A 72089-nucleotide genomic window follows, 5' to 3' on the forward strand; every position below is an offset into this window, starting at 1 on the left:
TGAAAATCCACAAAACACAGATGGAACTGATTTAACAAACTCTGTATATCCCTAGTTACTACAAGGTGATATTGCGCAAATGTTCTATCTGCATCTTCTCTTATCTTTTAGGTCAGCTTGCATACTTTGAATAATGGCCAAAACTGACTGCTTTTCAAACAGCTGTTGATAGTGACCTGTCCTGAGGAAGCTGGTAATATTTGTCAGTCATCTCCACCAAGTGAAAGAAAGTTAAAGGGATCTCTGACTTCATTACATGTAGTGAATCAATTGCCAGGGGAGCCTGCCTAGCAGCCCTTGCTACTTCATCCCAAATGAGGTCACACTTTGTGGGTATTTTGCTTCAGCATGATTTCTAGATAATAATGAGATGGAGTTCTCTGTCAGCAGAAAATGTAACTTAAATGAATTGTGTACAGTGCATTTTTCCCTTGTCCAGACAATAGGCGAGGTGAGGTTTGATATGCAAATGTTTTTCCACAGCCCCTTGGAGCACCCAGAAAATGTCATTTTGATCCATTGGCATTGTGAACAACTGCATGAACTGGACTTCTGCAAATCATTTGACAACCTCTGGATTTGGCTGTGCTTTCATTAGGCCTCTTCACACAAAGCAGCCAGTGAACACATGGAGAAGAGGAACAAAGTCACAGTGATAGTTATATGCATGTAGGGCTCTATGAGCACTTTCAGCTGAACATGTGGAGGTTGGGCCATTAACAGTGACAGTGGCCATTAACTTCCTCGTATTCTCTAATGCATGGAGAGCCCTATTGTCAGCCATTTTCTAGTTCAGCCTTTTGAACTATTTCCTTCTCAGGTCATTGGATAAAATGGGGGGCTGGATAATTCCACAGGCTTATTTGTTAAATTATGTTTCCAAGATGTTACTTCTTCAAGTGCATGATTAAAACTGTCTCCCAGAGATATTTTTTTGAAAGAAATCTTTGCATATCTGATTTCTGAATTTCTCCTACAATTCACCTACATTTGATGGTTCCTCAGTTGCTCAGAGATGTATGAAGACATCTGCCTCAAGTGGAAAGGCACTTTGAAAAAAATGCCACGTCTTCCATAGCTTCGAGGCACAAAGTCAACAGATGCCAAATTGGGTATTACTGCCTAATGGTTGGAGGGCATGAAATAGGAATGTAGGGACATAGGGAACTGCATTATATACAGTCAGACCCAGTGGAGGCTGGTGACTCTGATTTTGTTGGGGCTGTGAATCCATTCTGGGTTTCAGTCAAAACCAGCCAGAACTCCTAAGCAGCTATCCAAGGTGCTGAACCTTATCCCCCAAATAGGGGCCTGCATGTTACAATCAGAGATGCAAGTAACTGTTAGATTTTATATATTTTTAAAAAACGAGGGTAAAGCCATGATTGTTTCTGTGTTCCAGCAGCCCTCAGTACAACCCAAACTCTGTTTTGAACCTAGCAGAATATATTCTAATGATGTCTGCTTACTACCTCCTGCCTTCTATCCTAAGGCTGTTACAGAATGCCGACTCTTGGGCTTCCACATCACTCTCAGCTTTTTCTCTCCACCTCCATTTGTTTTACTTAACATCCAGCCTGGACATGAGTTCTGTAGCACTTGGAAGCTTGCTCATGATTTTGTGCCATCTTAGTTGGTCCTAACGGAGGTATTTCCCTTATTTATTTATTTATTACATTTATGTCTCGCCTTTTTTCCTCTTGCAAGGAACCCAAGGTGGCTTACATGATCCTCCTCCTTATCCTCAGGACAACCCTGTGAAGTAGGTTAGGCTGAGAGTCAGTGACTGGCCAAAGTCGTCCAGTGAGCTTTATGGATGAATGGGGAGTAGAACTCGGATCTCCTGAGTCCTAGACCAGCACTCTAAGTACTACACCACACTGGCTCTGTAATGCTGCTGTGAGGGCCAAAACTAACATTACTCAAAATCTGTATCTAGGGGCCAAGTCTTTTTTCATGTTTACTCTAGAGTAGGTTCAGGGGGCCTAATCCCGATTAGGACCATAGTGAGTTTCTGTGTGGGGTGGTGGTGGTTAAAGGGGCTTTTAAGAGCCAGGATGGGACCCCTACCCCTCCTTTAGAGTAAACATGGAAGAAGAAGAAGAAGAAGAAGAAGAAGAAGAAGAAGAAGAAGAAGAAGAAGAAAGACATAGCTGCTAGATACAGATTCAAAGTAATGTCTGTTTTGGTCCTCAGACCCATGAAAAAAATCATAGATTAAAAACATACATTAAAAAGCATCCAGCAAAGGCTTAGTTCATGAAGATGACACATAACTAAAAAATCTGTTTCACTCTGCTTTGACGTCTGATACCTCAACTGAGAACTGTAATTTAAGGCCACAATCCTATATCCACTTATCTGGGAGTAAACGTCACTGAACCCAATACTGCTTACTTCTGAGTAGACAAATACAGCATTGTGCCGTTAATGAGCCCTTCTCAAAGAACAAACTAGTGGTGTTTACTATAATTTCAAGAGGTTTTAAAGGTACATACAATTTTAACCTGAGATGAGATTGAGTTTTGGCAACTTCTGTAGCTATTGATGTGGCACCGCTCATACGAGAAAAAGGAAGAAGGAACGAGGAAAAGCCATTGCTATGGTGACTGCCAGCTCTCATAGGGATATAAAATCCTCTTGGGTATGATTTCATCTCTATGCTGGAGCTGAGTAAGATGTTCTCACCTCATAGTTTGGTCTCTTTTGTATGGTGAGTAATCCCCAAGGACATTAATGTAAATCTAGACTGTGTTCGCCATAAGGCTGGTTAAGCATAAAGACGTTAGCAGCATGGAGAATTTTCTTCTCAAAACAATGGTAGTGTGATGGCAGTTATTGTACGAGGATCTGAGACTTCTTTCTACAGAAAGGGGAAGAGTCTAAGGCAGACTGAATAAAATGACAGAATTTGAATAGAAATCGTAAGTTGTGTTTTGCCTTCTAAACATTTTGGTTACACTCCCAGGGCAGCATCCAATTAGGGCCTACCGCACACAGCCAGCCCCGCCAGTTTCAATTTGTGTGCAGAAGACCCTGCTCTGCGAGCAGCCCCCACCACTTGCGCACGCAATATTGCACTTCCAGGGCAAGCCCTGAAATGAGCAGAAATGCTTGTTTCCGGAAGGGGCAGGGCTCCAGCGACCCCCACTTCCAGAAACGAGCACTTCCACTTGTTTCCGGGTTTGCCCCGGAGAGCATGATATTGCATTGTGCAAGCAATAGGGGCTGCTTAGGGGTGAGGGCTGGCGGGGCCTTCTGTGCACAGAACAGAACTGGTGGGGCTGGCTGCATGAGGAAGGCCCCAGCTGGATACTGCCCCCTATGCTCAAGTTTTGCTTCACTTCCACACAGAGCCTAAAAACATTTTCTTTTAAGTAAAAGCTGAGAGGTTTGCAATTCATAACACAAAGCTCTAAGCTGTGTATAGATTTATCAGGAAGCACTGCACATTCATCCCGCTTTCATCCCCATAAACAGATTTTTCAGTTTTTTGTATTGTTTCAAACCCATGCAAATCCAAAAGTGACAACAGGTTAAAAGAAACACGTGCATACCATCAAAAGCAGGGCATCTCCAATTCAGGCTTTCAGCCCTTTTCAGACCTGTTTCAGCCTCAGAAATAATCTAAAGTGAACATTTATGAAGAATTCCAGAATTTGGCAGTCCTGAATATGGCATTAAAAATACCCCACCCAGTAAACACTGAATACATTTTTATAGTGTAAGAGTTGGCAACACATCTGTATATCCACTTTCTCTGCTATTACTTTTCCATCCAATCTGTTATATAGCAGGGGTAGGCAAGCTTTTTGGGCCGTGGGCACATTTGGCAATTTGAGAAACTGTCCTAGGCAGCACCACAAGATGGCTGATATGGGAGGCATAGCAAAGGACAAGTAACCTGTCCAAATGACTGAGTACAAGGCAGAGGTGGGGTCCGAACCTCAATACACTAAACAACTCCTTTGAACCCACAGTTTTCAGCACCAAGAGAAACCTCTTTCACAGCAACCCCAGCTGCTCCTATGGAAATGTGTTGTTTTTTAAGTGGGAGGGGTTGGGCACCTTGGTAGGCACCACGAAAGGCGTCCCGGGGTGTATTGGTGGCCATGGGCACCACGTTGCCAACTCCTGCTTTATAGCACTGGGCTGACATGCTATAACATTAACAGGGTTTTAGGATATTAATGGTCTAGATATTCAGAATAAATCCACGACTATATACTAGTAATGCAGTGCAGTTCATGGGGCTGTCAGAGGAGTGCCCTTAAACTAAATACCTGCAGGATGCGATAGGTGTTCACGGGAGGATTCATATTCTAGACCTGGTACAGAACTAGCACAAACTACTTCTGTTTTTGCTGGGTTGTTAGTATGAGAACAAAACACTATGGGGGAACTAACAAATGTTTAGGGTACAAAGGAAGGAGATGCTGTATTTCAAAAGGACCTCTTCAGTGGTGCAGATAGGTAATTTAAACTGGACTTAAACGCTCTTGTGGGGGCCTGTCCTGAACTTAGGGAGCAATCCTGTGGTCGCAGGACAAATATCCCAGGGACCATAGGATTGTTTGGAGTCCCCCTTCTGAGGTCAGGGACAGTGCCCCGACTTTGGAGGGGAAGTTGGAGACCCCCCACCCCCTTGCAACCAGCATGGAAAGAACCACACCAGCTGCCCTCCGAGGTCGGAAAAGCAATCTCGGAGGAGGAGGAAAGGGGGCATTCCAGTGGGCGGGGAGAGGAGGAGACCAGAGAGGCCAGGATATGAGTTATCCTGAGCCTCTTCCAACCTCCTTCCCTCCCCCTTCAAAACACCCTTGCTAGATGGGTTAAAAAGCTCATGCAGAGACACCTGCAGGGTGGAACGACAGGGAGGTGAAGATCGCCTCTGCTGCTCCTCCTGCCCTGCATTAGATGATTGGATGCATCCGGGTTCAGGGACTTCTGATCACTGAGGATACAATCAATAGGATTGTGCCCTTGGTGGTTTTATACCATACCCTTCTTTGCATGGTGATGTGAATTACGTTGCTTACATCAAAATATGGTAAAACTTAGTGGCCTTATGGGGGCATCGGTCTTTAGGTGGTAATGTGCATCCCTTCGCTTACTTCATAATGTGTTAAGCCAGTGCTGGTGCACTTGGGGGGCTTCTTGCTCATTCTGCTGAGTTGGGCCCTCAACTTTGACCCTAAAGTTTGACTCCTGATGGCACCAGTGGAGGCTGGTAGCTCTGATATTAGTGGGGTGGTGAATCCACTCCGGCTTTTAGTCAGAATCAGTCAGAAGCACCTTGGATAGCTCCTTTAGAGTTCTGACTGGTTCTGACTAAAACCTGGAGCGGATTCACCACACAAATGATGTCAGAGCCACCAGCCTCCACTGGATGGCACAACTGGAACCCTTGCTATGATCATAGGAAGCTGTCTTATGCTCAGCCAGATCACTGGCCAATCCACCTCACTGTGTGCTCTCAGGCAGAGATCTTTCCCAGCCTTTGTACTCGAGATGTTTTTATCAGGAGACATTGGGGATGGAGACCGGGACCTTGTGCATGCAGGCCATGTGCTCTCCCACATGAATATTTTGAGGTCAACTTTACTCAACTGAAAACCTTGAAAATTGCCCCATTAGCATCATAGCTTGTAATCAGCCAGTGTAACGAAACTACCAGAATAAAGACATTTTAGTCCAGAGTATTGTCACATGAATGCTGTTCATGCAGGAGAAAGAAGAGAAAAGAGCCACTTTTAAACTGAATGTATGTTTCATTAAGGCTGTACATTTCAATTACAAACACAGGTAATGCAAACACCAATTTAAGTAGAATATACTCTGGCTCTTTATTTAGGACATTTTTCCCCCCTCCCTGTGCTTCAAGGAGCTCACGGTCATCTGATATATGGTACCTTGACAACAACCCTTTGAAACAGGTTAGACTGACAGATTGAGACTGGCCTAAGGTGATTTAGATAAGCACAAAACCACTCTTTTGAACCCAAATGAAGGTGGTGCTGGAGGGCAGCCCTTCACTCCGCAGTAGTTAAAAAATAATTAATTAAAAACATCTTAGGGCGCAACCCTATACATGTTTAGACAGCGAAACCCCCTGACAAACTCCCAGCATTCCCCACCCAGCATGGCTGGCTGGGGAATGGTGGGAGTTGTAGGACTTTTTTTCTGTCTAAACATGCATAGGGTTGTGCCCTAAGTCACAGTTTAGTAGAATTTGGGGTTTCTTGCTCCAAGCCCAACTATGCCACACTGGCTCTGAAGACATCTAACCATTGCTGTGCTTCACAGACCTATCTGTGACTGTTGCAGAAAGAAAACAAATGAACCTTGCTTTAACGTCTGAAAAAGAAAGTGTATCTTCAGAGGCAGATTCTATGTCCATTCTGGAGATACAGAAGTGTACTACTCAAATGCTTTCTTAGCACTGTGATATGTAATATCCCAGACCAGAGGTGGGTAACCTGGTGCCCTCCAGATGTTTTGGACTACCACTTCCACAGTCCCTTACCATTTGTCATGATGACTGGGGCCGATGGAATTTGTACTCCAAAACATCTAGAGGGGACCAGGTTCTATACCCCTGCACTAGAGGTAGGATATTTATCGAAGGATGCTTTTAGGTGCTTGACTTCAATGGGACTTGAGCATGTGTTTCAAACTATGCACACACAAGCACTGTCTTGAGTAGGAACATGTTTCTGAATTATTGACTGGACAGTCCTTCAAATAAGGGATGCATTCAAACAAAGGACTCTCCTCTGTAAAGTAGGACACATGGACACCCTACCACTAAAGCTGCCTCATCGTGTGGAAAGTCTTCCAACAAGTACAAGCAGCCATCCCCCAGGAAGTGGCGGTGCTAGTATAGTGACTTTCCACACAACCAGGCCTATGGCTTATGACCAAAGAAATAAAATGTACTTACTTACGCAATAGGCCTAATATTTCTAGTGAGCTGCTTATGTACGTTACAACAAATGCATGGAGTTCTAGAACTTTGGGGGGGGGGATGGGGGGAAGGAGCCACACTTTGCCTAATGTATTATTCATTTATTTTAGTTTAATCCTAGCCCTCCTCTAGGGATCCCAGGGTAAGAATACGTAATTCTTCCCCCTCCGTTTAATCTTACAACCATCCTGTGAGGTAGGTTAGGCCAAGAGATAGTGATGGACTTGCGGTTACTCAGTGAGCTTCATGGCTAAATGGGGATTCAAGCCATCTCCCCACTCAACTATTCAACATTCATAGGAGCATAGGAAGCTGTTTTCTACCAGGTCAGACTATTGGTCCATCTAGCTCAGCTGGAGATGCCAGGACTTGAAACAGAGACTTTCTGCATGCAAAGAATCTGCTCTACTGGCTCTCATTGGCTCTCGGCCTGAAGGAGCTATATGTTAGACTAACAGGACAGATGTGAGATGAGAGGGCAAGATTCTGTAAAAGAATAGGATGGACTTTGGGGTGTTACTAATAGCAGACAGCTGGTACTTTTAACAACAATTAGCTAAATAACTAGCAGAGGGCTTGTATATTGGAAGAACACTGGTGGTGGAGGAGGCAGACCCTACTGTGGTGATGGAACCTAGAGAGGGTCAGGCCACCAAGTATCAGTAGTAAATGGTGGGTTTCACTCTCACAGCAACAGTGTTTACTGTTTCTCCATGGCAGGGATGTTGAACTTCTTTTAGCTAAGGGCCCAATTCAATTTCAGAGAAGCTCTCGGGGGCCACATTCCAGCAATGGGCAGGGCCAAAGGTACAAAAGGCAGGACCAAAATACCCCAAACTGCCAGCATATTTTAGCTTAATGCTCTTACTTGTCAGTAACTAGGACTTAGGAGATGCATTTCCCCATTTAGAATGGGGAACAAAATGCTGCAAAAACTGGGAAACCACCAAATGTTTGGTGGTCAGGTAAAGGGGGTAGGGCCAAGTGAAGGTGGCATGACCATCTGGGAAACCCCAGAGGGCTGGCTTGGGATCCTACGTCGTGGGCCACATCTGGCCCCTAGGCCAAAGGTTCAACAGCCCTCTGTGGGAATGAATGCCAGCCATTTATTTATGTAGGAGAAAGCAAAGAGGTGCCCTTGGGAACATTAGTGAGAAGGTTAAACATGTTCCTGGCCTGTGGTTGCTCCAGGTGTTAAGAATCATGCCTGCTTCTAGCTGCATAGCCACTTCATGGAGTCTGTTTCTTAATCAAGCAAGAGTTTGACAGGATGCTGGGAACTGGCTTTTATATAGCACAGCAGCAGCAAGATGAATCTGGGGTGGAGGGAGCGGCTCTAGGGAACACTGTGGAAAAAGTGTGTGTTTTTTAGAAGGGATTCAAGGAAAGAGTAGCAGAAGATGGATTGACAGATACAGATGGGGAATGTGCTTCAAAGACAGGAAACACCTGAGAGAAGGCACAAAGGCAAGGGCGGCAGAATGGAAGCAGGCCGGCCCTACTGTTAGTCAGAGTGAGGCAGTTGCCTCAGACATCTACTTTTGAGTGTCATGAAAGGGCAGCAGAAGTTTATTTCATTTGGGTTTTTTTTCCTGCCAGAGAAAGGGAGCGGCACTTGTGTTTGAGCAGAGTAGGGTGGGGTGGGATGCCATTTGCTGCTCTTCCTCAGGCTGAAAAGAATCTTGGGCCAGCCTGGGGAACAAACATGACCCTGGCAGACAAGGTTACGCAGAATAAAGGGACCAAGAAAGGGGATAAGGAGAGAAGGAAGATGAGATACAGTTAGGAGAAATGTGGGAAGAGATATGGGTTAAAGCAGAGCCTTAAAAGGTAAGCAGTAAGAGTGTGAACTGAAGCTGATGTGCAAAGTGGCAGACAACACAGACACTTAAAAGACATGTGTGAGATGATTGTTACAACACAACCAGAGAGAAAAATATTAGCAGACTCATTCAATGGACTGAAGAGACAGATGGCAGAAGAGGAGACCTGTAAGCAGGAGGCTGCAGAAAGCAGGTTCATTTTGACTAAGATCATGCGCAAATGATGGCAAAACTATTTTGGTAGCTCTTGCAAATAAGAAAATATTGTGAGAGCAGCAGCAGCCTCACTTGTGATGCCATGTTGCTTATGCATCCATGCTGATCATAAACTGGTCTGCAAGTGATGGTATTCACAGAGACATAATTGAGGACTTTGGCATTTGGGTGTATGAGTTAGCATCACTACCCATGATTCATCTTTGCCTCCTGTTTGCCACAAAATCTGAATTTACCACAGGCTGGGCCAGAGTCCTTCATTACATGAAATGGTTGTACTGCTATGAGGAGACTCAAGGCTTGGGTGAGACTTCATGTCATGTCTCCTGTGTCATTTAAATCTGAGATGGAATTTTCTCATAGTGGTACCACCATTCCCCCTTGCCTCCTCTTGCATCCCTTGATCGAGGAGGAACCAGGCCCTGAGGCAATGGCAATTCAGACACCAGAAGTAACCCTGCATGCTGCATTAGTGCAAGTCACATAGAAAGAAGCAGAGCAGGTGTTTCTGGTATTTGTCACTGGCATGGAAACTGACCACATGACTGGAAGGATCCATAGGGCAAATGGCAGGAGTCAATGAGGGTGGCCAGGTGTCCTCTTTTACAGGGCACAGTCCTCTATTTTGGAGAGCTGGCAGAGGACAGCCCTCTCTTTGAAGGTGTCTTCCATTTGATGAGCTGGCCAGTCCAAGTCTGGTTTAAAGTCAAAGAATTACAAGGAGACAGAGCAGCAGGGGCCTTGAAGTTCCCATCAGCAGTTAGCATCTAGACAGCAGACTGAGCAGGCACACAGGACACCTGGTCAAGGTCTTCCCCACTGTGATGAGATGTATTGTATTCCTATGTAAGAGAGCAATCCTGGGCCCCCTAGAAAGTGCCTGGGGGGCCATAGGATACTTTGGATTCCTGGATCCAAGGTCAGAGGCGGTGCTCCACCCATGGACCCAAGAGTCCAAGCTCCCCTCCCCCTGGCAGCTGGCATGGAGAGAACTGCTCCAGAGCAAAGGAGACCTCAGAGAGGAGGGGAAGGGGGAGGCTCTGTTGGTGGGGAGGGGACTGGGGAGGCCGACTTATGAAGAATCCTCTGGCTTCCTCAGCCCCCTTCCCTCCCGGTCTGCAGAGCCCCAGCTAGACAGGTAAAAAAAGCCTGCCTAGTAAAAATGCAGAACAGGAGGAGCATGGAGGTGATGATTGCCTCCACACACCTCCCACTCTGCATAACATGCCTGTCAGCCTCCGAGTTTGGGGGCTGACAGGCATCCCAATAGAATTATGCCCTAAATTCTAGTTATTATTTCTAAATTTGCACCTATACATTTGCACATGCAACTTTAATGCGTACTGCTGTCCTCTTTTTTTGGTAATGTGGAAATGGCCATCCTATGTGCATCAGGGGCTTGGGCTGAGTGACAGTTCTCCTTGTGGTGAAAACTGTCCTCTGACAGCTCTTCAAAGAGAGGACCATCCTCTGTAAAGTAGGACGCCTGGCCACCCTCGGCAATGTATGCACAAACACTGTTGCGTGGGGAATTACTCCCTGAACTAGCAATTGCAACTAACAGCTATTCAATAGAGGGGTAGCTGGATTTAGTTCCCCCCTGCCTGGTCAGTTGATTTTCTGACAGGGTAATATGCATACAGCTCAGCAGCTGTGTGTACACAATGGGATCAAGGCCTGCATATTTTAATCAAGCCGAGAAGATTTTTTTCCAATAAAGATGAGCAAAGGAATGTGCTTTTTTAAAACAAAGGATAAGGATGGAAAATTGCTACCTGAAGTTATCTCTGTGTGCTTCCTGGAATTCCAGTGTTTTACTAACTTAGAATTGCCTACAGCAGAATTGCTTTAAAACTGAAATGGTTTCTTTCCTCCCCAGCTTTAGCTACTGTGCACACATCTGTGATGTATATTATGCACTTATTTTATATAGGAGCACATGGGATTATAAATAGTTTACAGTCCTAGGAAATCCCAGTTCTGACCATGTAAAGGATTACTGTGCTTGTAAAATTCCACCTTAAAACTAATTGAACGTGTCTGCTTGAGCACGGAGGCGCTTTGCTAAAACAGTGACACACGGCATTTGGAGTAAGATGTTCCACATCTGGAATCCAAATGTTAGTCAGGATATAAAAAAGCCCACACAACAACCCAGTGGGGCGTTTTACAGCCAGGAACACAAGCAACATGGAGCTCGTTCTTCTCTGCGTCTTCCTACCACTGCTTACAGTGGCGTGGGGCCAATATGAGGACTACTACAACCCCTACGGTGAATATGGGGGTGATGATGGCTGGGCCAATGTGTATCGGCAGGGCTTCAACTTCCAGTGCCCTCATGGGCAAGTGATTGTGGCGGTGAGGAGTACTTTCAGCAAAAAAGAAGGCTCGGACAGACGGTGGAACTATGCCTGCATGCCCACCCCGCAGACCCTGGGAGAACCCACAGAGTGTTGGTGGGAAGAGATCAACAGAGCTGGACTAGAATGGTAGGACACCAAGTTCAAAATATCTTTAGGAGTTGGCACTGGAAACCCTGATCTTATGCATCGTCAGGCTGATGCAATAGCTATGCATGCAGTGAGCACAGAAATGCATGTTTATGGCATAAACCACTATCAATAATCTGATGAACTGCAGTGACGATACCATTAGGGTTATATGGATTTTGTGAAATCCGTTCCATCTGCATTTCGCAGATTGACAGGCGCATTTCATTCTGTTGTCTCATTGACATAATCAGATTTTTTCCAATTTCCCAAATTTGCGCAAATCTACATTTGCACAAGTTCGCATTGTGAAATGCACAAATCTCCCCTCCAGCATGCAAATCCCCCCAAATGTGCATTTTCATGCTTTAGCCTGTGAAGGAAATGCACATTTTTGGCTTTTTTTAAAAAAAAAAAAAATATGTATTTTTCTATGACTTAATTCTGGAAAGTTAAAAAAAAAAAGTCTGCAATTCCACAGAATCCATGCAACTCAGGAAAAGCCAGTCCTCTGTGGAATATGTGGGTCAGATTTATAGAAATCCAAACTCATTTGATTCCATTGCGGATTTCTCCGACATCCCTAGATACCACTACTAATTTCTAGGGATGTACGAAAGTCACTTACCGTTTCGCAGATCTGCTTCGCGGTGGGGGGGGAGGTGCTCCGTCCCTCCCCCCGGAATCCTCGATGGGGGGGAGGCGCGCCGTTCCTCCCTCCCGGAATCCTCGACCAGCCGGCTGTGCTCCGCGGCGGTTCTGCAGAGCAGCCGGCCAGGCCCAGGCCAGAGCCGTCCGCAGCCGGATTTCCGGCCGCAGAGGGCTCTGGGTAAAACAAACAAACAAACAAACCGCGTACGCAAATGGCGGCGGCTACAGCCGCCACCATTTGCGTTCCTTATTTTTGGCTGTCTTAGTCTACGTAAATATTTACGTAGACTATTACGGCGAAAATAAAGGGGAACGCAAATAACGCCCGCTACGCTATTTGCGTTCCAATTTATTTTGGCCGTAATAGTCTACGTAAATATTTACGTAGACTAAGATGGCCAAAAATAAGGAACGCAAATGGCAGCGGCCGTAGCGGCCGCCATTTGCGTATGCGTTTTTTTTTTAGCCTGCTGTGATAGGCTACGTAAATACTTACATAGCCTATCACAGCCTCCGCAGGGACGCAAAAGGCATCCCTGCGTTAGCCGTGATAGGCTATGTATGTATTTACGTAGCCTATCACAGCATGAAAGAGGAAGCGAATGGCGGCCGCAGGGCAGCCGCCATTCGCAAGTCGGTGCCAAGTCGGGAGCAGGTAAGTGCTCTGTTTCGCGCTATTTTTGTGGGGTGGGGGCTTCATGCCACCCGACTTTCGTGGGTTGGGAGAGGTGGGGGCTTCGTTCCGCGATGGATTTTGTGGGGCCAAATCCTCACCGAGATCCGTCGCGGAATTCTCTGACATCCCTACTAATTTCCATTATTGATGGGGCAAAGATAACTGTGGGTTGTATCCAATTTTACTCTAACTAAAGTCCCATTCATTTCAATGGGGCTAAGCAGAACTAACATTGGATACAACTTAACATTTCAATGGCTTGAGAAATCTGCCCAGTGCAGGATGAGTTTCACAATGAAGAACACTTTCTCCTAAACAGATAGGAATTCAGGTTGTAATCAGATGTCCACTTAACCTGGGAGCAGACATGTAGAGCATTGCACTATTAACCATTCTAATCCACCACCCCAAAAGCCAGGAGCAACTATTCTTTTATGTATTCTGAATTCTCAGCTTTTCTTCATATTATGTATACAGATCTGTCATAAATACTCCCAGTAGTCCATATATTTTTAGGCAGAGTACATATGTAAACAAAGCTGCTACCCACTTAGAGTTAATGCCTTGCCTTCTTTCTTTGCTTAGGATTCAAAGTATGTATATTTATTTAAATAAAAATATAGAAGGATGAATTCTCTTGTCTTTGACTTGCTGAGCAACCCCCTCCTTCTCTCCTAGTCACAAAGGTAAAGGGGTGGTCATGTGTCCTACTTCACAAAGGACAATTCTCTAGCTGAAAGGCTGTCTGGTCCAAGTCTGGTTTAAAGATGAAGAATCCTATGAAGGGAGAGCAGCAGGGGCCTTGAATTTGCCCATCCACAGTAGACTGAGCTGGCACACAGGTCCCCTAGTCACATTCTTCCCCACTATGATGAGATGTATTTTTTACTTGTTGTTCAGTCGTTCAGTCGTGTCCGACTCTTCGTGACCCCATGGACCATAGCATGCCAGGCCTTCCTGTCCTGCGCTCTCTCCCGGAGTGTGCTCAAGTTCATATTCATGGCATCGGTGATGCTATCTAGCCATCTTAAGGAGCGCCTCCAGCAACACCAGACAGGCTGCTTAACAAGATCAGCCTCGGATGGCCTTCCCTCTGTCCCATCAGCCAGGACTAGGGATGTCAGAGAATTTCGCCACAAATCTTGAGGAGGCCGAATGCCAGCACATTTGGCCCCACAAAATCAGTGGCGAAACGGTCTGCCCCCAGCCCCCCCCCCGGGACGGGACTTACCTTCGGCGAATCTTCCAGGCAGCGGCGCCTCTGGCGGTGGTTCGGCGGCGGTTTGGCGGCGGCGGCGGCCAGTCTTCCGACCGGCCGCTGCCGCCGCCGCCATTTCCAGTAAAAAAACAAAAAAACCAAAAAACCCCCCAAAAAGTGATAGGCTACGTAAAGATTAACGTAGCCTATCACGGCTAGATTTTAAAAAAATACCGTGATAGGCTACGTAAATGTTTACGTAGCCTATCATGGCTGAATAAAACAAAAAACAAAAAAAGCGCGTTCGCAAATGGCGGCGCCCTTGGGCCCCGCCATTTGTGTTCCTTATTTTAATAGCGTCTACGCTATTATAATTATAATAGCGTCTACGCTATTTGCGTTCCCCTTATTTTCGCCGTAGTCTACGTAAATGTTTACGTAGACTAGACGTGCCAAAATAAGGAATGCAAATGGCAGCGCCCATGGGTGCCGCCATTTGCGTACGCGCGTTTTTTTTTAAATCAGCCATGATAGGCTACGTAAACATTTATGTAGCCTATCATGGCTGACTGCAGGGACGCAAACGGCGGCGGCTAGAGCCGCCGCCATTTGCGGACCCAGCCGGCCAGGATTCGGGGGGGGAGGGATGGAGCTCCTCCCCCCCCGGCCAGAATTTCGGGAGGGAGGGACAGAGCGCCTCCCCCCGGCCAGAATTTCAGGAGGGAGGGACGGAGCGCCTCCCCCCCACCTCGAATCAAATTTCGTTAAAAGGTAAGTGACTTTCGTACATCCCTAGCCAAGACAGCTAGACTGGTGGGGAAGAGGGAGAGGGCCTTTTCTGTGGTGGCCCCCACTCTGTGGAACTCCCTCCCTAGGGAACTCTGCCATGCCCCATCTTTAATGAGCTTCCACCATGCATTAAAAACGTGGTTGTTCAGGCAGGCATTTGGTGTGGGTTAGGTTATTTTAGAAAATGTTTTTATTGTAGAATTTTATTGTTTTAAACTGTTTCATTATATGCTGTACATCGCCCAGAGTGGCTGGGTGACCAGCCAGATGGGTGATTAATAAATTTAATAAGAAATAAATAAATTTAATAATAAATAAATCTCATCCTCTGCCCTCCCCTTCTCCTTTTGCCTTCAATCTTTCCCAGCATCAGGGTCTTTTCCAGGGAGTTTTCTCTTGGCATTAGGTGGCCAAAATATTTGTGCTTCAACTTCAGTATCTGTCCTTCCAATGAGCAGTCAGGGTTGATTTCCTTTAGGATGGACTGATTTGACCTCCTTGCAGTCCAGGGGACTCGTAAAAGTGTTCTCCAGCACCACAGTTCGAAGGCATCAATTCTTCGGCGCTCAGCCTTCCTTATAGTCCAGCTCTCACAGCCATACGTTACTACTGGGAAAACCATAGCTTTGATTATACAAACCTTTGTCAGCAAGGTGATGTCTCTGCTTCTTACTATGCTGTCTAGGTTTGCCATAGCTTTCCTCCCAAGGAGCAAGCGTCTTTTAATTGCATTGCTACAGTCACCGTCTGCGGTGATCTTGGAGCTCAAGAAAATAAAATCTGTCACTGCTTCCATTTCTTCCCCTTCTATATGCCAGGATCTTCGTTTTTTTAATGTTGAGTTTCAAACCAGCTTGTGCACTTTCCTCTTTCACCCTCAACGAGAGGCTCTTCAGATCCTCTTTGGTTTGGGCCATTAGGGTGGTATCGTCTGTGTATCTAAGGTTGTTGACTGCAGCCAATAAGTGGACCACATTTTGTCAGAACTCTCTGCCATGACCTGTCCGTCTTGGGTGGCCCTGCACGGCATAGCTTATGGCTTTACTGAGTTACGCAAGCCTCTTCACCACAATAAGGCAGTGATCCATGAAGGGGATTTTTTACTTACATTATAGTAATTATTTCTGAATTTGCCTATATACATATGAATTTCATTATGTAAATTTTATGCAAATCTCAATAACAGCCCAATCATTTTGATATCAGCAAATTATACATTCAATTGCCATTCTAGGAGCATGACAGAGCTGAGGGTCCCCATGTGATATTTTAAGAGCGTCCTGAAATCCCACTTAAGCATGGGGTTAAAAGGGTACATGTGAGGGGTGAAGGGAATCAGATTTGCCAAGGAACAGTCTTAAGTGGGCAGTTGGTGACAACTTGGCTATGCTGGCTGGCACTTAGGGGAGAACTGCAGTCCAGCACAGTTGGAGGGTACTAGGTTGGGGTGGGCTGTCGTACTCCATCACTTGCCATGCTCTCACCTGCCTCTCTGCTCATTCATATTGGCAGTCTTTCAGATGGGAAGTGGGCCGTTCGTGCCCACTGAAGTGATCGTGTTCAGTAGTTTTGACTGGAAGCTGCCTGGGAATGGTGCATGCTCCTTCAGCTTGCTTGGCTTAGGTTCTAATGTGCCATTTCCCCCTCAATCTTAGCACAGCTCAGAACATTCAGATACGCACCTGAACATGGAAAGGTAGGAGCTTGCAGAAGAACTTTGGTTTCACTGAGAAGTCAGCCATCTTACTGAACACTCATTTCCTTCTGGGAGCTTACAAAGTGAGAGTTCAGGCAAACCAATCAGACAAAAGAAGGGTGTGCCATAAACTGTTTATGCTGTTGTTTCTAGAATGCTAGTCACTGGTGGTGGAGTGTTAAATTTTGATGTGCAGGGACTCATCATGACTCCCATAGCTGTACCCTCAGGAAGAATCCATAGTCATGTCACCACTGTCTGTCTGTCTGTCTTCTGCTTTTCTATTATTTATACTCAAAGCTAACACTCTGGTTAAAAACATCATCATAAAACACAGACATCCAAAATAAAGAAAGAAGTGATCACTAATAACATTTCACAATTAAGTGTGCGAGGCATGTCTGCAACCTTATGCATAGTGACCTAACTCAGTGGTGCTGACTTCTGACTGCATAAGTTCAACTTGTACAAAACACTGAGCTTTTTAAAAAGGCTTGCAACATTTAGCTTTCACTTAGAAATGCAAACAGTGCAAAGAAGTGCTACCTTGTAAACTGCTAGCAAGAAAGGAAGAGCGGAAGCATCCAGCCTTTGCTTAATAATTTTTCTCATTCTCTGACTTCATCTATGGTAATCTGTCAGAAACAATAGTAAAATTTAGAAGCCTTCTTATCACTTCACTCATTTGCCTGAGCAAGAAAGGTCTGTCAATTATCCTGGTGCTCTGGCAGTTGATATCACTGCTGCTGCTCCGAAAAACGTCCTGGAGCTATGCTCTCCTGTGTCCCCACTCTACTATATCACTGTTCGCCATGTACCAGAGTGCTCTACTGGCACCCAGTTTTGACCCAGATGTCCACATCCCTGAACACCAAAATGCAAAGCCGAATGGGAAGACACAATCTCCCCCTAGGAGCACTTGGCTCTTTGAGTTCAAGATGAACATGTTGAACTCTACAAAATATTTTCACATCTGTTAACAATAGTGCTCATCTTTGCATACGTATCTTGGCGTGGCTTATAGAGAATTATGCTTATTTGGCACAAGAGGAAAGCTTAAAGATGGGGCTGCCAGCTTCTTTACTGAATAAGATCTGAAGTTGCGTTGTTTCTTTTATAATGAGAGAAGAAACAAGAAAAATGAAACTTAATTACACACATACACAGGGAGAGAAAGAGGGACGGAGGGAGGAGGGAGGGAAAGTAAGAGAGAGTACACAGCCTTCTCTAATCTGGTGCCCTCCCAGCATGCCTCAGCCAGGGCATGCCTGGCTGGTGCATGCCGGGAGTTGTAGTCCAATGTATCTGGAGAGCACCAGGTTAAGGAAGGCACAGAGAGAGAGAGAGAGAGAGAGAGAGAGAGAGAGAGAAAGAGAGCGCACATTAATGGTGACCATTTACCACTCTTCTTAGGAAATGCAGATGTACATTTCTTCATGCGTGCACAGATATGCCTTGTCTTTTGCATCACTGATCTTTTGCCTAACAATTCCAGTGGAGGGTGAGAACTAAATAAATCATCATACTAAGTATGCAGGTATATCTATTTCCCATCCTATCCCAGTGTGGGGTATAATATTATATCGTTTTATGCTCACGACAGCCATATGAAGAAGGCTGCACTAAGACAGAGTGTCTTACTCAGGACTACCTGGTTAGTTTCATGGCTAACCAAAGGGCAGTATCCAATGCTGTCACAGCATTAGTGCTAATGAGGTTGCGCTGGCATAAACCAACTGCAGTGCAACATCATTCGTACTTTCTAGGCAAAGGGGAAAAGCCGTGATTTGCCACTGAATGTCATCGGCACAGTTTGCAGATGGATCTCAGTGGCAAATTGCTGCCTTTTCCCTTTTTCTAGCAAGCACTAGTGAGGTTGTGCTTGTGTTGGTTTACCCTAGTGCAACGTCATTACTTCTAATGCGGTGACAGCTTTGGATACTGCCCCAGGATTTGAACTGGAGGCTTCCCACTTTTCAGCCTAGCTCTCTCTCCAATGCACCACTCTTCCCCTGTGGTTAAGGCCACAGAGGAATGTGGGGTTTGGGGTGGGGGGAGGGTGTTGTAGTGCTGCTAAAACGTGCAGAATCTGTTTTACTAGAGATGACAGTGGGACACAAGTGTGTGCAGCCGCAAGCAAACATAGACCTATATTTGATTTTGCTGGCCTTAAAAAGAAAAAGGTTGCTGGTATAATTTTTTATTTGTTTTTATCAAATGTTATTATTTTGCATTATATGTTTTATCTTGTATGCTTCCTTGGGGGGGGGGGGTTCCATCTTTAAAGGTGGCCTAAAATAATTGTAAAAAAAATAAATTAATATTATTTTAAAAATCATTGTTCATTTCTGGCAATACAGTTGGTAATAGTGAAAGCCAATCCAATACCCCATCAAAAAATCAGGCAACACAATTAGCTGGGCCAGCTGGTTTCAGAATATTCTTTAAGAAAGGAAAACACACACACATCCAAGTACAACCACTTTCTTTCACTCCTTTCTTTGTTGCTGACAAGACAGAAAGCAAGTGTAAGGTGAGAATGATCAGCAACTCAAAGCTATGAAGGCATTTGAGGTAATGTTCTTTTGGAACATAACGCTGGTTTTAGTTCTACAAACTGAAACGGAAATTCACATTAGTAATCTTAGGGTGCAATCCTATGCATATTTAGACAGGAAAAATGTCCTACAACTCCCAGCATTCCCTAGCCAGCTGCACTGGCTGGGGAATGCTGGGAGTTGTAGGACTTTTTTCTGTCTAAACATGCATAGGGTTGCATCCTTAATGTATGGCTTACAGCATCTCTCCTCTACTTTCCACCTGTGTACTGTTTTAAGATAGCAACATCCTGGACTGAAGAACTACGTCATAAGGACCACATCATTATTTCCAACAATGATTGTATAGTCATATTTCACCATAATCGTGTCAGTGCTTGAGAAAAACAAAGCAAATGAAACAATCTGCTTCAAAGAATCTCATGGCTTTGATAGTAAAATAAATAAATACAAGCAGCACTAGCTTATCTGCTCCTATTTGACAGACAGAACACAGGGATCTCTGCCTGTGTGAAATAGTTCCAGTATTCTCGAAGCAAAATAGTTCCTGCAATGATGGCTCCATTATAAGTACTAATCGGTTTTGTTTCCATGACGGACGTATAAAAACACTCATTCCTAGTCTACAGGGATACTTTGTTACTGGAATAAACTGCACACTTGCCAGTCACAGCTGGAGTACTGATAATTTTCTTAGTGCATGTATCTTAGTTAGACTTTCACAAGGAAAGAAAGCGACAAGAAGCAAGTAAACAAAAAAGAGGAGTGGGCAAAGGACTCTACAGCATAGGTTTGCAGCCTGTATAAACATTTGCAAAAAGTAATTTTAATTCAATACCTTTAGGCCTGGCATCAGGGGTCAGCACCATCAGGCAGTTGCCCATGGCCCAATCTTTGAGGAGGGCCCGCCACCGACCAGGGATGTTGGAGAAACTGCATCAGAATCAAATGAGTTCAGATTTATATGAATCCAACTGACCGGCTTTTCCTGAGTCACATGGATTCCACGGACTTGTGCACCTATTTTTTTTTAAAAAAAAACTTTCCAGAATTTTATACAAACGTAGTATGGAGAAAAAAAAGGAAAATAAAAGAAGACCAGCTGAAAATACACATTTCCCCCATAGGCTAAAGCATGAAAATGCACTTTTTGGGGGGGGATTTGTGCACATTTTGGGGGGATTTGCGCACATTTTGGGGGGATTTGTGCATTTTCTCAAGTGCAAATTTATGCAAAATGTGAACTTGTGCAAATTCGGGAAACTGGAAATAATCCGATTCCATCAATGAGCGGATGACGGAACAAAAGGCACCTGACAATCTGCAAAATGCAGACGGAATCCATACATCCCTGCCACTGACCCTGCTGCTGATCCAAAATGCCAGCTACAGCCACCAGGACCTGGCAGTCCGCTCAGTGCTGGGCAAAGGAAAACCAGTGGCTACCCAGCACTCGAGCTTGGGCAGTTGTGCCTTACGCCCACCACTCTGATTCCTCCACAATGCCTCTGGGATCTTAACATGGCCCTGCTCTGGAGTCACTTAAATGTATTGTGGAAGAAATAAAATGGTGGGGCCCAGCAACGGTTGCCAGCTAGACCAGCTAGTTTGTAGCTGTTGTGCCTGCTCTGTCAGGCAGCACACCAGGGCAGTGAGGGGACCCACCTGGGGGTGTCTAGGGCCCTGTCAGACCTGGTGCTAGTCCCGAATGCCTTACAGCAGGGGCAAACAACTTGTGGCCCTCCAGATGTTTTTGTCATCATCCCTCATCACTGGCAATGCTGGCTAGAGCTAATGGGAGTCGTAGGCCAAAACGTCTGGAGGGCCACAAGTTGCCCACTCCTGCCTTACAGGAACAGTATGTCCTGTTAAGGTACTGTTAATGTACTTCGCTTATGGTCTCACAAAGTGTTCCTGATTTTGTAGCTCTTCAGTTGGCAACTCTAGGCATAACAATCTCATCTAATAAGCCATGTTTTATTAGACTGAAAATGAGCCTTGTGCATGACGTATGCTCTGTCTTTGCCCTTCCTGTCTTCCCCTCACACACCGGGTATCAACATTTCTTAAACCAGTTTCTCCTTGTGCCTGAACCAGGAAACTGTGGTTTAATCTCTGTTTACAAGCTAGGGTGTGAAATGAGGATCAGATCAAAAGAACAAACCTGACTTTTCATATGGTGGAAGATGGGGAATTGTAGAGCAAATGAGTACAGAAGGCAAAATAGCAATGTGTAATAGTGTGCTGAGAGGTGGAGGCTCTGACAGATATCCATAGCATGTGATGTTACAAGCATACCCCAGTCTCCTTTTTGTCTGTGAAATGTTGGAAGCTCTGAGATCCTTGTCCTGATGCCCAGTCTGCGTTGCTTGGCAGAGTGGCAGTGTTGTTGTCTGACATTTGGCTCATGACTCTCCACCCCTCAAAGTGCAGTTAAAGCAAAGGGAAAACATTCTAGGCCCAGGGTGCAGCAGCAAAGAAAGAAAAGAGAGAGTAGGGCTGTGCTCCCGCAAATTCATTTTCCCTCCTTGACTCCCTCAGAGAGCCAGTCCACACAAGGTGCGAAACCAAGGCTCTTGAATATTGTACTGATAGGGAGGGAGGAGGGAGGTTGGCACTCTGTGTTCTTGAAAAATCAGCATTTCAGAGAAAAGAACGGGTCCAGCAGAAGGCAGGATGCTGAGTCTCCCATTCAGCTGTGACCATGCCTTCCTAGAAGACCACATCACACAGTCAGAACTGTTACTAGTGGTAGGATTATTTAGTAATGATGCCTCTTGTTAGAAAGGCAATTAGCAGAGAAAAAACAAAAGGCAAAACGGAATGAGCGTTTACCAGTCCCACATGCATACAAGGCTGTCTAAGAACAATGAAAGGAGATCACACCCTTCTTCAGTGAAGGAAAGAAAACAGCTTTACTCACAAAATGTTCTTGCATAAAAAGTGCAGGTATAGAGTAGACTTTCAAAGGAGTTTGTTCAGTCCCTTTTGTGTTCCATTACCCAGGCAGGAGTGAGAGAGCGAACCCATGTACTCCCAGGAAAGGTGGGGGTCAGAAGGGGGAGGCAGGGGAGGAGCAAAAAGAGGAAATCACAGGAAACCACACTGTAGGCTATAGAGATCCTAAGGCTAGCTGTGGTCAAAATTCCCATGCATTAACTAACTGCAACACTGTCCCTTTCCAGTAACTTGCAGATGAAGTTTCAATATTCCCAACAACAAGGAGGCCTATTGAGAATGAGATGGAGGAAGGGAGAAAGGCAAGACCCTTTCCATTGGCATTAGGGTGGTTCCTCACCAAAAAAGTGGAAATCCATCACCAGAAAAGAGGCAAAAAGGTTAGCATATGTTCTGCATATGCTAACTGACATGTATAGGTGCGAATTTAGAAATAATTACTCTAATTTTAATAGAAATACAATACACCTCACTATAGTGGGGAGCAACAGTCTGTGTGCCTGCTCAGTCTGCTGTCCAGGTACTGTTGCCCATCAAGCTGAAGTTGCCCATCAAGGCCCCTGCTCTCCCTTCTTATGGTTCTTTTTCTTTAATGCAAAACAAATGATGTAGCATACAGACATGGACTAGAGAGCCTGACAAAAAGAGAGGATGCCTTCAAAGAGAGGACTGTCATTTAGCAGCTCTTCCAAAGACTGTCCCCTGTAATGTTATGTAGGACACATGGCTAATTGGTATGCAGGCAAGTGACAGAAAATGAGGAGGGCATGGTGACTGGGAAGTGGCCACTAGTGACTCCTGCCAGGAAGGTGCTATTGCACTCAGTGGTTGGATCGCTCTGTTAGAGTTCTGACTGGTTCTGACTGAAACCCGGAGCAGATTTACCACCCCACTGACATTGGAGCCACCAGCCTTCACTGGTTGCACATGTGTCCTGCTTGTGGGTTTCCTGTGGGCAGCTGGCTGGCCACTATGTGCACCGAATGCTGGACTAGATGGACTCTGGGTCTGATCCAGCATGGCTCTTCTTATGTTCTTATGTTCTTAGACCTGAAGTGGCCTGGGGCTTGCCACCAGTTTCCAATGACCTGTAAGAAAGTGCTTGCAACCATGTTTGGTTTTTGCTTTTTTAAATGTGTTTGTCAGTTTGGTTGTTTCTTTTCTCTCTTTTCTCAGGTATCAAACATGTTCAAATAATGGGTTGGTGGCAGGATTCCAGAGTCAGTATTTTCCATCTGTGCTTGATCGAGAGTGGCAATTTTATTGCTGCCGTTACAGCCGGAGATGCCCGTATTCATGCTGGTGAGTTCACAAAACTGTGCTGAGTTTCTAATGTATTCAAAACTCATTAATATCACTATGAAAACTGTTTGTCAGGCATGGAGAGTTTAGTGTAGAAGGACACATCAGCAAGTATAATGATGGGGAAAGTACAAATCAGATGCTTGCAAACCTCACTGTAAAGAATAAATCAACATTATTCTGGAAATTCTATCTTTTAGAATGCATAAAATCTGTAAGAAGCATGTAAGAAGCTTTCATTGTTCAGTCATCTCTTTCAAGTATTTCTCATATTTTGTTTGCTTGCAGTCTCCAGGGTGGTATTGGTCAAATACTTGTCAAAAAGTTTTATTTCCTGTTGAATTTGTATTTTTCGCCTAACTGAATCCAAGTGTATCATTTCTTATTTAAGTTTTTGATTTGAAGATTTGATTTTTGTTCTTTAAATCATTTATTTCTTGCCTGCACCTTCCTGTGCTGGAAAAGCACGATTGTGTACATTTAGTACCACCCCCTTTCTATCTGTGGCCATGCCCCTACTTTCAAGACACAGACATGAAAGTGATATTATAAAGAACAGTATTCCTGTTCAGAAAGTACAGAGTGCTTTCTCAGTCACCGCTGCGCAACTGCAGCTCATCCTGACCCACTTAGACTTAAAGAGCAGCACTTCTTCAGAGGCAAATGGCAAAGAGGACTATGGCCTTGCGCAAGGAGGCACAACCTTTTTTGGCCCTGAGGGCCACATATGGTGTTAGATGTAGGACTAGAGTCTGCACATACATACACAGCACACACATACACAGACACACATACTCCCCGACTACACATTCACACATACATGCACTCTTCCCCCTCTCTGACACATACGTTTTCCCAGTCCTCATCACTCCTGTGTTTTTGCACTTTATACTTTTTTTAAAAAATGCGCTGGGAGCCAGGCTCATAGGGCTCTATGGTTCCTGCCATAAAATTCCTGTCCCTAAAGCATCCTCCTGGAAACTCTATGGTCCCTTCAATAGAAGTTCATTCCTAGAGCATCCTCTTGGGGGAATGATGATTTGCCATTGCAAAGAGATGGAGATGACCAAACACAGTGGAAGCTGGTGGCTCTAATGTCAGTGGGGCAGCGAATCCGCTCTGGGTTTCAGTCAGAACCAGTCAGAACTCTAAAGGGGCTATTCACACCTTGGAGAGCTCCTTTAGAGTTCTGACTGGCTCTGACTGAAACCCAGAGTGGACTCCCCGCCCCACTGACATTGGAGCCAACAGCCTCCACTGCCTACAGATTACTGGCGGTAGCTGGGGTGTTGCTTGTGGGCCATGCACCCCTGTCTTAGAGGCTTAGAACCATAGAATTTTAGAGCTGGAAATGACCTTAGAGGTAATCTAGTCCACCCCCACTCAACACCAGATCTAAAATGCAGGATACAACTACAGCATCCCTGGCAGATGGCTGTCCAGTCTCTGATTAAATGCATCCAGCTATGAAGAGCCCATCACATCTTCAAGACAGTCGAACAGCTCATACCGTTAGGAAGTTTCTCCTAACATTTAGCCGAAATCTGTTGCCCGGCAAGCTCCACCCATTAGTTTTAGTGCTGCCCTCTGAAGCAGGATCCCTCCTTGAACCTCGGCTTTCCAAAATGCAGTCCTGCTTCTACTTCTCTGGGCAAACATTCTGAGAACACCGTCCAATAAATCTACCCTGATGAGCAAGAGATGGGGCAGATGGGAGATTCACCACCAGTTCAGCCCCATGTCCTTCAATATGCCCCCCTCCCTCACATGCTGTGTGGTGGGCCTGGCCCAAGGTATCTTGCTACCTCAAGTGAGGTGGCAGTGCCAGCAGCTGGCCAGCTTAGTGCTGTTCCTGGAGGTGGCTGCCACTGCCCACACTCCTGTGTGCGTTCCTTCCTCCCCGCCGGCTGGCCTCTCCTTCACTTGCTTGGCCAGCCAGCTCAGCTGGTCACATGCTCCTGCCAGCATGGCCGCTGCTCCTGCCTTGTGCACCAACTATCATGAAAGGGCCAGTGAACTCCCAGGAGAGGTTGGCCAGGGCCAGCCTCTCAGCATAGCTTGTAGGAGCCCAGCGGGTGGCTGGAGCACAAGGCAGGAAGGACCGGGCAGGCAGGCACAAATGGCTAGCTGGCTGCTCGAGCAAGTGAGGGAGCATTTGTCCAAGCAAGTGGGCAGGCGGGCGGCAGTGGCTTCAGCCACAGCTGCTCATGATAGAAAGGAGCGGCAGGCCCTCCTGGCAGGGGTGGGGTGGGGAGAGCAGTGCAATTCACTGCTATTTCCTGCTCTGCTGCCTTTTGACCTTTTACAGGAGGAGGAGCTTGGTAGCCCCATCGAGAGCATCTGGGTTGAAATAAATGGAGCAAAGAATAAAAGGAACCTGGTGGTCGGAGTCTACTACCGGCCACCCAATCAAGGAGAAGCCAAGGATGAAACTTTTGAAAAGCAAATAGCCAATGTTTTAAGGAAGCATGATGTAGTAGTAATGGGGGACTTCAATTTCCCCGATATTTGTTGGGAGACAAATTCTGCAAAACATGGCCCCTCCAGGAAATTCCTGACTTGTGTGGCGGATAACTTCCTCCTACAGAAAGTAGAGGAAGGAACTAGAGGATCGGCTATCCTTGACTTGATCCTAACCAACAGAGATGACTTAGTGGATAAAGTAGCAGTTACAGGAACTCTGGGGGAAAGCGACCATGTTGTACTTGAGTTCTTGGTTCTAAGGGAAGCAAAAGCCGAGTGTACTCAAACGCGTACCCTGGATTTTAGGAAAGCTGATTTTAATAAACTCAGAACAATGATCAGTAAGGTCCCATGGCAAACAATGCTAGCGAGAAAAGGAGTCCAAGATGGGTGGGAACTTTTAAAAAAGGAAATTCTCAAGGCACAATCACAAACAATTCCAACAAGAAGAAAAGGTGGAAGACAACAGAAGAAGCCAATGTGGCTTCACAAAAAGCTTAGGGATGACCTGAAAACAAAAAAGGACACATATAAGAAGTGGAAAGAAGGCCAAGTAACAAAGGAAGAGTACAGGCAGGTAGCACAGAATTGCAGGGATGGCGTCAGGAAGGCTAAAGCGGAGAACGAGGTGAGGTTAGCGAGGGATGCTAAAAACAACAAAAAGGCTTTCTTCAGCTATGTGCATAGTAAAAGGCAGAGGAAAGAAATGGTTGTTCAGCTATTAAATAAGGATGGCAAAATGATAACAGATGACAAAGAAAAGGCAGAGGTGCTCAATTCCTACTTTGGCTCAGTCTTCTCCCAAAAGAGGGTCTATGACCCCCCTGGCAAAGGCGAAGTACAGGCTGAAGGGGCAGGATTGCAGCTTGAGATCGACAGGCATATGGTCAAGGAACACCTCATTACTTTGAATGAGTTCAAATCTCCAGGGCCAGATGAACTGCATCCTAGAGTAATAAAGGAACTGGCAGAAGAACTCTCAGAACCGCTGTCTATTCTCTTTGAGAAATCATGGAGGACCGGGGAAGTGCCAGATGACTGGAGGAGGGCTAACGTTGTCCCTATCTTCAAAAAGGGTAAAAAGGAGGAACCTGGGAACTACAGACCAGTCAGTCTGACATCAATCCCTGGGAAAATTCTGGAGCAGATCATAAAGCAATCCATCTGGAAGCACCTTGACAACAATGCCGTGATTACTCGAAGCCAACATGGATTTGTCAAAAACAAGTCCTGCCAGACAAATCTGATCTCATTTTTTGATCAAGTCACCTCCCTTGTAGACCGTGGGAATGCTGTAGACATCATATACCTCGACTTCAGCAAAGCTTTCGACAAAGTGCCCCATGATATCCTGATGAGCAAACTTGCTCGAAGTGGGCTAGATGAAACAACGATCATGTGGATCCACAGTTGACTACAGAATCGGACTCAAAGAGTGCTTATCAATGGGACCTTCTCAAGCTGGGGAGAGGTAACGAGCGGGGTACCGCAGGGCTCAGTCCTGGGCCCAGTGCTCTTCAACATTTTTATTAATGACTTGGAGGAGGAGGTGCAGGGAATGCTGATCAAATTTGCAGATGACACAAAATTGGGAGGGATAGCTAATACTTTGGAAGACAGAAACAAAATTCAAAGTGATCTTGATAGACTGGAGTGCTGGGCAGAAAACAACAGAATGGCATTTAATAGGGATAAATGCCAAGTTCTGCACCTAGGAAAAAGAAACCAAATGCACAGTTACAAGATGGGGGATACGTGGCTCAACCACACTACGAGCGAGAAGGATCTTGGAATTGTCGTCGATCACAAGCTGAATATGAGCCAACAATGTGATGTGGCTGCAAAAAAGGCAAATGCTATTTTGGGCTGCATTAATAGAAGCATCGCTTCCAAATCCCGGGAAGTACTAGTTCCCCTCTACTCAGCACTGGTTAGGCCTCATCTGGAGTACTGTGTCCAGTTCTGGGCACCACACTTTAAGAAGGATGCAGACAAGCTGGAGAGGGTTCAAAGGAGGGCAACAAAGATGATCAGGGGACTGGAAACAAAGCCCTATGAAGAGAGACTGAAAGAACTGGGCATGTTTAGCCTTGAGAAGAGAAGACTGAGGGGAGATATGATAGCACTCTTCAAGTACTTGAAAGGTTGTCACAGAGAAGAAGGCCAGGATCTCTTCTTGATCATCCCAGAGTGCAGGACACGGAATAATGGGCTCAAGTTACAGGAAGCCAGATTCCGGCTGAACATCAGGAAAAACTTCCTGAGTGTCAGAGCAATACGGCAATGGAACCAATTACCTGGGGAGGTGGTGGGCTCTCCCACACTGGAGGCCTTTAAGACGAGGCTGGACAGCCATTTGTCAGGGATGCTCTGACTTGGATTCCTGCATTGAGCAGGGGGTTGGACTCGATGGCCTTGTAGGCCCCTTCCAACCCTACTATTCTATGATTCTATGATTCTATGACCTCATGTAATTGTGGGGCTGGCCTTGCTGAGTGTCACACCAGGGCTGGAATGGATGGGAGAAGCCATGTCTCCCATTTCATTGGAGAGCGCAGGGCTCCAGATTTTAACCTGGGCCATGTTTCCACGACAACAGAAGGAGAAGCTAATGCAGGAGTACCAGAGTTTTGAAAAAGAATTGGCTTTGTTGTGAGGAGGGCTCCACGAGCAGATTATCTGGACCAGTAAAAATCGCTTCACATAGAACATACTTCCTGGTGTGGGTGGGGGCTGGAATGAACCTCATCTGACTGGCAGGGGCTCCCCAGCTAATAAGAGAGGCTTCCCCCCATCTCCCCCACTCCCTCCTTTCCTCTGAAAGTCCAGATGCGCCTGAATTTCAGGAGCAAGCCTCATTGAGCACAATGGCAGTTACTTCCGAGTAGACGCACATATGCTTGTGCTGGGAAAGGTGGTGTGGTGGTGGTGGTGAGAACACAAAGACAGAAAGCAGCCCCCATTTTAACCGACAGGACCTCATTGACCACAATGGGAGTTACTTCTGAGGAGACACTAATGGGTTTGTTGTGGGAAAGAGATGGAAAAAAAAAAAGAATCGGATTTTAAGCATTCTCAGGAAATCCAGTTTTTCCATGATAAGCTCCGGGGTGGCTGCTGGATGGCCATGATGTCATCTATCCCTAACGACCTCAACATGCAGCCTGCTCAAAGTAAATCGCTGGTGGAAACACTCCCCTGGCATCCCGATTTGCACTGTACAAAAGCCCTGCGTGAGTCATTCGCATTTTCTAAGTAGCCGGCAAGTGTTCGTGCATCCATTTGTTATAGTGTAATTCCATATATGTTTACTCAGAAATAAGAGCCACTGTGTTCAGTTGTCTTACTCAAGGGCAACTATGCATAGAATTGCACCCTTGAGTTTACTCTGCTTTTTAGTCAGCTCCTTACTGGAACTAGTCATAATAACCTAGAACAGAATAGCATAAACCGATCTATCAGTAGTTGAGCAATTGGATTGTTGATATAGCTGTTCTAATAAGGAGCCAGGATGTCTGCCTACCTGCTTTTACCTGTGCGGTTAAGGTGAATGCTGGCAAGCTTTCCCCTTAAACTGACTGAATAAACCCAATTCAAAGTATCTTAGACAAACAGAACTAAGCAGGAAGTCAAGTTTTCAATTATACGCTCATAAGATGTTTACTTGCCTTTTGTCTGGCCAGCTGCTGACCTACATGCACAACAATGCATACAAGTTCAGAATTTTTTTTAAAAAAATAATGCCTTGCAGACAAAAAGTGAAAGAATCTTGGACTTCCCAGAATAAAACCTTCAAACATCCTTCCTAGTGCCACTTGATGTTTTGCACCTGCACTTACGGCAACAGGCCTGCCGAAGGTATGTCTTATGAAGGAGGTGCTCTCTATTTTACTTGTCAAGGCCATCGTTAAGGAGTTTGATTCCTGTGAAAAAAGCATTTGTTTTGCATTTCAGCAGGGCAAGTAACACTGCCACATCTTTCATTTCGGTTGCCATCATGAATCCTCTGGATTGGACTCAGACTTAGTCATAACTAGAGTTGTTCTTCAGTCGTTCAGTCGTGTCCGACTCTTCGTGACACCATGGACCATAGCACGCCAGGCCTTCCTGTCCTGCGCTCTCTCCCGGAGCATGCTCAAGTTCATATTCATTGCATCGGTGATGCTATCTAGCCATCTTATTCTCTGCCGTCCCCTTCTCCTTTTGCCTTCAGTCTTTCCCAGCATCAGGGTCTTCCCAGCAGTCAGGGTTGATTTCCTTTAGGATTGACTGATTTGACCTCCTTGCAGTCCAGGGAACTCGTAAGAGTCTTCTCCAGCACCACAGTTCAAAAGCATCAATTCTTTGGCGCTCAGCCTTCCTTAGAGTCCAGCTCTCACAGCCATACATTACTACTGGGAAAACCATAGCTTTGATTAGACGGACCTTTGTCGGCAAGGTGATGTCTCTGCTTCTGACTATGCTGTCTAGGTTTGCCATAGCTTTCCTCCCAAGGAGCAAGCGTCTTTTAATTTCATGGCTACAGTCACCATCTGCGGTGATCTTGGAGCCCAAGAAAGTAAAATCTGTCACTGCTTCCATTTCTTCCCCTTCTATATGCCAGGAAGTGATAGGGCCAGATGCCATGATCTTCGTTTTCTTAATGGTGAGTTTCAAACCAGCTTTTGCACTCTCCTCTTTCACCCTCAACAAGAGGCTCTTGAGATCCTGTTCGCTTTCTGCCATTAGGGTGGTATCGTCTGTATATCGGAGGTTGTTGATAATTCTCCCAGCAATCTTAATTCCGACCTCTGATTCATCCAACCTGGCATTTCTCATGATGTACTCTGCATATAAGTTAAATAAGCAGGGTGACAATATGCAGCCTTGTCGTACTCCTTTCCCAATTTTGAGCCACTTAGTTGTTCCATGTCTGGTTCTTACTGTTGCTTCTTGACCCTCGTACAGGTTTCTCAGGAGACAGGTAAGGTGGTCTGCTACTCCCATCTCTTTAGGAATTTGCCACAGTTTGTTGTGATCCACACAATCACAGGCTTTAGCGTAGTCAATGAAGCAGAAATAGACATTTTTCTGGAATTCTCTTGCTTTCTCCATGATGCAGCGAATGTTGGCGATTTGATCTCTAGTTCCTCTGCCTCTTCGAAACCCAGCTTGTACTTCCGGTAGTTCTCGGTTCGCATACTGCTGAAGCCTAGTTTGTAGGATTTTGAGCATCACCTTGCTGGCATGTGAAATGAGAGCAATTGTGCGGTAGTTTGAACACTCTTTGGCATTGCCCTTCTTTGGAATTGGAATGTAAACTGACCTTTTCCAGTCTTGCGGCCATTGTTGAGTGTTCCAAATTTGTTGGCATATTCAATGCAGCACTTTAACAGCATCATCTTTTAGGATTTTAAATAGCTCAGCTGGAATACTGTCATCTCCGCTAGCTTTGTTGTTACTAATGCTTCCTAAGGCCCACTTGACTTCACTCTCTAGGATGTCCAGCTCAAGTTCAGTGACCGCACTATCATGGCTATCAGGGACATTCAGATCTTTCCTGTATAGTTCTTCTGTGTATTCTTTCCACCTCTTCTTAATCTCATCTGCTTCTGTTAGGTCCCTGCCTTCTTTGTCCTTTATCATGCCCGTCTTTGCACAAAACATTCCCTTGAGATCTCCGATTTTCTTGAAGAGATCTCTAGTCTTTCCCATTCTGTTGTTTTCCTCGATTTCTTTGCATTGTTCATTTAAGAAGGCCTTCTTGTCTCTCCTTGCTATTCTCTGGAACTCTACATTCAGTTGGGTATATCTTCCCCTTTCTCCCTTGCTTTTCGCTTCCCTTCTTTCCTCAGCTACTTGTAAAGACTCATCAGACAGCCACTTGGCTTTCTTGCATTTCTTTTTCTTTGGGATGGATTTCGTTGCTGCCTCCTGAACAATGTTACGGACCTCCGTCCATAGTTCCTCAGGCACTCTGTCTATCAGGTCTAATCCCTGAAATCTATTCCTCACCTCCACTGTGTATTCATAAGGGATATGATTGAGGTCATACCTGAATGGTTTAGTAGTTTTCCCTACGTTCTTCAATTTAAGCCGAAATTTTGCAAGAAGCAGCTCATGATCTGAGGCACAGTCAGCTCCAGGTCTTGTTTTGACTGACTGTATGGAGCTTCTCCATCTTTGGCTGCAAAGGACATAATCAATCTGATTTCGATATTGACCATCTGGTGATGTCCATGTGTAGAGTCGCCTCTTGTGCTGTTGGAAAAGAGTGTTTGCTATGATCAGCATGTTCTCCTGGCAAAACTCTATTAGCTTTTGTCCTGCTTCATTTTGTACACCAAGGCCATGCCTGCCTGTTATCCCAGTGATTTCTTGACTTCCTACTTTAGCATCCAATCCCCTATGATGAAGAGGACATCTTTTTTTGGTGTTAGTTCTAGAAGGTGTTGTAGGTCTTCATAGAACCGATCAACCTCAGCTTCTTCAGCATCAGTGGTTGGGGCATAGACTTGAATTACTGTGATGTTGAATGGTTTGCCTTGGATTCGTACTGAGATCATTCTATCGTTTTTGAGATTGTACCCCAGTACTGCTTTTCCCACCCTTTTGTTGACTATGAGTGCTACTCCATTTCTTCTACGGGATTCTTGCCCACAGTAGTAGATATGATGGTCACCTGAATTAAATTCACCCATGCTTGTCCATTTTAGTTCGCTGATTCCCAAGATGTCAATGTTCAATCTTGTCATCTCATGTTTGACCACCTCCAGCTTGCCTTGATTCACTGATCTTACATTCCAGGTTTCTAAACAATATTGTTCTTTACAGCATCAGATTTTCTTTTCACCACCAGACGCATCCACAGCTGAGTGTCTTTTCGGCTTTGGCCCAGCCGCTTCACTCTTTCTGGCGCTACTTGGAAATACCCTCTGCTCTTCCCCAGTAGTATATTGGACACCTTCCAACCTGAGGGGCTCATCTTCCGGCGTCATCTCTTTTAGCCTTGTGATACGTTCCATGGGGTTTTCTTGGCAAGAATACTGGAGTGGGTTGCCATTTCCTTCTCCAGTGGACCACATTTTGTCAGAACTCTCTGCCATGACCTGTCCGTCTTGGGTGGCCCTGCACGGCATAGCTTATGGCTTCACTGAGTTACGCAAGCCCCTTCGCCACAACAAGGCAGTGATCCATAAAGTGGCATAACTAGAGTAGGCCTGTTGAAATAAATGGGGCTGAAGTTAGTCATAATTAACTTAGAGAGCAATCCTATGGCACCTAGACAGAGTCGGGTGCGTGTGTATGTGCATAGTGTAGTTCAGATTCCTGTATCTGAGACTGGAGACATTGTTCTGACCTCAGTGCCAGGAATCTGAGCTCCCCACTTCCTCCCCCTCCCCCCTGCAGCCAGCGCAGAGAGAATCATGCCAGCTGGCTCTCCATGGTCACAAAGGTGGTCTCAGAGAGGAGGGAAAGGGGTCGTACCAGTGGGCGGGGGGGGGGACTGGGGAGGCAAGCTTACACCATTTCCAGGGTCCTCCAGAGTCTCCTTCCCTCCCCCTCCCGGACGCCTCAGTTAGATGGATGAAGAAACCCTTCCAGCTTAAATGCAGAGCTGGAGGCATGGCAGAGGAGATGAGTTCAGAGACTTACAAGTATCATGGTGAATCATAGAATCATAGAAAAGCAGGGTTGGAAAGGGCCTACAAGGCCATCGAGTCCAACCCCCTGCTCAATGCAGGAATCCAAGTCAGAGCATCCCTGACAGATGGCTGTTCAGCCTAGGGATGTACAAAAGTCACTTACCTTGAATGAAATTTGATTCGCGTGGGGGGGAGGCGCTCCGGCCCTCCACCCCCGAATCTTGGCCGGCCGGGCCGCAAATGACAGCGGCCATAGCCGCTGCCGCTTGTGTCCCTGCAGTCAGCTGTGATAGGCTATGTAAATGTTTACGTAGCCTATCACAGCTGAGTAAAAAAACAAAACAAAAAAATGTGCTTACGCAAATGGCGGCACCCATGGGCGCCGCCATTTGCGTTCCTTATTTTGGCACGTCTAGTCTACGTAAACATTTACGTAGACTACGGCGAAAATAAGGGGAACGCAAATAGCATAGACGCTACGCTATTTGCGTTCCCCTTATTTTCGCCGTAGTCTACGTAAATGTTTACGTAGATTAGACGTGCCAAAATAAGGAACGCAAATGGCGGCGCCCATGGGTGCCACCATTTGCGTACGTGCGGTTGTTGTTGTTGTTTTACTCAGCCGTGATAGGCTACGTAAACATTTACGTAGCCTATCACGGTATTTTAAAAAAATCTAGCCGTGATAGGCTACGTAAATCTTTACGTAGCCTATCACTTTTTTTGTGTGTTTTTTTTTTTACTGGAAATGGCAGCGGCGGCAGCCGGTCAGAAGACCAGCTGCCGCAGCCGCCGCAGCCGAACTGCTACCGAACCGCCGCCGGAGCCGCTGCCGCCAGGAGGATTTGCCCAATGAGCGGGGGGTTGCAGACTGTTTCGCCACCAATTTTGGGGGGCTGAATGCACTGGCATTCGGCCTCCCCGAGATTCTTGGCAAAATTCTCTGACATCCCTAGTCCAGCCTCGTCTTGAGTGCCTCCAGTGTGGGAGAGCCCACCACCTCCCAAGGCCATTGGTTCCATTGTAACAGTCAGGAAGTTTTTCCTGATGTTCAGCCGGAATCTGGCTTCCTGTAACTTGAGCCCATTATTCTGTGTCCTGCACTCTGGCATGATCAAGAAGAGATCCTGGCCTTCCTCTCTGTGACAACCTTTCAAGTACTTGAAGAGCGCTATCATATCTCACCTCAGTCTTCTCTTCTCTACCCAAGGCAAACATGCCCAGTTCTTTCAGTCTCTCCTCATAGGGCTTTGTTTCCAGTCCCCTGATCATCTTTGTTGCCTCCTCTGAATCCTCTCCAGTTTGTCTGCATCCTTCTTAAAGTGTGGTGCCCAGAACTGGACACAGTACTCCAGATGAGGCCTAACTAGTGCTGAGTAGAGGGGAACTAGTACTTCCTGGGATTTGTAAGCTAAGCTTCTATTAATGCAGCCCAAAAGAGCATTGGCCTTTTTTGCAGCCACATCACATTGTTGGCTCAGATTCAGCTTGTGATCGACAACAATTCTAAGATCTTTCTCGCTTGTAGTGTTGTTGAGCCACATGTCCCCCATCTTGTAACTGTGCATTTGGTTTCTTTTTCCTAGGGGCAGAACTTGGCATTTATCCCTATTAAATGTCATTCTGTTGTTTTCTGCCCAGCGCCCCAGTCTATCCAGATCACTTTGAATTTTGTTTCTGTCTTCCAAAGTATTAGCTATCCCTCCCAATTTTGTGTCATCTGCAAATTTGATCAGCATTCTCTGCACCTCCTCTTCCAAGTCATTAATAAAAATGTTGAAGAGCACTGGACCCAGGACTGAGCCCTGCGGTACCGTGCTCATTACCTCTCCCCAGTTTGAGAAGGTCCCATTGAGAAGCACTCTTTGAATCCGATTCTGTAGCCAGCTGTGGATCCACCGGATCGTTGTTTCATCTAGCCCGCTTTGAGCTAGTTTGCTCATCCGGATATCATGGGGCACTTTGTCGAAAGCTTTGCTGAAGTCGAGGTATATGATGTCTACAGCATTCCCACAGTCCACAAGGGAAGCTACTTGATTAAAAAAAATGAGATCAGATTCGTCTGGCAGGATTTGTCCTTGACAAACCCATGTAGGCTTCGAGTAATCACTGCATTGTTTTCAAAGCGCTTCCAGATGGATTGCTTTATCATCTGCTCCAGATTTTTCCCAGGGATTGATGTCAGACTGACTGGTCTGTAGTTCCCAGGTTCCCCCTTTTTACCCTTTTTGAAGATAGGGACAACATTAGCCCTCCTCCAGTCATCTGGCACTTCCCCCATCTTCCATGATTTCTCAAAGAGAATAGACAGCGGTTCTGAGAGTTCTTCTGCCAGTTCCTTTATTACTCTAGGATGCAGTTCATCTGGCCCTGGAGATTTGAACTGATTCAAAGTAATGAGGTGTTCCTTGAACATATGCCTGTCGATCTCAAGCTGCAATCCTGCCCCTTCTGCCTTTACTTCACCTTTGCCAGGGGGGTCATAGACCCTCTTTTGGGAGAAGACTGAGCCAAAGTAGGAATTGAGCACCTCTGCCTTTTCTTTGTCATCTGTTATCATTTTGCCATCATTATTTAATAGCTGAACAACCATTTCTTTCCTCTGCCTTTTATTATGCACGTATCTAAAGAAAGCCTCTTTGTTGTTTTTAGCATCCCTCGCTAACCTCAGTTCGTTCTCAGCTTTAGCCTTCCTGACACCATCCCTGCAATTCTGTGCTACCTGCCTGTACTCTTCCATTGTTACTTGACCTTCTTTCCACTTCCTATATGTGTCTTTTTTGTTTTTCTTTAAAGGTGGCCTAAAATAATTGTAAAAAAATTAAATTAATATTATTTTAAAAATCATTGTTCATTTCCGGCAATACAGTTGGTAATAGTGAAAGCCAATCCAATACCCCATCAAAAAATCAGGCAACACAATTAGCTGGGCCAGCTGGTTTCAGAATATTCTTTAAGAAAGGAAAACACACACACATCCAAGTACAACCACTTTCTTTCACTCCTTTCTTTGTTGCTGACAAGACAGAAAGCAAGTGTAAGGTGAGAATGATCAGCAACTCAAAGCTATGAAGGCATTTGAGGTAATGTTCTTTTGGAACATAACGCTGGTTTTAGTTCTACAAACTGAAACGGAAATTCACATTAGTAATCTTAGGGTGCAATCCTATGCATATTTAGACAGGAAAAATGTCCTACAACTCCCAGCATTCCCTAGCCAGCTGCACTGGCTGGGGAATGCTGGGAGTTGTAGAACTTTTTTCCTGTCTAAATATGCATAGGGTTGCATCCTTAATGTACGGCTTACAGCAACTCTCCCCTACTTTCCGCCTGTGTACTGTTTTAAGATAGCAACATCCTGGACTGAAGAACTACGTCATAAGGACCACATCATTATTTCCAACAATGATTGTATAGTCATATTTCACCATAATCGTGTCAGTGCTTGAGAAAAGCAAAGCAAATGAAACAATCTGCTTCAAAGAATCTCATGGCTTTGATAGTAAAATAAATAAATACAAGCAGCACTAGCTTATCTGCTCCTATTTGACAGACAGAACACAGGGATCTCTGCCTGTGTGAAATAGTTCCAGTATTCTCGAAGCAAAATAGTTCCTGCAATGATGGCTCCATTATAAGTACTAATCGGTTTTGTTTCCATGACGGACGTATAAAAACACTCATTCCTAGTCTACAGGGATACTTTGTTACTGGAATAAACTGCACACTTGCCAGTCACAGCTGGAGTACTGATAATTTTCTTAGTGCATGTATCTTAGTTAGACTTTCACAAGGAAAGAAAGCGACAAGAAGCAAGTAAACAAAAAAGAGGAGTGGGCAAAGGACTCTACAGCATAGGTTTGCAGCCTGTATAAACATTTGCAAAAAGTAATTTTAGTTTAATACCTTTAGGCCTGGCATCAGGGGTCAGCACCATCAGGCAGTTGCCCATGGCCCAAGCTCTGAGGAGGGTAGGGATGTCAGAGAATTTTGCCACGAATCTTGGGGAGGCCGAATGCCAGCGCATTCGGCCCCCCGAAATCGGTGGTGAAACGGTCTGCCCCCCTGCCCCCCCCCCGGGATGGGACTTACCTTGGGCGAATCTCCCTGGCGGCGGCGGCTCCGGTGGCGGTTCGGCAGCGGTTCGGCAGTGGCCAGTCTTCCAACCGGCTGCCGCTGCCGCCATTTCCAAGTCAAAAAAAAAAAAAAGTGATAGGTTACGTAAAGATTTACGTAGCCTATCACGGCTAGATTTTTAAAAAATACCGTGATAGGCTATGTAAATGTTTACATAGCCTATCACGGCTGACTGCAGGGACGCAAACGGCGGTGGCTACGTCCGCCGCCATTTGCAGTCCCGGCCGGCCAGGATTCGTGGCGGGAGGGACAGGGCGCCTCCCCCCTGGCCAGAATTTCAGGTGGGAGGGATGGGGCACCTCCCCCCCAGCCAGAATTTCGGGGGGAGGGATGGAGCACCTCCGCCCCACCGTGAATCAAATTTCGTCACAGATAAGTGACTTTCGTACATCCCTAGAGGAGGGCCCACCACTGACCAGGAATGTTGGAGAAATCTGCATCAGAATCAAATGAGTTCAGAATTATATGAATCCAATGGACCGGCTTTTCCTGAGTCTCATGGATTCCACGGACTTGTGGACCTTTTTTTAAAAAAACTTTCAAGAATTTTATACAAACGTAGTATGGAGAAAAAAAAAGGAAAATAAAAGAACACCAGCTGAAAATGCACATTTCCCCCATAGGCTAAAGCATGAAAATGCACATTTTGGGGGGGATTTGTGCACATTTTGGGGGGATTTGCGCACATTTTGGGGGAATTTGTGCATTTTCTCAAATGCAAATTTATGCAAAATGTGAACTTGTGCAAATTCGGGAAACTGGAAATAATCCGATTCCATCAATGAGCGGATGACGGAACAAAAGGCACCTGACAATCTGCAAAATGCAGACGGAATCCATACATCCCTGCCACTGACCCTGCTGCTGATCCAAAATGCCAGCTACAGCCACCAGGACCTTTTTTGCAGCCACATCACATTGTTGGCTCAGATTCAGCTTGTGATCGACGACAATTCCAAGATCCTTCTCGCTTGCAGTGTTGTTGAGCCACATGTCCCCCAACTTGTAACTGTGCACTTGGTTTCTTTTTCCTAGGTGCAGAACTTGGCATTTATCCCTATTAAATGTCATTCTGTTGTTTTCTGCCCAGCGCTCCAGTCTATCAAGATCACTTTGAATTTTGTTTCTGTCTTCCAAAGTATTAGCTATCCCGCCCAATTTTGTGTCATCTGCAAATGTGATCAGCATTCCCTGCACCTCCTCCTCCAAGTCATTAATACAAATGTTGAAGAGCACTGGGCCCAGGACTGATCCCTGTGGTACCCCACTCGTTACCTCTCCCCAGTTTGAGAAGGTCCCATTGAGAAGCATTCTTTGAGTCTGATTCTGTAGCCAACTGTGATCGAAACAACCGGATCGTTGTTTCATCTAGCCCACTTTGAGCTAGTTTGCTCATACGGATATCATGGGGCACTTTGTCGAAAGCTTTGCTGAAGTCGAGGTATATGATGTCTACAGCATTCCCACGGTCCGCAAGGGAGGCTACTTGATCAAAAAATGAGATCAGATTTGTCTGGCAGGATTTGTCCTTGACAAACCCATGTAGGCTTCGAGTAATCACTGCATTTTTTTCAAGGTGCTTCCAGATGGATTGCTTTATCATCTGCTCCAGAATTTTCCCAGGGATTGATGTCAGACTGACTGGTCTGTATTTCCCAGGTTCCTCCTTTTTACCCTTTTTGAAGATAGGGACAACATTAGCCCTCCTCCAGTCATCTGGCACTTCACCCATCCTCCATGATTTCTCAAAGAGAATAGACAGCGGTTCTGAGAGTTCTTCTGCCAGTTCCTTTATTACTCTAGGATGCAGTTCATCTGGCCCTGGAGATTTGAACTCATTCAAAGTAATGAGGTGTTCCTTGACCATATGCCTATCGATCTCAAGCTGCAATCTTGCCCCTTCTGCCTGTACTTCACCTTTGCCAGGGGGGTCATAGATCCTCTTTTGGGAGAAGACTGAGCCAAAGTAGGAATTGAGCACCTCTGCCTTTTCTTTGTCATCTGTTATCATTTTGCCATCCTTATTTAATAGCTGAACAACCATTTCTTTCCTCTGTCTTTTACCGTGCACGTAGCTGAAGAAAGCCTTTTTGTTGCTTTTAGCATCCCTCGCTAACCTAGGGATGTACGAAAGTCACTTACCTTTTCGAAGAGTGACATTCACGGTGGGGGGGAGGTGCTCTGTCCCTCCCCCAGAAATTCTCTCCAGCCGGCTCCGCTCCACGGAGATTCCACGGAGCCGCTGGCTGTGGCCACCCGTGGCCGGACATCCGGCTGCTGGGCAGCCTGCAGGGACGTAAATGGCAGTGGCCGTAACTGCCACCATTTGCATCCCTGTATTATGCCGTGATAGGCTACGTAAATATTTACGTAGCCTATCATGGGAAAAACAAACAAACCAGCGAATGCAAATGGCGGCGGCTACGGCGACTGCCATTTGCGTTCCCCCCCTTTTTTTTGCTGTTTTAGCCTACATAAATATTTACGTAGGCTATTATGGCAAAAGAAAAAAGGGAACGCAAATGGCGTAGTGGCTGCCATTTGCGTTCCCTTTATTTTTTTGCCATAATAGCTTATATAAATATTTACGTAGGCTAAAATGGCAAAAAAAAAAAAGGAAAGCAAATGGCAGCCACCGTAGCCACCGCCGTTTGCGTTCGCTGTTGTTGTTTTTTTTGCCATGATAGGCTACATAAATACTTACATAGCCTATCACGGCCTCCACAGGGATGCAAATGGCATCCCTGCGTTAGCCGTGATAGGCTACGTAATTATTTACGTAGCCTATCACGGCTATAATGAAGAAGTGAATGGCGGCCACAGATGCAGCCGCCATTTGCAAGTCAGCGCAGACGGCAGCAGGTAAGTGCTCCCTTTCATGCACCTTTCATGGGGTGGGGAGGCAGGGGGCTTTGTTCCGCCACGGATTTTGGGGGGCCGAATGCACTGGCATTCGGCCTCACTGAGATCCGTGGCGGAATTCTCTGACATCCCTAAGCTAACCTCAGGTCGTTCTCAGCTTTAGCCTTCCTGACACCATCTCTGCAATTCTGTGCTACCTGCCTGTACTCTTCCTTTGTTGCTTGGCCTTCTTTCCACTTCCTATATGTGTCCTTTTTTGTTTTCAGGTCATCTCTAAGCTTTTTGTGAAGCCACATTGGCTTCTTCTGTTGTCTTCCACCTTTTCTTCTTGTTGGAATTGTTTGTAATTGTGCCCTGAGAATTTCCTTTTTTATAAGCTCCCACCCATCTTGGGCTCCTTTTCTCATTAGCGTTACTTGCCATGGGACCTTACTGATCATTGTTCTGAGTTTATTAAAATCAGCTTTCCTAAAATCCAGGGTACGCGTTTGGCTACATTCGGCTTTTGCTTCCCTTAGAACCAAGAACTCAAGTACAACATGGTCGCTTTCCCCCAGAGTTCCTGTAAATGCTACTTTATCCACTAAGTCATCTCTGTTGGTTAGGATCAAGTCAAGAATAGCCGATCCTCTAGTTCCTTCCTCTAATTTCTGTAGGAGGAAGTTATCCACCACACAAGTCAGGAATTTCCTGGAGGGGCCATGTTTTGCAGAATTTGTCTCCCAACAAGTATTGGGGAAATTGAAGTCCCCCATTACTAGTACATCCCATAGGATTGTGCCCTTAAATGCCATTGATTTCAGTCACCCTACTCTAAGTATGACTAAGCCTGGATTCAATCTTCTCTTTGTTACTGATATGCAGTTCTTTCCTCACTTGAAGCATGCAGCTTAGCCTGAATCATCTGTGACTATCTACATTTGAAACACCATCTGGCATCGTGTGTGTGTGTGTGTGTGTGTGTGTGTACTTCCCCTCTGAAATGTTTAATGATACTTTTCTTATAAATCTTTGTAAGTGTAGGTCATTATTATTTCCATTTTCCAGTTCGATAACTGAATTTCAGTGCTAGCAGTTTCCCTAGGCAGTGTCTGGGCTGGGTCAGACACTGTCATTTTATGAGGTCAAACAAACATTGTGCTCCGAATCCTGTTGTTTGGTAGGTACTTTAATTGCCTGGACTTACTTGCAAGCACCTATTTGTATTTCCGTACCATTGCTATGGTGCACTCCTATGGGTGCCTACTCAGCAGGAAGTCCTATTGAGTTCAATGGGACTTACAGTTGCATGTATAGGATTGCAGCTTTAATTTACTATGAACTGGTGAGAGATTGTTAGGGCTGCATTTGGTTATGGTGAGCCTTGTTCTTGTATCTAGGACATTTTATTACACTATCGTAATACATCTTGGAAGGCAAAGCAAGGCATTTCCCTGGGAAAGGCTATAGCAATCAACCAGGTTTTATGGTTCTGTGATGAGAGGCCAGGTGTCCTATAACTTTTCAGCATTTGTCTGGAAGGAATAATAAAAAAAGAAGTTTAAACAGAAAAGCAGCAAATTCCTTGCAGCTGTGGACGTGTCATTACAAAATAACCCCACTGCATCGATCTGTATCTATGGATAAGAAATGAATTGCTCAACGTGAAGCTCTCAAATATAAACAGATGTCCCTTGAGCATTGGAACGTCTGCATGTGCTGTTTGTAATTATTTCCTCTCTCTAAAAAAGAAGGGCTGCTGAATTTTGGAAGGCCTGGCTCTTGCCACAGCTGCTTTTTCTCACCACTGCCTGTCCAGGCAATGGCTGCATTTGCCAAGGCTTCATGGCATTCATGTCCTGGTGGACATGGCAATTTCCTTTACGCCGTTTACCAGGTCTTGATGAAAAGATCTTGACGTTAATAGGATTTTTCACTGGCAAAGTGAATGTAAGCATGAGATTTGCTGCTGCTGCTGCTGCACTCCCTTTCCCACTGCTGAATTCTCAGTCTTGTTATTTTATATATAGAGAAACATCCCCTCCCATTTTCAGTGGCCCACCACAGGTGTTGAAAATGGGGGGGGGCATTTTGGTGATTTGGGGCAAGATATGCCATGTGGCAAAAGAAGGTGAAAGATGGTAGTGGGGGCTTACCATTGATAGCAGCAATTTTTCAATTTTTCTGGTGGTTGCGGGGTGGGGGTGGGGGGGGTGGACTCACCATTTTTATTCTGTTGAATGCACCTGGAAATGATGCACCATGATTACATAGCATCACTACCAAAGGCATTTTGAGAAACAAAATGGCGGTCTGCAGATGGCAGCCACGAGGAGGATCGCTGCCAACATCATTGCCACCACCAGCACCATAAAAATGATGGTGTTGAAAAGGAGGAGAGGAGCTGGAGAAAAAGTAAGCCAAGTTTCATCCTCAGCTTTTGTGTCTGACCCTCCCAAGATTCACTGTGAAAGTTCTTTGTGGAGAACGTTTGGGTCAGCTCCGGTTTACATCTCCTTTCTTCCCTACTCTGGCTTTCACTTAAGAGAGAAAAATGTTTGGTTCAGAATTAGAGCTTCCTCCCTCCATGGTGTCTTATGTTCTCCTGTCTTTCATTTTCTAGGATGGGTGGGCACCATCTGGAGGTCTGGTGCCATTTTTGTCCCCTGGAGCCCCACTGCGATCTGCAAGGTGCCATGCAGTCTTCAAGGCAGCCACTCCCCAAAAGTAGGGGGAGGGGAAGGACCGAAATCACTGGTTTGCCACCAAACATTGGCAGCAAACTGCTCTGTAGCTTTACAGAGTACTATAATGGTTCAATTTAGATTATTTTCAAGCTATATTTAACCCTTTTGGTGCTCCATAGTGGCTACGGAGCACGAAAAGGACCAAATATAGCTGGCAAACAAGCTACATTTGGCTGGTTGGGTCCTCCATATGGATACCATTTCTTAAAAATGGGCAGCGGCGGAGGCAGCATGCAACCCACAGGCTGCATATTGCTGGCCCCTGCTCTAGGATGAGAGTGCTTGTATAGCACACGCAGGATATACTTTCTTTGTTCCATCTGTATCACACCACTGCCCTTTGTGTGTAGCTGGTGGATGGATGTAGTGATTTTGAGCAATGATACCCAGAGCTTCCACAGTTCCACAAACCACAGTGGAACCCATTGCTAAGGAGGAAAAAACATGGCGGCACACGTTTCTCACTTTTACCATAGGATGCTAGTGAATCATGACCAAAGAAACACTCGGGGGGGGGGGGATGCACTTCAGCCAGGACATGTCTGGTCACAGGTAGCACAGAGGTCACTCTCCTCACTCACTTCTAATCTAATGATCTATCTTCCATACATGCACACCAACAGCAAGAGAGACACTTAAAGGATTTTGCATTGCATGAACAGTCTGACAATCATTCATTAAGATTTTAAGTGTTTCCAGAATTTCAAAGTTCATTATTCTTGTTTTTATTTGTTAGGGAAGGCTATTCTTTTACTAGTAATGTTTAGATGGTGCACTAAATGGTATTTGGGGGGGGGATGAGAAAAGAGCAGAACAATGAACTGTAATTAAATGCCATCTGCTATGTACATGAAAAAAGTAAACTTACCCAACAAAATAACAAAGTCATGGATTATATGCTTAATTGTGTAGAAATATAGAGCAATTTCAGGGTTTCTGTAATCACTAGGGTTGGCGGAGAATTTCTCCCCGAAACTTCGGGGGGCCGAGCGCCAACGTGTTCAGCCCCCCGAAGAAGTTTCGGGGAGAAATTCTCCGCCCCCCCCCCCCAGGATGGGACTTACCTTTCCCGAATGTCCCTCCCGGCGGCGGGTCCCGGCGGCGGGTCGTCAGGTCTTCGTCAGGGGCGGGGGCGGCAGCCGATCTTTCGACCAGCTGCCGCCGCCGCCATTCCAGTAAAACTAAAAAAAAAAAAAACGCCCCCGTGATAGGCTACGTGACGATTAACGTAGCCTATCACGGCTAGATTTGAAAAGTCAGCCGTGATAGGCTACGTAAATCGTCACGTAGCCTATCACGGGTGATTTAAAAAAAAAAAAAGCGCGTACGGCTAATGGCAGCCCCCATAGGGAGCCTCCATTCCCATTCCTTATTTGGTCGCCATAGTCTACGTAAAGATTTACGTAGACTACAGCGACCAAATAAGGAACGGGAATGGCAGCTCCCTATGGGGGCCGCCATTAGCCGTACGCGCTTTTTTTTTTTTTTAAAGTCACCCGTGATAGGCTACGTGACGATTTACGTAGCCTATCACGGCTGACTTTGCAGATCTAGCCGTGATAGGCTACGTTAATCGTCACGTAGCCTATCACGGGGGCGTTTTTTTTTTAACTTTTTATTTCGTGGCCGGGCGAGGCGGGAAGCCTCCCCCCAGCCTGAATTTCGGCCAGGCGAGGCGGGAAGCCTCCCCCCCGCCTGAATTTCGGCCGGGCGAGGTGGGAAGCCTCCCCCCCAGCCTGAACTTCGGGGGGAGAGCAGCGAAGCGCCTCCTCCCCACCATGAAAAGCTGCGAGACCAGGTAAGTGACTTTCGTGCACCCCTAGTAATCACTGAAAAAAGCTTAAAGACACATAGTTTCCACTGTGTTGTTGTTCAGTCGTTAAGTCGTGTCCGGCTCTTCGTAACCCCATGGACCATAGCACGCCAGGCCTTCCTGTCCTGCGCTCTCTCCCGGAGCATGCTGAAGTCCATATACATTGCATCGGTGATGCTATCTAGCCATCTCATCCTCTGCCGTCCCCTTCTCCTTTTGCCTTCAGTCTTTCCCAGCATCAGGGTCTTTTCTAGTGACTTTTCTCTTCGCATTAGGTGGCCAAAATATTGGAGCTTCAGCTTCAGTATCTGTCCTTCCAATGAGCAGTCAGGGTTGATTTCCTTTAGGATTGACTGATTTGACCTCCTTGCAGTCCAGGGGACTCGTAAGAGTCTTCTCCAGCACCACAGTTTGAAAGCATCGATTCTTTGGCGCTCAGCCTTCCTTATAGTCCAGCTCTCACTAGGGATGTCAGAGAATTCTGCCACGGATCTCGGTGAGGCCGAATGCCAGTGCATTCGGCCCCCCGAACTCCGTGACAGAATGGCCTGCCCCCCTGCCCCCCCGCGGATCCCCCCCAGGACGAGACTTACCTGGGGCGGATCTTCTGGGTGGTGGTGGCTCCTGCAGCGGCGGCGGGGGTGGCGGCGGCGGCTGGTCTTCCGACCGGCTGCCGCTGCTGCCATTTCCAGGCTTGTAAAAAAAAAAAAAAAAGTGATAGGCTACGTAAATCTTTTCGTAGCCTATCATGGCTGGGTGGGTTTAAAAAACAAAACAAAACCGCGTACGCAAATGGTGGCGGCTATGGCCGCCGCCATTTACGTTCCTTGTTTTTGCCGTCTTAATCTACGTAAATATTTACGTAGACTATGATGGCGAAATTAAAGGGGAACACAAATAGCGTAGCGGGTGCTATTTGCGTCCCTTTTTGATTTGCTGTTTTAGCCTACATAAAGATTTACGTAGGCTAAAACGGGGAATCAAAAAGGGATCCAAATAGCGCCCGCTACGCTATTTGCATTCCCCTTTATTTTCACTGTCATAGTCTATGTAAATATTTATATAGATTAAGAGGGCAAAAATAAGGAACGCAAATGGCGGCGGTCGTAGCCGCCATCATTTGCATACGCGGTTTTGTTTTTTGTTTTTTTTTTACCCAGAGCCCTCTGCAGCCGGAAAACCGGCTGCGGACGGCTCTGTCCTGGCTGGCCCTGGCCGGCTGCTCCACGGAGCTGCCGCGGAGCACAGCTGGCCGCGGAGGATTCCAGGGGGGAGGAACGGATCACCTCCCCCCGTTGAGGATTCCGGGGGGAGGGACGGAACACCTCCCCCCCACCATCACCATAATCCGCAAAAAGTAAGTGACTTTCATACATCCCTAGCTCTCACTAGGGATGTACGAAACTCACCTTTTTGCAGAATCTTTCGCGAATCCTTGACGGGGGGAGGCGATTCGGTCCTCCCCCTCGCAATCCTCGATGGCTGCCTCCACTCTGTGGTGCATCCACAGTCCAATTACTGGGCTGCTGCAGACGCAAATAGCAGCCGCCATAGTGGCCGCCATTTGTGTCCAGCCAGGCAACCATGATAGGCTACGTAAGAATTTACGCAGCCTATCACAGCTACCCCCCAAAAAAACCAGCGTACGCACATGACGGCGGCTACGGCGGCCGCCATTTGCGTTCCCTATTTTTCGCCGTTTTATCCTACATAAATATTTACGTAGGCAATTACGGAAAAAAAAGGGAACCACAAATAGCGTAGTGGGCGCTATTTGCATTTCTTTTTTTTTCACCGTAAAAGCCTACGTAAAAGCCTATGTAGGATATCACAGCTGCAAAGATGCCAATGGCGGCTGCAGCAGCCTGGCTGTGGCTGGCCAGGAGATCAGCCACCGCCACCGGCGGAACCGCCGCCGAATCCGCCGCTGAATCCTCCCCATCTGCCCCAGGTAAGTGCCGTCCCGGGGGATTCCGCAGGGGGGGGCAGGTGGGCAGAAGGCTGTTCCGCCACGGATTCCGGGGGGCCGGATTCTAAAGAATCTGGCCTCACTGGAATCTGTGGCAGAATTCTCTGCTATCCCTAGCTCTCACAGTCATACGTTGCTACTGGGAAAACCATAGCTTTGATTATATGAACCTTTGTTGGCAAGGTGATGTCTCTGCTTCTTACTATGCTGTCTAGGTTTGCCATAGCTTTCCTCCCAAGGAGCAAGCGTCTTTTAATTTCATGGCTACAGTCACCGTCTGCAGTGATCTTGCAGCCCAAGAAAGTAAAATCTGTCACTGCTTCCATTTCTTCCCCTTCCATATGCCAGGAAGTGATGGGGCCAGATGCCATGATCTTAGTTTTTTTAATGTTGAGTTTCAAACCAGCTTTTGCACTCTCCACTTTCACCCTCAACAAGAGGCTCTTTAGATCCTCTTCACTTTCTGCCATTAGGGTGGTATCGTCTGGTCTGCGTATCTGAGGTTGTTGATAATTCTCCCGGCAATCTTAATTCCGACCTGTGATTCATCCAACCCGATGTTTCTCATGATGTACTCTGCATATAAGTTAAATAAACAGGGTGACAATATACAGCCTTGTCGTAGTCCTTTCCCAATTTTGAACCAATCAGTTGTTCCATGTCCGGTTCTTACTGTTGCTTCTTGACCCTCGTACAGGTTTCTCAGGAGACAGGTAAGGTGGTCTGGTACTCCCATCTCTTTAGGAATTTGCCACACTTTGTTGTGATCCACACAATCACAGGCTTTAGCGTAGTCAATGAAGCAGAAATAGAGTTTTTCTGGAATTCTCTTGCTTTCTTCATGATCCAGCGCATGTTGGTGATTTGATCTCTAGTTCCACTGCCTCTTCGAAACCCAGCTTGTACTTCCGGTAGTTCTCGGTTCACATGCTGCTGAAGTAGGGATGTCGGAGAATTTCTCCACGAATCTCCGGGAGGCCGAATGCCAACGCAAATTGCCCCCCGAAATTGGTGGTGAAATTCTCCGCCCCCCCACCCCCACCGGGATGGGACTTACCTCCTTCGAATGTCCCTCTCGGCGGCAGGTCCCGGTGGCGTTTCGGCGGCATTTCGGCGGGGGCGGGGGCGGCGGCCGGTCTTCCGACCGGCTGCCACCACCGCCATTACAAAGTAAAGTAAAAAAAAAAAAGCGATTTGCGTTGCTCTTATTTTCGCCGTAGTTTACGTAAATCTTTACGTAGACTACCCCTGCCCAAACAAGGAACGCAAATGGCGGCGCCCATGGGCACCGCCATTTGCATACGCGCTTTTTTTAAAAAAAAAGTCAGCCGTGATAGGCTACGTAAAGATTTACGTAGCCTATCACGGCTGACTGAAAATCTAGCCATGATAGGCTACGTAAATCGTTACATAGCCTATCACATGTTTTTTAAATTATTATTTACTTTTTTATTTCGCGGCCGGGGAGACGGGGCGCTCCCCCCAGCCTGAATTTTGGCAGCGAGGGATGGGGCGCCTCCCCTCCGGCCTGAATTTCGGCTGGGAGGAGCGGGGCGCCTCCCCCCCGGCCTGAATTTGGGGGGGAGAAACTGAGCGCCTCCCCCCCCCAAACACAGCTGCAGGACCAGGTAAGGGACTTTTGTCCATCCTTATGCTGAAGCCTAGCTTGTAGGATTTTGAGCATCACCTTGCTGGCATGTGAAAATGAGCACAATTGTATGGTCTTGAACACTCTTTGGCATTGCCCTTCTTTGGAATTGGAATGTAAACTGACCTCTTCCAGTCTTGTGGCCATTGTTGAGTGTTCCAAATTTGCTGGCATATTGAGTGCCGCACTTTAACAGCATCATCTTTTAGGATCTTAAATAGCTCAGCTGGAATATTGTCATCTCCGCTAGCTTTGTTGTTACTAATGCTTCCTAAGGCCCACTTGACTTCACTCTCTAGGATGTCCAGCTCAAGTGCAGTGACCGCACTATCATGGCTATCAGGGACATTCAGATCTTTCCTGTATAGTTCTTCTGTGTATTCTTTCCACCTCTTCTGAATCTCATCTGTTTCTGTTAGGTCCCTGCCTTCTTTGTCCTTTATCATGCCCGGCGTCTTTGCACAAAACGTTCCCTTGAGATCTCCGATTTTCTTGAAGAGATCTCTAGTCTTTCCCATTCTGTTGTTTTCCTCGATTTCTTTGCATTGTTCATTTAAGAAGGCCTTCTTGTCTCTCCTTGCTATTCTCTGGAACTCTGCATTCAGTTGGATATATCTTCCCCTTTCTCCCTTGCTTTTCGCTTCCCTTCTTTCCTCAGCTACTTGTAAAGCCTCATCAGACAGCCACTTGGCTTTCTTGCATTTCTTTTTCTTTGGGATGGATTTCGTTGCTGCCTCCTGAACAATGTTACGGACCTCTGTCCATAGTTCCTCAGGCACTCTGTCTATCAGGTCTAATCCCTTAAATCTATTCCTCACCTCCACTGTATATTCATAAGGGATATGATTGAGGTCATACCTGAATGGTTTAGTGGTTTTTTGTATGTTCTTCAATTTAAGCCAAAATTTTGTGATAAGAAGCTCATGATCTGAGCCACAGTCAGCTCCAGGTCTTGTTTTGACTGACTGTATGGAGCTTCTCCATCTTTGGCTGCAAAGTACATAATCAATCTGATTTTGATATTGACCATCTGGTGATGTCCATGTGTAGAGTCGCCTCTTGTACTGTTGGAAAAGAGTGTTTGCTATGATCAGTGTGTTCTCTTGGCAAAACTCTATTAGCCTTTGTCCTGCTTCATTTTGTACACCAAGGCCATGCTTGCCTGTTATCCCAGTGATTTCTTGACTTCCTACTTTAGCATTCCAATCCCCTATGATGAAGAGGACATCTTTTTTTGGTGTTAGTTCTAGAAGGTGTTGTAGGTCTTCATAGAACTGATCAACTTCAGCTTCTTCGGCCTCAGTGGTTGGGGCATAGATTTGAATTACTGTGATGTTGAATGGTTTGCCTTGGATTCGTAGTGAGATCATTCTATTGCTTTTGGGATTGTACCCCAGTACTGCTTTTCCCACGCTTTTGTTGACTATGAGTGCTACTGCATTTCTTCTAAGGGATTCTTGCCCACAGTAGTAGATATGATGGTCACCTGAATTAAATTTGCCCATGCCCGTCCATTTTAGTTCACTGATTCCCAAGATGTCGATGTTCAATCTTGCCATCTCATGTTTGACCACCTCCAGCTTACCTTGATTCATTGATCTGACATTCCAGGTTCCTAAACAATATTGTTCTTTACAGCATCGGATTTTCTTTTCACCACCAGACACATCCACAGCTGAGTGTCCTTTCGGCTTTGGCCCAGCCGCTTCACTCTTTCTGGCGCTACTTGGAAATTCCCTCTGCTCTTCCCCAGTAGTATATTGGACACCTTCCGACCTGAGGGGCTCATCTTCCGGCGTCATCTCTTTTAGCCTTGTGATACGTTCCATGGGGTTTTCTTGGCAAGAATCCTGGAGTGGGTTGCCATTTCCTCCTCCAGTGGACCACATTTTGTCAGAACTCTCCACCATGACCTGTCCGTCTTGGGTGGCTCTGCGTGGCATAGGTTATGGCTTCACTGAGTTACGCAAGCCTCTTCACCACAACAAGGCAGTGATCCATGAAGGAGCTCTCCACTGTACCAGAGCACAAAGTGACAGATTACTCTTCATTTCCACTCCTGACTCTGACAGAGGCTTCTTGTGTGTATTTGGGCAAGTTCCTACCATGTCTATATTTTTCTTTCATTCTCTGACCAAACAGAACAGTGACACCTATCTCAGACTGGAGTTGTTGCTATAGTCTCCTTCAGATTGTTCAGTGACAATGAAAGAGAAAGGAGATTTGGATTACATGCAACATTAACACTATTTCGTAGACGAAGATGTATGCTTTATGAACCATTTGGCAATATTCGAAGCGTTTTTTGGTGGGCAAGGTAACTGTCATAATAAGATGGCACCCCCCGCTTATTCCATGTACAAAAGCTGACTAGACTGACTATTCAAGCTTTCTTCAACATTGGTGATAGAACAGCATCCTCTGCCACACCTGAAGACAGCAGATTAGTTTAGGGGGTGCAGCGCAAGCTGTGTGGCACACACAGCTGTCTCCTCCAACCCCTTGCAGCCAACTCTCAGCATTTGCCACCAGAGGCAACTGCCTCACTGTGCTCAGTGTTAGAGCTGGCCCTGTGAAGAGGAACATGTTATACCTGCCTGCCATGTAGCTGTTAAAGATGAGGAGCCTGACAGAAAAAAAAGAAGAGGCAACCCCAGTTCGGCACCACAAACATGGTTGACTGCACAGGGATTCAAACCCAGACTTTTAAAAACCAAGCACTCAAAAGTCCTGGGCCTGGATGGGCATATCTGTCCATTGTGGGTTTTCCCAAGTTCAAATTTTTTAACCTCAAGTTCTTTCCATCCTGAATATGAAGACGTTTGTGCATTTGGGTAATTTTTTTGTCGAAAACGAACTGAGATGCAATCCTCATCCATCCCTACCTTATCTCCTCTGCCCTCTTTCCACTGCAAGCCTGGTAAGCTTGCAAGCCTGGTGCGCTTTACCAGCACCATCTAGGATGCAGTAGTATGAGCCTGCCTGACCACTCTGTCAGCCAGTCATAAGAACATCAGAACACAAGAAGAGCCCTGCTGGATCAGACCAAGGGTCCATCTAGTCCAGCATTCTGTTCTCACAGTGGCCGACCAGCTGCCTGTGGGACAACCACAAATAGGACATGAGTGCAACAGCACCCTGCCACCCATGTTCCCCAGCAGCTGGTGTGCATAGGCATACTGCCTCTGGTGAGGGTTGGAGTGAATCTCATCTGACTGACAGGGGCTGCCCAGCTAATAAGAGAGGCTTCCCCCCATCTCCCCCGCTTCCTCCTTTCCCCTGAAAGTCCAGATGCGCCTGCATTTCAGGAGTAAGTCTCACTGAGCACAATGGGAGTTACTTCTGAGTAGACACACATATGCTTGTGCTGGGAAAGGGGGGGCGGAGAACACAAAGACAGAAACTAACCCCTATTTTAACCTGCAGGACTTCATTGACCACAATGGGAGTTACTTCTGAGGAGACACCAATGGGTTTGTTGTAGGAAAGAGATGGAAACCAGCCCCCCTTTTAATGCACACAATCTCTGTAAGGAAGATGTAAAGTAGTTACTTCCTAAGGCAATGAATCGGAGCCTCGAGATCACACTTAATCGCACTTAAAGAATTGGTCTTTAACATGTGCCCTGTCAGTTGAGGGGCTTCTCTGTGATTTCTGTGATCACTGGGAGAGCAAGCCTCATTCAGCACAATGGGAGGAAACACACCTTGCCTGGGGTCACAGTGAAAGGCACGCCCCTGGGCAGGGCTAGCATACCCAAGCTAAATGCGGGGGTTGGGGCATACAGCAACTAACTGGGGAGAACTCAACTTGAGGAAAAGCATTGGACTTCTCAGGAAATCCAGTTTTTTCCCTGATAAGGTCCAGGGTGGCTGGTGGATGGCCATGATGTCATGTATCCCTAATAACCTCAACACGCAGCCTACTCAAAGTAAATCGCTGGTGGAAACACCCCCCGGGCACCCTGATTTGCACTGTACAAAAGCCCCGTGTGAGTCATTTGCATTTTCTAAGTAGCAGGCAAGTGTTTGTGCATCCATTTTGTTACAGTGTAATTCCATATATGTTTACTCAGAAATAAGAGCCACTGTGTTCAGTTGTCTTACTCAAGGGCAACTATGCATAGAATTGCACCCTTGAGTTTACTCTGCTTTTTAGTCAGCTCCTTACTGGAACTAGTCATAATAACCTAGAACAGAATAGCATAAACCGATCTATCAGTAGTTGAGCAATTGGATTGTTGATATAGCTGTTCTAATAAGGAGCCAGGATGTCTGCCTACCTGCTTTTACCTGTGCGGTTAAGGTGAATGCTGGCAAGTTTTCCCCTTAAACCGACTGAACAAACCCAGTTCAAAGTATCTTAGACAAACAGAACTAAGCAGGAAGTCAAGTTTTCAATTATATGTGCATGAGATGTTTACTTGCCTTTTGTCTGGCCAGCTGCTGACCTACATGCACAACAATGCATACAAGTTCAGAATTTGCCACCCATGTTCCCCAGCAACGGGTGTGTATAGGCATACAGCCTCTGGCATTGGTGGTAGGGCATAGCCATCAGGACTAGTAGCCATCGAGAGCTACTACGCCATTTGCGTTCCCCCCTTTTTCTTTTTCTTTTTGCTGTGATAGGCTACATAAATACGTACGCAGCCTATCACGGCTTCCGCAGGGACGCAAATGGTGTCCCTGTGTTAGCCATGATAGGCTACGTAAGTATTTACGTAGCCTATCACAGCTATAATGAAGAAGAGAATGGCGGCCACAGATGCAGCCACCATTCGCAGAGCAGCGCAAACGGCAGCAGGTAGGTGTCCCGTTTCGTGCGCCTTTCGCGGGGCGGGAGGCTTCGTTCCGCTACGGATTTTGGGGGGCCAAATGCACTGACATTCGGCCTCACCAAGATCCATGGTGGAATTCTCTGACATCCCTACTTGTAACAATTTCATGTTCAATGACAATCACTATTTACAACTCCAAGGTACAACAATGGAAACACATCTGTGATTCTTACAAAAAAACTGGAGCAGCCTGTTGCAAGACATTTCAACTCTCCTGCACATAGTATCTCGGATCTACAGTTGGTTTCAACAGAACAAACAAAATTTATTTATTTATTGCATTTATATCCCACCGTTTCCCCACTTTTCCCCCCATTTTTCCACAAAAGACCCTGATATCCTTGACAAAAGGGAAAATTTCTGGATCTGTAGACTCAGAACTCTTAGTGCAAATGGCCCTAATCTGGAAGACAATTCATAAGTATTACACCAATCATACCTCTGTTTTGTTTTTGTGTGTTTTGCTTTCTCCTAAGGAACTTTAATCTCCAGGCATTCCAAACTGCCACCCCTGATACTCAGTTAACAGCACAGCTCCTGAAGAGGGCAGAAGCCAAAACGTTTAGCTTAAAACATATATTTTAATACTCTGTTGTTAGTCTATCTTTCATATACCTTTTACCTTAAGACTGACTGCATCCACAATGGACCCAGAGCCTCCTTGTTGCTTTGTTGTTGTGCCTCTTTACACCCCCACCCCCATATATGAGAACGCAAAGCAAAGCAAACCAAAACAGATGAAAAACACTGCTCTTCCATCTCCATTTCTCTGATCCCAGAGTTCATGGATCCACATTACAATAATGGGATGCTAAGATTCAGTCATTTATAACCAACGGAGGCTATATTCTATCCTTTAAAAAAGAAATGTCCATGTTTTTTCTGCAAAGAAACATTGTATTTTGTAACTGGTGAACATGACAGAAATGAAGTGCTTTTTTCTATTTGCTCATTTTACAAATGTTTGCTTATTTTATATAATTTATTCTGTCCTCACTAGTCACAGCGTGAGGGTCAGGGAGCACTAAAGGGGGCTGATGTCTCAGTTGCTGAAAACTAGAAGTCTTGCTTAGTCAGCCCTCAGGCTTTTGGGATTTTAGCAGTAGAGGCTGGTAGCTCTGATGTCAGTGGGGTGGTGAATCCACTCTGGGTTACAGTCAGAACCAGCTAGAGCTCTAAAGGAACTATCCAGGGTGCTGAACCACATCCCTGAAATAGTTTCAGCACCTTGGATAGTTCCTTTAGAGTTCTGACTGGTTCTGACTGAAACCTGGAGCAGATTCACCACCCCACTGACATTGGAGCCACCAATCCCCCAGTGGATTTCACCAAGCATGCCCACAATTTTTTCAAGTTCATCTTTATCATCATAAGAACTAGAAACCTGCCTCTTTTGGAACAGATTTTTAGGATGCTGTATTCTATACCCAGTACCTGATTCTGCTTTGGTGGAGTGCAGACATGGGATCACAGCATATATGGCCTTGTCTATTACTCACAGACAGCTGAGTTCTCAAATCAGTTAATACTGGGTGTGGGATGACCTGAGTTCAGACAAATGTGTGAATTAGCTTTTCAGTGGGCTGACAAAAGGAAATTAAGTTGTACTATTCCACCCCCACCCACATTTCAGGGTCAACTGGTTTTTTTCCCCCTATTTAAAAGGTTGACAACAGAACATCCAGGACACTATGGGGAAGACATGGACATGATGATGTATTCCTATGATCATTATATCCGTGGAGCAACCACAACTTTCTCCGGTGTGGAAAGGTCAGATTGAAAAATTCTCATGAACACCTAACCTTTCCACCAGTGCTAAGAGATGGCTTATTTATTATATTGTAGTTCATAAAAAAAAGCTCTGAAAAGTATGGCATAGGCTGCCCTGGGGAGGTAGGAACATTGGCCATCAGAACAGAACAAAGTCTGTTCTGAGAGACAATCTACCCCTCACCTAATCAGAAAAATATGGGGCTTTCTACACACCCAACACTTTGCTTTACAGACCTGCTCTACAGACCCTAAAGGTTATGGTGGGCCCATTAGTTCCTGACCCTGAGCACTGTCAGGCAAACTGTGCTCTTTATTTTATTTTCAGAGTGAACTAAACACTCTTAACATGAGATCAAATTCCATTAAGATCAGTGGAAGGTGCTATGGTACTTATTTTGGCTGAATATATTTACACCCCTAGCCATCGTTGGGAACCCTGATAAGGCGTGGTTCCCAAATGGGGGGAGCTCCGTAAGAGAGTTCAGCTGAATGAGCTTGCAACCCCTTTTCATATCTTTGCACTAAATGAATAAAGATCTCTAACAGCAGCCAGGCACACAGGGACATTGGCAGCAGGGCCTGTGTGTGTGCCCATGTCCCCTTCCTATTTCCCTACCCCTCCTCACATGTTGGAGGCAGATGCCACCCTATCCTAAACATCAAATTAAGGTGCCACTAACAGCCAGAAGACCAGCATTTCAGATCAAACTCCCAATTCTGTTTTCAAAATTTATCAGCTCCAAATATCTCAAAATCATGAAAAGAAAGAAAAAGAAAGAAAGAAAGAAAGAAAGAAAGAGGGGAGGAGGGGGAGGGAGAGAGAAAGGAAGGAAGGAAAAGGTCTTTTTATTATTGTTCTTGAAAGTTATCCATAGCTCATCCATACAGATCACAAGAACAGGTAACACAATACAAGCCAGAATTCCTTGATTCATTGTAATGTTCTGTCTTGTTATGCGTCATCCCTCACAAGTCATTAAAGCTTGTTTCTTATTTCTCTTTCCTTACAGAGATCGTCAGTGGAAGTTTATTGTCTGCAGGATGACAGATTTTGACTGTCAATTTGACAATGTTTAGTAGCATTGAATATATCTATCTATACACCCCACTCTGGGGGGGTAGGGGGTGGAGTGGGGAGATGGCAGAGGGGGAAAGAACATATATAGGAAAAGCCATGTATCAACCATGCACCAGCCTTTTTGCAGAGGTGTGACTCTTCTTCTGTGAAAAGGGCTGGTAAGTACAACACTGAGTTCAACATTACATTCTACAGGACCACCCATATTGCTCTTAATTAGGAATTAGATGTGTTGCTTCAGTTCACATAATCTCTGCAGAGCATGTGTGCAGAGTACTTCAGCTTCTACTGCTTCCTGGCCCATCTGCATACAGTACCTGGTGGATGCAACTGCAGGACCAACATTAGAAACGTAGTGTGCATGGCTAGCTTCCTACTGCCATGGTGGAGATGTTCCTGCCCTTTCTGGGGTCACTTTCCACACTCCTGCCTGTATCTTACAGCACTGACCTGGTATTCTGGGTGTGCCCTTAGACAAAACTATGGTCCACTCTCTTGCATTCTTTATTCAACTACTTTACTCTGTTTAGATGCTTTCTGACATAAACATTGAGGAAGTGGTTTCCTTTGCTGTCCAGCTCAACTGTATACCCACCAGCTTGATTTTGCATAGCATCCTTGTATTCACTGCACCCCATTGTCAAAGTACAAAAAAAGTGTCTTACTTTGTGCTTTGCTGATATTTCAAAGCTACTGATGTGCAGACAAACTTTGCCGCTGTGCACCTCTTTCACAATACTCCAGAGCTGAGATGACAGGGTAGCATGGATGCCATACCTTTGCAATCCATGCCAATATTATATCACATTCATAATATATAGCAGGGCCAATCAACAGCATTGCCTGCTATTGCTATACACTCACTCCTTCAATTGTTTCTATATCTAAAATCAAAGTGAGATTGATGCAGTAACCTCTGATGACCTTAATGCCTTCACTTTTAAACAAAATCAATTGTTTTTGGTAAATATTAAACATCTATGTTCCCTCTGTGAATCCTGTTATCAGAGACCCATCATGAATGAGAGAACACCAGACCTCTAAATTCTAGTTAAAAGGCCATTTGTAGTTGTATGGCTGAACCTGCGTGTGTAAAACTGATGACATACTGGTGACCTTTGCCATGTATGTCAAATGTGGGATATAATTTTATTGAGCAATATTTAAGGCTTGACCATGAACCTGAAGCCAGCGAAAAAAAATTCTATCACAGGAGAAGATTAAAGCCAAAATCAATATGGAAATAAACTGCAATTTACTCCAAAAGCCTGTTTTAGGACATCTTCGTTATGTTCAGTATTTGCAAGTGCACTATGAATTGTTATCATAAGTAAATCAAGAAATAAAATAATGTGGTGATGCAGTAGTCTTTAAACATTTTTTTCGAACAAGTTTGTACATCCACTAATTGCCAACATGTAAGTCATAGAGACTGGGTTCCCAAGTTTTTCCTGGAAATAAGCAAGAATCTGTTATCATTCAATGTCATCAGGCACAGAAGACTGCTCAGATATGGCATCATCTTAACTTGGTTTCACTGTATTATGTAAGTGATGAAGTGGGAGTACGTTGGGGTAGGGATGTCGCGGCTGTCCGGCTGGGGTTTGAGGCCTGGTGAGAAATCGCCAGCTTGTCCCCCTGGATGCCACTCTGTGGATCCCCGTGCTTGCCTGACTTGGTGCACACTGAGTCGGGCAAGCGCAGGGATCCACAGACTGGCATCCAGGGGGACAAGCTGGTGATTTCTTTTTCATAAAGGCCAATTTTACACAAAGGCAGCCATAAAGTGACCATTTATGGACCATTAAAGTGGGAGAGCCAGTGTGGTGTAGCGGCTAGAATGTTGGACTGGGAGTCGGGAGATCTGGGTTCTAGTCCCCACTCAGCCATGGAAGCTCACTGGCTGACTTGGGGCCAGTCACAGACTCTCAGCCCAACCTACCTCACAGGGTTGTTGTTGTGAGGACAAAATGGAGAGGAGGATTATGTACGCCGCCTTGGGCTCCTTAAAGAGGAATAAAGGCGGGATAGAAATGTAATAAATAAATAAATAAATTTACTCAAGATTACAGGCATAAATAGCCATTTATGCCTGTAATCTTGTGTAAGTGGTGGCTTTACAGCCACCACTTGCGCTAATCAGCTTTTATGAAAAAGACCAAGCTGCCATTTTTATAGAAAATGGCGGCTCAGCAAGGGATTGGGCAGCTGCGCACTACTCAGTGGGTGCTCGTGGACCACCTAGTGACTCACTGTGCAAGGTGAGCATGGGCAGCCTGCCAGTGGGAGTCTGGTGAGCCGCACATGACCTGGGCCATGGTTGGGTGCACCCACCCCTAGTTTGGGGGCAGAGTCAGCAAGCTTTAAAATTGCTCAAAGAAGTCAGTATGTTGTATAAAAGACCACTGAAATCCATCCTATTCACACAAAGAAGTGTCCAAAGTGGTGGGGTGTCTTGTATTGAGCTGGCTGTGTGAAAACAGCAGGCATTCATGGTAAAAGTGGCAACATGTACATGTTATGTACCTACCCTTTCAGTTCACCCAACATCCCACATAGCTATCCTCACAGGATCTATGCAGTGAACTGCACTTTCTGTGCACTCTGAGGCTGTAGTGCAGAGATTATATTTTGGAATCTATATGCAAAGGCTCCTATGCCAATGTGATATCCAGTGTGTGCCTGTCAGGTGGATCGATGGAGTGAAGAAGATGGCATGATTACAACCCCTCACCCACATACATAGAGAAGGAATGTTTGCATAAGGCTTCAGTACCAAATTCAGACCTGCTGTTGAATATTATGTGATGCAGAGCTAAGCTAAAACTTCACTAAATGTGTGCCTTCATATGTTTGTTAAGAACATATGCTTGTTAACAACATAAGAACATAAGAAAAGCCACGCTGGATCAGACCACGGGTCCATCTAGTCCATCATTCTGTTTACACAGTGGCCAACAAGCTGTCAGTGGGAACCCACAAGCAGGACCTGAGTGCAACAGCACCCTCCTGCCCATGTTCCCCAGCAACTGGTGTACATAGGCATGCTGCCTCTGATACTGGAGGTAGCATACAGTTGTCAGGACCAATAGCCTTTGATAGCTTTCTCCTCCAGGATTGTTGCCCCCTAGTGATGTACAGGTCCATCGATTTCAGTTTCTCTCAATTTCTCATTTTTTTTTTTTCAGTCTTAAGTTCAGCTCTTTCCAAACTTGGAAATTTTTTCCAGTGTTAAGTTCATTTTGTCTTGAACTTGGCAATCCCCACCCCTGAAAAAAAAGTTTGCTTGAAAATTCATATAGATTTTGTGTGCATTTCTCCTAATACATGAATTTTTGTATGCAATTGTGCCTAATATATACAGCTTTAAAGAATTTTCCAAATAAAATGCATTTTGGAGAACTCCATTGCAAAATTCAGAGAATTGCGAATTTCAAAGCATAACTGGGATTCCGTTTGTGTACTGGTTCAAAAGAGCATTGAGATGTGAACCAAACAAATTTCTCCCACATGCCTAGTGGCTCCCTGCCACTTCAAAAGATATGGTACATCAAATTCTCAAAATCAGTGAATGTATGATTATGGGGCAGGGTTCCAGGTCGAAGGATAGGACATCCAGGCTCAAATCCTGGCAGCTCTTCCTTTAGAAAATTAATAACCCCTGGAGTCACTGACATTGTTGCAGATGTACTGATCAGGCAAGCAGCCAAATCCTCCTGCAGCTTCCTCTCCCAGTTCACCGCCTATCATCTTTAAGATGCAAGAATGGAAATGTCTTCTATTGCTGCATGCCCACAGGTGGCTAGTACAATGAGACTCGGACGCTGGGCTGTACTTACTCCGTAAGAAGCGACACACTGAGCAAGCACGTATTTATGGAAAAGAGAGAGTCTGCATGAATTTGCAGGTGATAGGATTACAGAAGCCTCTGTGAGAGGCAAATGGCTCAGTGCGATCCTGCCTAAGATCTACACTTTGCTCACAAAAGCTTCCTTCTTTCAGATGAGCCTCTATGGATTTGTTCTAGCCTGCTTCAGAGGCTTTTATCTCACTCTCGCCCCTTGCCAGCTCCTCTTGTTTGCCTTGCATTTGGCTCCTCTCTGTCCCTTTCAACAGCTGTGCCTTGTCCACAGTCATGCTTCTCCAGGCACAGAAAATACGTTTTCTCTTCTGTCTGGCTCATCTTGAATTATCTTGATTCACCTGGACAAATGCAGAATGCATATGTGAAATGTCGCTTGTGAATTCCTTCTTTACTTTGGGGGTGAAACCATTTTTACTGGGACTACAATAGGCAGGGAAGGGGTGAAGTCATTCCTTTCCCATTGTGGCTACCATGAAAATCCCCCCTCTACCCCCTGCTATAAACTTCAGAAGATGGCAAAGTATGAAGAAGAGGAGGAGGAAGGAGTGAGGGGGGATGTGTGTCAGCAGTAGCCGGGGTGGGGTGGGGGAGAGAAGAGAGAGGCACAGCCAGGGACTGTGCATATGCAAATTTATATGTGTAAATTTGAAAATAATTACTTACATTTAAATAGAATTACAATACATTTCACCCTAGTGGGGGAAGATTTCAACCAGGTGACCTGGTCATTCTTTTGTCCAAGTGCTGCTACGTGTTGATGGGCAACTTCAAGGCCCCTGCTCCTCCTCTCCTTCTGGTTCTTTGACTTTAAACAGACTTGGACTGAACAGCCCATCAAACAGAGGATACCTTCAAAGACAGGACTGTCCTCTGTAAAGCAGGATACTTGGTCACCTCTTACTGCGGATGTGGGGTTGAGGTTGAAAGACTGTGGTATCTTGAAGGCTGCTTTGTGAGCTCTTTGGAGAAGCCAGATTCAAAGCGGGAATGTATGGGATTGTAGCTCAGTCTCTCTTACACCACTTCTTGGGTGTCCAATAACAATGAGAACACTGGCTTTGCAGTGCACAGACACACTCTCTTCTTGTTTTCTCCCCCCTTACCTTCAGACAGCCAGATGAAGACAGGACAGATGTACCAAAAGGCCAAGACAGTGCTTCTCTGACCTGAGTTTGCTCATAATTGCTACATTCCAACCCTTATCAAACCTCTGGAAATGCATGTTAATGTATGTTCCCCCATCTATTTGTTTTAATGCACACAGATTTTTTTTTTTTAATGTGTAAGTTTCGAACTGGAAACTGAAACAGAACTGAAAATAATCACCCAAATGCACACAGTTGCTTAGTTTAAGGCTCTGAGGATATGACTGAATCCACCAAAGATATTCAGCATCCTTGATGGTATCTGGCTGTGCAAAAATTATGATGTCAATTTGATTAATGGCATTCTATTGGTATCAGTTATGCTGAAGCAACAGGGGAGCGTTCTGCTGATGGGATGTCAAGGATGTAAATAAATGCTCTTTAACCATGCACAAAGTAGTTACATCTTGTCTTCCAATTGACTGCCCTGCTAAATAATTGATGTGCTCCTTTCTTAATGCATGTGTGTCCTTATAAGGGGAGCTAGAGGGTCACAAGTGTATTAGAAGGGAAGGGAAGAGATACGTGTGGTGTGAGTTGGAGGGGAAAGATCTTGTAGAGGCAATGCTGTAGATCCATCTTTAACGACAATCATTTAGCACAAGCACTCTCATCTTTGGCCATACACTTTTTTTTTCAGAAGGGTCATGTATCATATGCTATTATATAAATTAAAAAGGTATCTCTGAGCATATAGAGAAGTCTTTCCCTCACCACTGAGCAACTGCTGGCTGTCCTGACACACCTAGAATTAAGTTGAAGGGTTTCATTGCAGTACACTGTCCAATGTAGGCCTGCGCTCTCTTTTGCAAAAGAAAGCACTGCTCATGCATCCCTTGGCAGCATGCTGAGAACACAAAGGACACACAAAGGAAGCTCTTAAAGATTACATCACTTGTGGTGGTTTTTCTGCACCACTTCTTATGTTATTACTCTATTCTTGACTATACCTGCTCCCTCTCACCACTGGAATTTGTTGGTGTGTTGTATGTCCCAGATCTTTCATATTGTTATGGTGTGGAAGTTCCAAGGGTGCAGCATTTAACAGACACGATCTATGGCATTTCTGTAACATCTGAGTGTATTGGCAAATATACAAGTTGAACTTAACTCCTACAAAGCTGCAATTTCCACTGCCTTCCATCAGCAAGGTGGCCATTTACACATTGTCAAAAAAGAGGAAATGCAACGCCAAACAAGGGGACAAAAAATGGCACAGGTTTGCATTAAATTTACATATGCTTATTTATAGCTATACATGCAACTCTAGAAATAATTACTATAAGTGAAATAGAAATACAACACATCTTACCATTGTAGAGAAGACTGTGACCAGGGGACCTGTTTGCCTGTGAAGTCCATGACTGTTGCTGGGCAACTTCATGACCTCTGTGCTCCCTGGCTGTGGCTCTTTAAAGCAGAATTGGACTGAGCAGCCCTTCAAATAAAGGACACCTTCAAAGGAGGCATTTGTACCACACTCTGTACTCTGGACAACTGACAGCCCTTTAAATAAGAACATCAGAAGAGCCCTGCTGGATCATACCAAGGTCCACTAGACCAGCATTCTGTTCACACAGTGGCCAACCAGCTGCCTGCAAGAAATCCACAAGTAGGACATAAGTGGAATAGTTCCCTCACACTCATGTTCCCCAGCATCTGGTAAACATAGGTATGTCTCTGATACTGGAGGAAGCATGTAACCATCACAACTAGTAGCCATTGACAGCCCTATCCTCCATGAATTTGTCCAGCTGTCAGTAGCGCCCTAGCTGCCTCTTGCAGTCCCCACCAATAGCCAACTCAGGACACAGACGACAAGGAATTCTTTCCAAGACTTTATTCCTTTATTACTTTATGACTCTTTCAGAATACTAGTAGCTAGCGCCAAAGCAAGGAACAGCACTGGGGAAAGATAGCTGAGTAGCCTAAGCTACAGGTAAGGCAGTTGGTCCCCGTTTGAAGGAGAACCACGGGAAGACCCTGAACTTATGGGCTAGGGAGAGATCCTTCCTCTTTCCCTTGGGTCCTTGGGATGCGACGGTTGTTTGCACACCAAACGAGCGCTACGCCTCCTTTCTGCGCCCTCCATCTGTTGTCGCCCCTACGTCTGCACCGAGCGTCCAGCAAGCCCCCCTCCAGCGCTCTCTCATTGCCAGGGTCACTATCTCTCTCAGGAATGCTGGCAGGAGGAATCTCTGCCAGCTGCTGTGCTTGTGAGAGATGAGTGAGCTCTTCTCCCACAGATTGCTTGTCCTCCTCAGTCAGAATCAGAACTGCTCTGGGGCTCTATTGGCTCAGTTTCCACCCTGACACCACCTCCCTTTTAGAGTGAACCAAGCTGGTGGTAGCAAATTCCATAGTTTAACTATGTGCCATGTGAAGATGTACATCCTTTTATCTGTCCTGAATCTCCCACCAATCAGCTTGATGGGATGACCCCGGGTTCTAGTATTATGAGACAGGGAGGAAAAGTATCCCTATTCGCTTTCTCCACGCCATACCTAATTTTGTACACCTTGTCATGTCTCCCATTACTTGCCTTTTTTCTAAGTTAAACAGTCCAAGATGTTGTAACCTTTCCTCATATACTTGCCCTGCAGCACAACAGATTTCCTGGCTGAATTTGCTGAGCTACCAACAGAATTGGTGCTGAATTCTCAAACTTAAGAAAAATGCTCTTCCTGCACCCACCACACATGTACTCTGGCTTAGATCTCAGGTGTATGGATTTAGCTTAACTGAACTCCAAAAGCCAACTTGCACTTAAGTTGATCAAGAGGAACCATGATAGTATCAGCAATGGTGGCAGAGGTTAAACTGCACAATATGGGGATAGGGATGTGCTTAATTCTTAGTGACTCCCATGAGACTTTGTGGGGCAAAGTCAATAGAGTACAATCAGTAATACTAATATTAGCATTTATATACTGCTAATGCACTTGCTTAATAATCATTCTTTTAACAACACTTTAAGGTAGGCCAAGTTAAGAGGAAGAGATAGGATTTCTCCATAATCCCACAATTACAAAAAAACCAAGAGAACTTCACACGTTTCAATTGTTACAGAAACACCTGCAACTTGTGGATGTTTCATAGAATCATAGAATCATGGAATAGTAGGGTTGGAAGGGGCCTCCAAGGCCATCGAGTCCAACACCCTGCTCAATGCAGGAATCCAAGTCAGAGCATCCCTGACAGATGGCTGTCCAGCCTCGTCTTGAACGCCTCCAGTGTGGGAGAGCCCACCACCTCCCTAGGTAATTGGTTCCATTGTCGTATTGCTTTAACAGTCAGGAAGTTTTTCCTGATGTGCAGCCGGAATCTGGCTTCCTGTCACTTGAGCCCATTATTCCGTGTCCTGCACTCTGGGATGATCAAGAAGAGATCCTGGCCTTCTTCTCTGTGACAACCTTCCAAGTACTTGAAGAGTGCTATCATATCTCCCCTCAGTCTTCTCTTCTCTACCCAAGGCAAACATGCCCAGTTCTTTCAGTCTCTCTTCATAGGGCTTTGTTTCCAGTCCCCTGATCATCTTTGTTGCCCTCCTCTGAACCCTCTCCAGTTTGTCTGCATCCTTCTTAAAGTGTGGTGCCCAGAACTGGACACAGTACTCCAGATGAGGCCTAACCAGTGCTGAGTAGAGGGGAACTAGTACTTCCCGGGATTTGGAAGCGATGCTTCTATGAATGCAGCCCAAAAGAGCATTGGCCTTTTTTGCAGCCACATCACATTGTTGGCTCAGATTCAGCTTGTGATCGACAACAATTCCAAGTTCCTTCTCGCTTGTAGTGTTGTTGAGCCACGTATCCCCCATCGTGTAACTATGCATTTGGTTTCTTTTTCCTAGGTGCAGAACTTGGCATTTATCCCTAGTAAATGTCATTCTGCTGTTTTCTGCCCAGCGCTCCAGTCTATCCAGATCACTTTGAATTTTGTTTCTGTCTTCCAAAGTATTAGCTATCCTGCCCAGTTCTGTGTCATCTGCAAATTTGATCAGCATTCCCTGCACCTCCTCCTCCAAGTCATTAATAAAAATGTTGAAGAGCACTGGGCCCAGGACTGAGCCCTGCGGTACCCCACTCGTTACCTCTCCCCAGTTTGAGAAGGTTCCATTGATCAGCACTCTTTGAGTCCGATTCTGTAGCCAACTGCGGATCCACCAGATCGTTGTTTCATCTAGCCCACTTTCAGCTAGTTTGCTCATCCAGATATCATGGGGCACTTTGTCGAAAGCTTTGCTGAAGTCGAGGTATATGATGTCTACAGCATTCCCATGGTCCACAAGGGAGGTTACTTGATCAAAAAATGAGATCAGATTAGTCTGGCAGGACTTGTTTTTGACAAATCCATGCTGGCTTCGAGTAATCACTGCATTGTTTTCAAGGTGCTTCCAGATGGATTGCTTTATCATCTGCTCCAGAATTTTCCCAGGGATTGATGTCAGACTGACTGGTCTGTAGTTCCCAGGTTCCTCCTTTTTACCCTTTTTGAAGATAGGGACAACATTAGCCCTCCTCCAGTCATCTGGCACTTCCCCCATCCTCCATGATTTCTCAAAGAGAATAGACAGCAGTTCTGAGAGTTCTTCTGCCAGACAGTTCCTTTATTACTCTAGGATGCAGTTCATCTGGCCCTGGAGATTTGAACTCATTCAAAGTAATGAGGTGTTCCTTGAACATATGCCTATCGATCTCAAGCTGCAATCCTGCCCCTTCAGCCTGTACTTCGCCTTTGCCAGGGCGGTCATAGACCCTCTTTTGGGAGAAGACTGAGCCAAAGTAGGAATTGAGCACCTCTGCCTTTTCTTTGTCATGTGTTATCGTTTTGCCATCCTTATTTAATAGCTGAACAACCATTTCTTTCCATTGCCTTTTACTATACACGTAGCTGAAGAAAGCCTTTTTGTTGTTTTTAGCATCCCTCGCTAACCTCAGCTCGTTCTCAGCTTTAGCCTTCCTGACACCATCCCTGCAATTCTGTGCTACCTGCCTGTACTCTTCCTTTGTTACTTGGCCTTCTTTCCACTTCCTATATGTGTCCTTTTTTGTTTTCAGGTCATCCCTAAGCTTTTTGTGAAGCCACATTGGCTTCTTCTGTTGTCTTCCACCTTTTCTTCTTGTTGGAATTGTTTGTTTCACCACATTGGGCCATGGTTCCTAGATGTGGTTACACAGGTGCTTCAACAAGTATGTATAGATTCACATGCTACATTTAGTGTTTGCTGTGAACATCTTAACAGAGGACTATTCCCTGTAAAATTGGACACATGGCCACCCTACATCAGAGCTCCTGAGTGAGAGCCCCCAAGGCTTTTCCAGAGCTCTAAACTCTCTCCCTCTCTCCCTTTTGCTCAGTACCTCTGCAAAACATCAGTCTCTATTATGTTTCTCTGCCACACAGAGATCTTGCTAACATCTTCCTTAGTTGGAAGTGGGGCAGGTATGCCACCAGCCCCCTGCCCCAGCTCAGTTCACATCCCTGGGGTGTTTCTGCTATTTCCTGTCCATTCACTCCCATGAAGAGACATTTCTCTGGCCACTGACCCATACCTGGGAATCTCCCTAACAAAAGGAAGGTATGGCCAGACGAGGTTGGCCGGTTTGCCCAATGTTCATATAATATATTTCTGCTTTACCTGGTTACATAGGAGAACCCAAGTGCACTGGGATAGGTTCATCACATTTAGGATCAGAAATGTGATGTGTGCTTCTCTTTCCTCCTTGCTTAGGAGATATTTACATGGCCAACACAACCACTACGGACCAACATTCCAATGATTTCCATCTGTGTTAATATACCCTGAATCACTGGACTGAATATCAGAATGCTCTGGACTAGCCTTTAGGAAAAGCCTCTTGGGATGGAAGTATGAGAAGTCAGAAATATAAAATATGGAATGGGCCATTTTAGGGAGTCAGAAATGCATTCATTGTACATCTGATCTATGCAGTCCATACTGTGCATATATGGGCCATGCTCTCTGGGACCAGAGTATCTCCATAATTTGCTCCCATATGTGCCTGCTCAAAAATATCACACAACTTTTGAAACACCAACCAACCAAATCCCTCAATACAAGCCACCAACCAACCAACCAACCAACCAAAACCCTCAATACGAGACACGAACCAACCAACCAAATCCCTCTATACAAGACACCAACCAACCAAATCCCACAATATCCTCCTTCTTGTTTCATACTCAGCTTCTGAATCCTTTCTTAATGCCCCCCCCCCCCCGATAGAAGTTCAGTTAATAGCACCCAAATTATGGAATATGCCCTGGTGAGATCAGCTGGGCCACCACAGTTCTCTCCCTTAAGCGGGCATTGAAAAAGGTGCCATTTTGACAGGCATTCTGATTTGCTTCTTAGTTTGTTAAATGTATGTTCTGCCTTTCCATCAAATAGTGCTCAAGGAGGCTAACATCAATAAGGCAAATACAAGATAATAAGATACAATAAAACAACAATAAAATGCAAAGTAAAAACAACTGTAAAGTAAAAAAGAAAACCAAATTATGACCCTTTTTCATAATACTAGAACTCATACCATGAAGCTGATTGGTGGGAGATTCAGGACAGATTAAAAAAAGTACACCTTCACACAGTGCATAGTTAAACTATGGAATTCACTTCCACAAGGCGTAGTGAAGGCAACAAATTTGGATGGTTTAAAGGAGGGCTGGACAAATTCATGGACAATAAAGCTATCAGCAGCTACTAGGCCTGATGGCCATATGCTACCTCCAGTTATCAGAGGCACTATGCATATGTACACCAGTTGCTGGGGAACATGGGAGGGAGGGTGCTGTTGTAATTATGTCCTGCTTGTGGGTTTCCTGTGGGCACTCATTGGCCACTGTGTGAACAGAATGCTGGACTAGATGGACTCTTGGCCTGATCCATCATGGCTCTTATGTTCTTAAAATGAAAAACAAAGCAGGTAATACAAGCAGCTAAAACCAATTTACATGCCATCCTATAGAATCATAGAATCGTAGAATAGTAGGGTTGGAAGGGGCCTACAAGGCCATTGAGTCCAACCCCCTGCTCAATGCAAAGCTATAGACAAAGGCCTGTCTAAATAAAAAATGTATATTGGCCAAACAGCAGAAGGCCATGATGAGTTCGTGCCAGGCCTCTCTTGGCAAGGATTTCCAGAGCCTAGAAGCAGACATCAAGGCCCTCTTAGAGGATGCTTCAGTTATTTTTCCTTTGACTGATCTCTCTCTCTCTCTCTCTCTCTCATCTACTCTTTTTACTCAGTTTATTGTGTGATTATACTGTATATTATTTTGTTGGATTGTTTTCATCTTGATATATTGTAAGCTACTTTGAGTAGGGGGTTTGCCTATAAAGATGGGGTATACATTTTTAAACAAACAAATGAAATGCTGGCCTCCTGCCTATGTGTGCATTTCAGCTGGAACTTTCCCATCCACATGTGTCTTGAATGCTCAAGGTCTTTGATGTGGTAACAAGGGAGGCAGCACACAGACCAAGTGGAAAAAGACATTTCTTGGAAATCCAGACATGATGATGGAAGGTTTATGGATAACAAGTTGGCAAAGGCTCAGAGGGATCGGTTGGATAAGCCTCTGATGTTTAAAGAAATGTTATCTGAACGTCATGTATCATCTCTTACTTCCAGTTGCGGCTGGAAATAGCTCGTGAGCCTCTTCTCCCCAGAGATATTGCAGCAGTCCTAGAACTGCCTGGCACTTGAAAGGACATGGTGACATGCAAATTAATTTTTTAAAAATAGCTGCATGATTCAAGAGTGGATCAGAATCACTTTGTAGTCTAGGAGATATAGGAGATGCAAGGATGTGATTGAGCCTAAGCTGAAAGGCCTGCTCCTACACAATAAATAGGACCTGATTGTCCTGCCAGCAGGAATGCCAATGGGAATCGGGCAGTTTTGCTGAATGGAGTGAAAATAATTTGCAATTAATAGAATGAATTTTTCATTTAGTACAGTTAACCTACTGTAAAATTAGTATGAATGAGATCAGAATCAAGTTCTTGGAAGGAAGTCTTGCTATGTTCAGTTAGGCTTACTCCCAGGTAAGTGTGGAAAGTATCCTTGCCTTGCAGCACAGTCCTATGCATATCTACTCAGAGGTAAACTCCACTGAGTTCAATGGGACTTATTCCCAGGTAAGTATGTACAAGACTGCAGCTGTAATCACCTAATTCCCACTCATACCCATAGGTTGTTTGGGCTGGGCAACGTTCTTAAATGGCTGACGTAGTACCACACAGATTTAGTGTCTCACACTACCAAGGTGAAATCTTGTTCTATATTTCCTTTCCTTTCTTCCATTTCTATACTGCAAAATAGCTGAAGCTCTCTGGGGGGTTTACAAAGATTTAAAATCTTAAAAAGACATTATAAAAGCCATTTTTATACAGACATATAAACAAACAGCACACAGAGAGACACACCTATAGCTATAACGAGTTTTAAACAATCAACAGGAGGGGGCACCTGGGTAAATGTACCATCACAGTAAATTCTGAAAGTAATGTTTCTGGTTTTATAACAGTATTAAGGGACTTCTAGGCAAACCACAGATATACCCCCAATGAACCCAGCAGTGTAACTCTAGCTTGCAGCTGATGGGAACTATTTAGTATTGATGCCTCCTGTTAGAAAGACAGCAGAGAAAAAACAAAAACAAATAGCAGAACAGAGTGAGCGTTCACCAGTCCCACAGGCACAGAAGGCTAAAAAAGGAGACCAAACCCTTCTCCAGGGAAGGAAAGATAGCTTTACTCACAATATTTTTGCATATAAATGCAGGTACAGCATTGAGTTTTCAAAAACACTTTGTTCAGTCCATTTGTGTTCTATAAAACCAGCAGGACAAAAGAGCAAACACTTGCGCTCCCAGCAGTGGGGGAAGGAAGGGGTGGTGCAACTGGGACAAATAACAGGAAACCACACTGTAGGCTATAGAGATTCTAAGGCTAGCTGTGGCCTAAATTCCCATGAACTAGATAACTGCAACAGTGCCCCCTTCCAGTAACTTGCAGACGGGGTTGCAATATTCTCCACAGCGATTAACAAGGTCATTGATCTCTGTCAACAAGTTTCCTGTCAGATGCCAATTCTAGGAAGTGCTGCAAAGCTTCAAGAAACATGGATATGTGTGTGGAGAGCGGAGGGGAGTTACACCTAATCATCATATAGTAACAGTGAACTCAATTTTTCAAGTTGATGTAGCCAAACTGGCACCATCTACATACAAGAGGGAAGTCTTAGAAAGTCTGAGCAAACCCCCACATCTGCAGAAATGTGGAGGAGGAAAAAGAACCCCAAATAGCCCAACAGAGACTAAGCATGCTCAGAGGTCATGGAATTCACACTGATTGTTGGATGGAAAACCAGGAAGGGGGGGCAGTCCAGCCATCGGGGTGTTCTCCAGTAGGCCATGCTCCCTTTCCTTGACCCCACCGCCTTTCCCCCAACCACCAATCATTTGGTGGCTTCCTGACTTTTTCTGCATTCTAAAAGGTTGAAATGCCTCTCCTAAGGTTTTATCATCGGCAGTTGGAGCTTTAAGCTAAACTGTGCTGGCCTTTTTGGTAATTTTGGCCCCTTTTGGCCTTGGCCCCGCCCGCCCGCCCCTGGAATACAATCCCCAAGAGCTTCTCCAAAATTGAAGCTGGCCCTCAGGCTGAGAGAGGTTCGATACCGCCCCCCCCCCCCGAACCAGGAACACTCCATGCTGGACTATTTTGTGTTGTTCTGAGCTGCTGGCTGGCTGTTCCTTTTGTCAGGTAGAATTAATAACCTGGAATTACCTGCCCCCATCATTTTATAAGCCACCCCAACTTCTTGGGAGCATATCACTGAAAAGTAGCTCCCCTACTTGTGGATACTATCTTTGAAGGACATCAGCAAAATTCTGTTTTACTGATGTTTCCTCAAAGGAAGATAATGGTTGGGAGATAGTCAGCAAGTATTTAGCTGCCTTGAATATCTATGATGGCAAGATGGTGGATGAACCCTAGAAACGAAACAAACATCTCTGTGTGTTTGAATGATGCCCATCAGAGGATAGGGAAGGCGACACACAGCCTATAATATTGGGAGGAGGCTGATAGAAGAGATGTTTGTGAAGTAGAGTGGCCACTTTTGCATCATCCCAAAATAGGCCCCAAAGGGCACCGATTTGCATAAAATTTACATATGCTAATTCTTGTGTATCGAAACAAATTGAGAAAGAATAGAAATATTATACCGCTCGTCACCATAGTGGGAAAGACTGAGACCAGGTGATCTGTGTGCCTGCTCGGACTGCTGTCCAGGTGCTGCTAACCACTGATGGGCAATTTCAAGGCCCCAGATGGTCTCCCGAACTGTCCAGCCCTTCAAACAGAGGATACCTTCCAATAGAGGACTGTCCTCTGGTAGCCCTTCAAACAGAGGATTGCCCTCTGTAAAGTAGGACATCTGGACACCCTTGTGTGAAGATACAAGTTTGGGAAAGTCAGAGATAAAGGCAGAAAAAGAGCTATACATTGCCTGGAGGCTGAAAGCTCCTTGAGGATGCTGGTTGGCTTTATCTAGGTTTCTCATGCCTTGCAGGAGTGCCTGCTATATAAGATATGTATTACAAAGACATTGTGGGTCCCTCAGCACACGCTCTCCTACAAAGGAAAGTACCAACACTCCCTTGAAAACACAGGGAAGCACACAACGGTATGCTATTAGTGATGCAAATTCTGGAAAGTGATTGAGGAGCCATGTCCTATCCAGACCTCCCGTCTCGAGTACCGCTGGCCTTTTCCCCAGTCAGTTTACCT

General features: G+C 45.5%; 1 protein-coding gene across 1 annotated transcript; it reads left to right on the plus strand.

Annotated features, from left to right (window-relative positions):
• Nucleotides 1-11165: 11165 nt before the first annotated feature.
• DPT (dermatopontin) lies at nucleotides 11166-57633 on the plus strand. The gene is made up of 4 exons (XM_084843170.1): nucleotides 11166-11495; nucleotides 23198-23323; nucleotides 55072-55179; nucleotides 56193-57633. Exons 1-4 carry the CDS (start codon nucleotides 11197-11199, stop codon nucleotides 56257-56259), a joined length of 600 nt encoding a protein of 199 aa, XP_084699296.1. The 5' UTR covers nucleotides 11166-11196; the 3' UTR covers nucleotides 56260-57633.
• The last annotated feature ends 14456 nt before the right edge of the window (nucleotides 57634-72089 follow it).

This window comes from Heloderma suspectum, chromosome 3 (assembly GCF_057233095.1).
Source record: "Heloderma suspectum isolate Gila_16-S chromosome 3, 16-S_ref, whole genome shotgun sequence".
Lineage (NCBI taxonomy): Eukaryota > Metazoa > Chordata > Lepidosauria > Squamata > Helodermatidae > Heloderma > Heloderma suspectum.

What these genes read in the sequence shown, in the direction of transcription:
- DPT (XM_084843170.1), top strand. Translation starts at nt 11,197, where the DNA reads ATGGAGCTCGTTCTTCTCTGCGTCTTCCTACCACTGCTTACAGTGGCG. An exon ending in AGATGCCCGTATTCATGCTG is followed by an intron (nt 23,324 to 55,071) that starts GTGAGTTCACAA and finishes CCTATTTAAAAG; the next exon opens with GTTGACAACAGAACATCCAG. An exon ending in ACTTTCTCCGGTGTGGAAAG is followed by an intron (nt 55,180 to 56,192) that starts GTCAGATTGAAA and finishes CTTTCCTTACAG; the next exon opens with AGATCGTCAGTGGAAGTTTA.